Source organism: Plectropomus leopardus, chromosome 3 (genome assembly GCF_008729295.1).
Source record: "Plectropomus leopardus isolate mb chromosome 3, YSFRI_Pleo_2.0, whole genome shotgun sequence".
Taxonomy (NCBI): Eukaryota; Metazoa; Chordata; class Actinopteri; order Perciformes; family Serranidae; genus Plectropomus; species Plectropomus leopardus.
This window is the reverse complement of record NC_056465.1, coordinates 7,519,083-7,591,171: the sequence shown is the minus strand read 5'-3', so window position 1 is coordinate 7,591,171 and position 72,089 is coordinate 7,519,083. Positions and strand designations below refer to the sequence as shown.

Genomic DNA, 72,089 nt, shown 5'->3' with positions numbered 1-72,089 from the left:
CAAAAGCAATTTCTGTCCTCAGACATAAACCCCATACAGCGGCCGGGACGACAGAAACAAATGGAAATGACCCTGTGGTCAGATGATATATGTGCAGTCACGTCTGACCTATAATTCATAATTATAACAGTAAAATAATTAAGGTTCCGAGATGGATAACGGGGAAAGCTATTAGCTGAAATGAGCTGGCGTAGTGCATGTGTCGCACATGCTAATTGATCCGATCTCCAGGATGACATGTCTCTTACTTTTGTCTAGTATTGTCAATAGGACTCTCATTAAATGTATAGTGGAGAGCTTATTTGCCACTCAAAACTAGGGCTGTAAAATTAAAATCATCTAACTGCAACATTATCAGGATGACAAATGTGGGGTTGAAGGAAGGGTCAGTTAGTTCTAGAGAAGATAACATTGTGTTGACTCTTTTGTCGTCTTATTTGTCAAAAATGACTTGACTTAGGTTCAACGGCAAAGAAAACACCCAAAACTATCTTTTTTCAACTTGAATATCAATGACTTTTCCAAAAATGACCACAACATGAGAAAAACATTGTCTTTGTTCAAGTTTTCGTGAAAGCAGTACACCAAAAGGGAAAACATCTTCTCTTTTATACCACAAAAAACCACACACACACACACACACACACACACAATACACACCAGTACATTTGTTAATTCCATGCATGCTAATTTGCACATTTCTCATAATTTCTTATACACAAGTAATATATCTTGCTAAAACTTTGTTTACATCAATGCAGTACCTTAAGCAATAATAACAATAATAATAATAAGAATTATGACACGTGTTGTAAAAAAACAAAACAAATAAATTCCACTGATTAAATCCAGTTTTTCTGCACTGTGAACAGGAAAAACCTTTATATTCCCAAAGTTTGTGATGAATTAGAGGTTGTTGCTTCATGCACTATAGATTTGGGATTTGAAATTCAATCAAGCTGCTTTATTTTAGGCGTTTAGTCAATTTGGGTCATAATTGACCCCTAGAACAAGTAGAAAGTACATACATTTAAGAAAACACAAGGGTTAAGATTGATGCATGTGTGTACACTTGTGTTTGCCAATACATAAATATTGGTAAAATGAGTACAGTATTTAATTTGTTCACACTATTGTTAATATAAGAGATTTTAATGGCAGTGTTAAGCACTGTATTGAAATGCATGAATAGGCCCAACCATGGAAGGTATAAAAATATAAGAAGATATTGCAGCTCCCCAAAAGTGAAGCCAAAAGCATCTCAATACTCTGTGACACTCCCTCTGCCTGCTCTCTTGTCAGTCGATTCATTGCACCTGCTAATCATCAGTCTGCTGTTACTCATTTCCCCCTGAGCTCCCCAGTATCTCTTCTGGTCCACTTTCGCTTGCTCCATGAAACCTTGTCTTTGTGCCACATGCCTTGAGTGTTTCACTTCTGCCTTGTTTGACTCTGATCTACATTTCTGTTAATTTTGATTCAGCCTCAGTCCAGCCCCTTGTTACTTTTCTTGCCTGAATCTTTTTGTATCCTAGTACTTTTTATCAGTAAAAAAAAGACAAAACAAAACTGTGTGCTTTGTTTATCTGTCTTCTGAGTCCTGCTCTCTGCCCCCTCAGTGTTAGTGGATGCAACATGGGCTAAACTAAATGATCAAAACACAAGTCAAATACATTTTCCCAAAAAATGGTATATGTTCAAGTGTTCATTTTCTTGTAAGTTTGGCTGTAATTACTTATTTGAACTTAATACCTCAGAGAACACTACTGCACAGACTCTGGCTCCAAATGACATCACAGCATAAGGTGGCAGCAGTATTTTAGCTTAGCCAGACCTACACTCTAGAGAAGTACCCTCATTAAACCAAACAATATCTCCTTCCTCTGGATTTTTAAAGATTTTTTAATGATCTTGATCTTTACCTGCTATGAAACTGCTGGACCCGGAAATTCCAGTTCAGACACAATTGATATCATTATTTAGACTTGTGCTTTTCCTGCTGTGACAGGTCAAAATGCTTTCTGTGAAAAAGGCCTACTGGGATACTGTTAGAATCAATTCCTGGAATGGATTTAATGTCGAGCTAACTGAAATTTGAAGGGAAAAAAAAAGTCAAAGACATTGGTTAGGTCTTGATTTAGGAGTATGACGATTATTCTCTCGACAGCTGATGCTTACTTGAGGAGCATTTCGAGGAATAGATTGCTACTTGTGCTTGCACAAAGGTTGTCTGGAGTTTATTCCGTTGTGGTCATTTGGGTTTCTGTCAGAGTAAGACACTGTCTATATACACAGTGCTGTGAGAGAAAACAAGGAAATGGATTATACGATTATCCACCTTGTATCACACTATCAGCTGTTAAGTAAATAAAAAACAATGATACAGCTTATTGCAGTTTGCAATAAGTTTCAAAGTCATCATTGACCTCACCACTGCCCTCACCACTGAAATAAAAGAAACCAACCTGTACTTCCAGTACTAAAGATAGACATAATTAATAACCTTCATATCATAATACTTTGGCTGACGCCTGAGTCTGCACACCCTCGTTAAAATCCTTGTGGATCATCACACAGGTTTTATGCAGTGTGATAATGGCTTTTCATCTAAGCACTCTTATTAATGAAAACATAATTGCGTGTGTGTGTGTTATGTGGGTGAGGGGCATTCTATTTTCTCTTACCAGTCAGTAGAGACCCACATATCTGCCTGTATCTATTGTCTTTTTAGGTCCACTTGGTTCTGCACCGTCACCTCATCAGCATACGCCTGTGGCACGCCCAGTACGTGGGGCCTCAACACCATTTGACAGTTACCGGAGATGGCAGAGCGGATCTGCCACAAAATTTCAGTGTGAGAGCACTTTACGTCACCATGGGCCAAACACAAACAATGGAGATTGATAAAACAGAGAAGTGATTAATCAAATGCAGGGTTACACAAAATCATACTGTTTGCATCCAATATGTTTTCATCCAAAGTTGTCTCATGTTGCCACTTCGCAGCTGGCTTCAGCGTCCACATATTACATTTTCGGTATCTTTTTACGTCTGCTGTTTACATGCCAGGACAGCACTACTGTGATGTCAACAAAAGCACATGGTGGGATGACACGGCATCTGGTCATGTTTAGACAACAGAAGCACATGGCATCAACAAGGAATGTCAACAAACATACACGCTGGCACGAATGGTAAAGATCTGCAAATAAGGGCAAAAATAGTTTAGGTGAAGGAGGCACTAATATGGTGTGGAAGGAAAACATCAAATTTAAATGGGAAGCAAACACCGGACTCCTGCATGAAAGTCTGGGGTTTGTTGGACCCATCCAGAGTCCCTCAGGGGAAGTAGGGCAGCAGCCTTTCAACCATTTGGCTGTGTGTCAGCATTTAATAACACCAGAAATGGTTTTGTGCAACCACAGACGGCATTTCACAGGCACGCAAACAATGTCTTTTTGCAGCACAATCTCGCAACAAAAGCATTGTTGAAGTGGCAGTATTTTACATGTTTGGAATAAGAACAGGCTGGAACTGGTTGTCCATGCAGGCAATGGTTTGTCAAATTGCAAAGTAAGGTATCATTATAGAACGGTTCATATGATATCCTATGAAAATACACACACAAAAGTTCATATGACATCTTAAAAATTAGGTTTTGACAAGTTACTGTGGTTAGATTTAGGAAAAGAAATATAATGAAGTTGTAATGTTAAATGTCTAAAAGTTCTCTCAAAGTTCACATGTCCTGGTTCACTTGTCTCCAGAGAAAAGTCTGGATTCACCACCCCAAACTCAAAAGACCACTCGGGATGCTTCCTTATTTACTCCTGTCAGTGCATTGTTCATGTACATGGAATATGTACGAATTTGGGTGCAGCAGTTTTTGTAGCAAAATGTAGGAACAGTTTGTGAGAACAGCACTAATATCAAGCATACCCACTAACGTGTCATCATGCCAACATGACAACATCAAAGTTTTGTCAGGAATTTAAGAGTGGAGCAGAGCAAAGTAAGCAAAACTACAATATCAGGCAAAATTGAGAAGACATATTGACATTGAGCATCCTCAACGTCTGTTTATCTGATCTCGCTCACCATTGTTGGTATTACTCCTCACTGGTTCCAGTGCACAGCTTGACAAAAGTATTGGTCCCAGCCATGGTGCTGATTGGTCCCCCAAGACGTTCATTGCTTGTTTCTTGATTTTAACCAAGAAACCATTATTTCAGACCAGAATCAGTAAACTTTGGCACATGCAAAGGTCTGGACCAAGGCAAATAGTGTACAGTATGAGTACGCCAACTCAGATTTTTAAGTTAAGAATGAGTCATCAGAACTTTAAAGTAGGTTAGCTGGGAGTTAAACAATCACATTTAATCAGTGTTTCACTTCTAAAGATGGTGAAAGATGCTGGTATATTTATAATATCACATCACATCGAATTGGTTTCATTTCTCTGGTTTACATGTTTGCATGCATGAAAAATTGCTGCTGCAATGGGGTCATTTTTAATAACGGCTGAAAAAACAAATGAGCTAATGGTGCACATACTGTCCTTCACAGTAATTAGAAAAAAACTTTACATTAAAGACTTTTTACAATGATTAATACTAAGCTTTTAGTAAACTAACACTTGACTTGGCTCTATTATGACACTATATTGAATAACAGTCGGCATCAAACAGTTTCTCTCATTTGTTGATTTTTTCCTTCTGGCCTTCACTTCTTAAAAATATATCACCAAATGTTTTATCTTCGGAAGAACTGTTTCCGTTCTGTAACCGTGGGATCACTGGTTCTTGGTTGTAGTCTTGCAGGAGATATCAGTTTGTATAATTTTCTGTTGTACCTCCTACACAAACCTGTTACACAGCCAGCATTTCTGCTGCCACGGTGCCTCTTCCTCACACTTGTCAGATGCTATTGGGAATATTTCATTTTATGTAGGTATTTACAATTTGAGATAACAGATGAACAAACAATAATTCTATTCATTTCCCAACTGTTAGTTCCGACAACTGCTGTGCAGATCTGCCCTAGTTTCTTCAATTTTGTTTAGCAAACAGGACAATCCAGAAGTTCCGGCAACTTCCCATACTATGTATCTGCATTTACACATACGGCCAGTAGTGACAGCCAGGGTATTTCCCTAATTAGAGCCATGAGTCACTCTGGGTAACTCTGCAGGTGTGCTCCTTGTTATCTATGATATTATTGTTGAAGCATGTTGCATGTCATTCCCACTAAGCACCCTGTGATAAGAAAGTATTACATCAGCAACTCAACTGGCCTCCCCTTGGATTTGATCCAACATATGTGTCTTTGATGGATCAAGAAATTGGCGGTGGCTCGGGCAACTTAAGCAAGTACCTGTGCACGTCAGTGAGGGATAGCCTGATTCATATTGAAAGTCCAGTTCTATGAACACAGCCTTGTAGCAAACTCTACCATCTATTCAGCGGTGGCCTGAAATTTGCCTGCTTTGACCAGAGTCCAGGAAGAAAATGTCACACTGTGTCACCTGCTATTTCTAATGTTGGACACAGTTTGAATGATTCGATCTTCATCAACTTACCCACCCACGGCAAACACCTGTTACCAGAGCTGACCTGCTGGTGTTACAGGGGGAAGCCTTCCAGTCTTCCCACCCTTGAATCAAAATGCAACCTAACACTGTGTGAGCACATTTCTTACATTACTCATGTACTGCTACATGCATCACTTGGACACATGGGTCTTCCCTTTTCTCACCACATAATGTCACAGCATGACACTAATACACAACGCCCTTAATGCTGTTGGCTGGAACCTTTCATGAGAAACCAGACTAATTGGAAGGGTTATTCATCAGTGTCACATGTGCAGGCACATGGGCTAATGCAAATGATTCACTGGTACGTGAGAAGAGCAGAAGGAAGGGAACTTTGACGCTGGTGTTTTTGCTAAACATAACATCCATCTGGGTTTAAGTCTTCCATACAAAATAATCCCAAATATGGCAGGACTTGGAGCATTTAGCTTTCTTCCTCTCTCATCCTATAACCATTAAAATCATCTCTGCCTATGCTCTCTGCAGGAGGTCATGGATGGTGTTTGTCCATCTGTTTCATCATACACTGAATGTAGCCTACATTTGCCCAAACCTTTAGTTATGTATTAGTCTTTCTGTGCATGCCATCATTAACGTTATACTACTACAACTACAACTGGGATAGCCTGATACGGTCAGTATCAAGTGTTTGTCATGACACCTGGCACTCCATGATCTCTGAAATGGGTTTGGAAAGCTTTCAGCAGTTATACTCAACTTACTAAGCATGAGGACAATCTGGGAATTGCTGTTGTACTTACGGTATACATAAGGTGCTAAAGTGAATAAAACAGCATCAAAATAGAGCGTGTTTCTCAAAAAAAAAGTACCAGTGGAGGATCTCCTGCACACCCCAACAGAGGTCCTAGCTAAGCCCTGCATGCTCCAAAATAGATATTTGGTAAAATCCAATAAACGTCCTAAATGTTAGAAACGAAAATCCTAGACACATCTCAAACTACTAGAAACATCCTAAAATCTAAGAAATTGGATTGTATGTGACTTTTGTGGCTGTCTCTGCCTGCATGCTTTTTTGTACATCTCCCTCTGTGCCACTTTGTTGCAGGGGCTGGCCATGGCTTCTGGGTGCTTGAGCTCACAGCACACTTCCTCATCTGTTCATCATTTGCAATCATCCCTCTGCTGCATATATACCCTGGTTACACTCCTCTTTGGCGCCAGATTGTTTTCTGCCTCACACATGGTAGATCGGCTGACTCTTCTGAGTTTTTTCATGTGTGCATTCCTTGCTCTTTTTCAAAGTGTTTCACGTACTAACTTGTGGTTTTTGTGTTTTTCCAGTGCCTCCCTCCATCGAGCTCCAGCGCCTCCCTGCCCAGCTTCTCACCTCATTGCCCAGTCACTCGCCTCCTCCACTCCGGACTTCCACAGCCTTCAGCTCCACCAGCTTCACCATTCTCACCAGCCTCACCGACTCCTGGAACCCCCATTCCCTCCATTCCAATTCCTACCCCCGGCATTCATTAATCCCCACTGTTTGTTCACTTTAACCTGTCTGAGTGTCGCTCCTGGGTCCTCCCATTTACATGGTCCTAAAAACTGTAACAAGAATTTTCCTAAAATTCTAAAAACATAGTTAAATCTGGACACAGTGTAAAGTCCTGGAAATGTCCTAGAATCCAAGGAATGCCCTAAAATCCTTGAAATATCCAAAAATCATACAAATGTCCTAAAATCCTGCAAATGTCTTTAAAGCTAGAAACACACCAAATTCCTAGTAATGTCCTTAAATCCTAGGAACGTCCTAAAATTAAAAAACTATGATCCGAGGAAACATCCTGGAAATGAGACTTGTGCTAAAATCTTACAAACATCCTAAAATCCTAAAATACTAGGAAAATGTGTGGGGCTGCTGCAACTGGCCCTTAGCTTACTGTCTTAAGCAAAAGTGCAAAAGGGGAAAGCATGTTGAGTATTCCTGAACACAATGATATTAAAGAGTCCTTATGAACCTTAATGAGACCGTTTGGAAAAATCCCTGATAATGGGGCACTAAAGAGAAATGAACTGAACAGAAAAATGGCCTCTAATATACTCTCAACGACGTAATCGGTTTACCTCTCTTAACAGATAACTGTAAATCAGATATCTGAATGCAGACATCTACCAGGCCATGCAAGTTTGCCCTTCTATACCAGAATTACTAATAATTAGCATTTTAAATCACAATTTAGAGAATTGTGAGTCTCATTAAGTGCAAGAATAAACTCTTCTAAAGTATACATTCTAAGGGTTTAAATGAAGGCCATCTGTGTGAAACACAATGTGAGTGATGGGAAGAGAGATTAAGACAGAGGCCCTAAAATTAAATCTGATAGCCTGAGATCATCGTGGAGCCAGACGCAACAACAATGACTAACAGGGTGAATATATTTAGACCTGGGGACAGTAATTTTGGAATGTCCAGGTGTACCAGGGGTAATATTACATCCCTGAACCCATCTGAGCAGTTTTGTAAGCCTCCTCCTTGTGTAAGTGGTAATGGCTTTTTGTGTAAGCCATTATAATGAAGATGATGGGAAGCGCTGGAACATAGATGCAGGGGATTTGACACCAAAATTAGTATCCAGTCAATTTACCAGACAGTACTCTGTGCCTGGGCTGCTGTAAAGTTGTTGTCAAAAGATGCCAGGATATATTTTTGGAAGTCAAAAAACACATAACCTTCCAGTAAGAACAATTCTGAGCTGTCCAAGATGAATAAAAAAAACTGACTTTTGTTTTGTAATCTGTCAGTTAACAGCATTCAGACCAACTGTGTGACAGTTTCTTAAACATAATATCTCCTCAGAGACTGCAGATGAAAATATGAAGCAATTACATCATATTGATGGCAATGAATATGTGCAGTCCCCTTTAGATGAATTATTGTAAGTAAAACAGAGTTTATAACACTTTTTATTAACCCTTTGAAACTCCCCTGTACTGCAGACGCCTTTCACAAGTTGCCAGATCCTTTATTAACCTGGTTTTAAAATTGGTTTGATTTATCCGAAGATAGTGACCAATTTGGCAAAAAAATTAAATTTGAGATGAGAAAATGACTTGAAATTTTCTTTAAAAAGTGGGGAAGGTCAGTCAGTCAGTCAGTCATTTTCGGGGGGGGGGGGACTGGAGCCAATCCCAGCTGTCATCGGGCGGAAGGCGGGGTACACCCTGGACAGGTCGCCAGACTATCGCAGGGCCGACATATATAGACAGACAACCATACACACTCACAGTCACACCTAAGGGCGATTTAGAGTCACCAATCAACCTGAGCTGCATGTCTTTGGACTGTGGGAGGAAGCCGGAGACCCCGGAGAGAACCCACACAGACACGAGGAGAACATGCAAACTCCACACAGAAGGGCCCCCGCCCGGACCGAACCCCGTTCCAACTGGGATTCGAATCAGGGACCCTGTTGCTGTGAGGCAACAGTGCTAAGCTATATTGGCTAAGCTATATTTTTTTTAAAATTAGTTTTTTGGTTATGTTTCTTTTTTCTTTTTTTTTTTTCCTTTTTGCTCATTTTCAGGTGATTCTCCTGTACTTTTTTATTTCTTGCTAATTTTGGGGCCATGTCTTGTTAAATTTCTCATTGCCTTCTAGTTGTGTTTTTCAAAAGAAATAAAACCTATTTGCTCAGGTTTTCAAGGGATTGAAAATTATGTTTATTTTTTATAGTAAAAATTTATTCCAAAATCTTGTCAATAGGCTCAAAGGGATTTTACAATTAAAGGCTGTGCGAGTTCAGTGTAAAATGAAATAAAACATTACAATTAAACACTAGTAAACAAACAAAAAAAACACACTAAAATTTCAATAATATCAATGACTCAATAAATAAGTAAGCTGCTGCAAGCATGGCTAACATCCTGTAAAATTGTGAAAGGGTTGATAACAGGAAGTAGGATGATCCTTCATGAAGGTTTGTAGTTGGCATTTCAAAAGTGTAAAATGCCAAACAGAGTTGGGCAACTGTGCATGTCAGACAATGTCAAAGACTGATTACTTTATGAGCAGACGTATACCAGTAGAGGATTTCCGATTAGTCATCGGCAGATACAGAGAGAGACAAAACCTGTGTCTGACTGGGAAACCTACGAATAAAGCAGCTGCAGCGTCATGAAGGTCACACATCCTTGGTCAAATATGTGGGCGAACATTTTTCATCACTCTCCTTTTGTGGCTTGCTTCCTCGTAACTGAAAAGGGCTTTGAATCATACATAGTTTAAGTTTCTCCTGTCAGAAAAAAAGAACTTCACAAACTGTAATTTCAAGCGCGCAAATGTGAGTGGTTTCCTTTCCCAGCTGTGAAGCTACAAAACCAAGACTTTTGCTTTTTGTACACCTTTTTTTTATACTGTGATGGGTGACTCAGAGGATACATTTGTCATAATTGCCAGGTGCGTCAGGAAGAGGACACTCAATCAAAAAAAAAAAAAATGTTCTCCTACAGCTGTGCTACGCTGACATTGTGCCAACTGTTTTTTCATTTTTTTCTTCAGATGGTATTTGCTTTCTTTAATGACAGTATATTTAAATAGATAAATATAAATAAATACATAATGCATTAACACAATCAATAAAACCTGAACCAAATACAATGATTTAACACTTGACTCAGACTCAGCAGCTAAAAATTTCTCCATTATCTGTTAAGGAGCGGCTGGAATTGCCATGGCAACCAGAATAGCTGGTCCACCTCACCAGCTCATTTTTAGAGAGTCTGCACAGTTTCATATGTGAGGCTAATTTATCTTGCTAACTTCAGGGCTAACCTTCACTTGCAGTGCTTCACTTGATGTGCGGGTGGCAAACAAAGCACGAGAACGTGTGTTAGTTCTTGAGTGGTTTTGCATTTCTTAACCAACAAATAGCCTAAACTGTTCACACATTGCACTGCTGCATTGCAGTTCATACTCTATGCTCCTGTTGCTGCAGCCTCACAGTCACAGGCACACACACTCTCTTGCACACAAGATACACACGTGTCTCACTTCTCACACTGGCACAGAAACAAGACACAGATATATAGCATTATGATTCAGTCGGGTAGGTGCCTGTCACAGAGAAACAGATGCCATTTTGGCACCAGGTTTTGGTACCCAGTCCTGCTCCTGTTTGGGCCTTAGTACAGAGCACTTGTCAAATTGTCCAACAGCGTTTGAAAATTCTGTAACTTTTAGAAACCACTGACTGCACCCACTTCATACAGCAATTAGACAGCTGTGTTGAGATGAAGATAAATTATTTAGGACCTGCATATGCACACATTGACTATGCATGCTAATGCATATCCAGTAAAGAGTACATTTATAGTTTAATAGTATTTCTCAAAAGCCATTTTTTTAGCCATGATTAAAAGACTCAGTGTCTGCAAATTTAACATTATTTATTATTATTATTATTATCAGTCTTTGATTCACTTACCAGAATAATGGTGTTAATGGCTCAAGCTGTTAAATCATTTTATAGTACCACCCAAGCCCTTTAAAACTCTACAATTGTGTATGTGCATCTCTGAAACTGAGGAGGAGAGAGACGGGATAAAGACTTAGAACGTGTGTGTGTGTGTGTGCGCGCGTGTGTGCGTGTGTGTGTAGGCAGTGCTTTTGGATGGCTGTGTGTGTGTGTTTGTGTGTGTGTGTGTGTGTTTGTGTGTGTGTGTGTGTGTGTGTGTGTGTGTGTGTGTGTGTGTGTGTGTGCGTGTGTGTGATTTTATGTAACACTTGTCTATTCAGTGGCAAGAATTATCTGTCCTCTGCCAAGCTGCCTCCTCCTCCTCCTCCTCCTCCTCCACACTCTCAGCTCCTTGCAGATCATATCTTCCTCTTAAGATTGCAATAAGATAAATGTTCTGCACTTTCTCTTCATTTAACGCACATTAATGCTGTTCATCATCATCATCTTCCATATGTTTTTGGGTACAAACAAATCCAGGTGAAATTGCATTTCCTGTGTGTGTTGTGTTTGCGTACATGCAATATTTTCTAAATCAGCCCACATAAAGACGGATGGTGAATCATGTGAGATAAACTATTAGCTTGCTAGGTATTACTGTTATTACTTTTATGTTAATGTGTGAGTGCTGGTTTGCATGTGTGCAGTGGAGATGCTGCGTTATATAACATCTCTCTGTGCACAGATGCACGCATGGTAGTGAATCTGTGGTGGTCTGTGCTTCCAAAAAGCAAAATGCTTTGTATGTGAATATAATATGCAAAATAATTAGACTAGATCAATAATTAACTCTCCATATAGTCTCTGTCATTCTTCAATTTGTCTTTTTTTCTAATGATTATTTATGTAATCTAATAAACCTGTTTATTGACTTTCCAATAATAGTTTAGTTTATATAATAACATGAAACAGTAAAAAAAAAATCTGAGAGCCAATTTTTACATCTTCAAATATGCTAAATGTAAACTGCTTCAACCACTTAAAGGGATAGTGTGGAATTTTTGAGGTGGTGTTGTATGTGTTACTTATCCATAGTCAGTGTATTACTTACAGTAGATGGCAGTCAGCACATCCCCTGTACGGACAAGCAGTTTGGAGACCGATACACTGTAAAACGTCGCACAATAACAAAACAAAAAAAAAAAAACTGTTCAAGGCAGCAGTAGACCAGCAGCTCCTGAGTTCAGTGATGTTAAATTACTGTTTTCCTAAATGGAGTCTGGTTCTGAAGAGAGTAATATGGCTTCATTCAGTGAAAATACACTCAATATAACATGCACTAAAACTCATATTGATTTTTATTTTAGGTGGCTAAAATATTTTTCGTCGCTGACCCTTCTACAGCAATACATCAGCTTCCATATCGAACTCCAGTCTGCTTCTCTAAACTATCTATTGTCTGTAATGTACTGTCTATGTAAGTATCCACTACAACCTCACTTAAAAAAATTAAACCTTAAATCTCTTAAAGAGTAAAAAACAGAAAAATATTAAATTTACAATGATTTTCAATTTTAAAAAGAGCAAAAAAAATAAAAATGAATAGACTGATTAACTTGTTCTGTCAGTACAATATGAATTTAAATGTTATTCAAATCATTTTATCTCTTTGTGGAGTTTTTTTTTTCTCCAGGATTCAAACCTTCAGACCTCCACGTCCACTGCCAGCTCCCCTCCTTCACCACACATTTATGTTTCCATCCCTTCAACCACAACATCCCTGAACAGCGCTTCTCTACTCCACAGATGTGCTTGTGTTGTCCTTGGAGATTTCCCCGTGCAAACAAAGCTTCTCCCCCTCCCTCCATCTCCCTCCGCTTCCACCCCGTCTGCCTCTCCCTCTATCCATCTCGGCTGCTCTCTCCCCCCACGATTTCACACCAATGAGCATGCCGCGTGTAGCTCCCACTCGCTGGCATCAGAAACACTAGATATCTTCGGTTCTGAGCTGTACAGATTCGTACAAATACACACCAGCATTGGCCAGACGGAGACAGCGTTCTGCCAAAACACACGTTGGGGATAGGCAGTGATAAATAAGAAGGGGAGAAAGAGTCCAGCATCTCTCGCACACACCAGACTCAAGGTAAAGGATCCATAATTATTTATTGGATTACGAAGTGTTATGTAATTCTTCTGTTGACACGACTCTAAGGCACTATGTGGGTCTTTGTCATTCTAAATGGTCCATGGGGCTGATTATTTTCTGCCGCTTTGGATGGAGGGTTAATGTAACATTAGTGGAAACAATGTTGATCAATTGATGGCTTATATTGGAAACAGTAATCAAACTACTGCAGGGGAGAAATACAAGCTGCATACAAGAGTGCTCTTATAACCTACAATCCAGCTAATTTTAAGAGTGTTTGTATACACTCTGTGTGGCTGCATGTCCAACTGTCTATCCAAGTGTTGCTCATTCACGCATGCTTTCATTACCATTTCCTGTGAACACTATTGAAAATCAGTTCACACCCTCCCACCTTCCCTCTCTTGAAGCTGAAAGCTCTGAGGGCTTTTTCAGTCCACTAAATGTCACTTATCCAAGCTATCAAAGATGGAGTAAGGGGCTTTGAAGCTCACACAAGCTACTTCGGGTTGAGGTGCATTCAGACCCTTCCATAAGACTCAGATGTTTCACTTTTGAACCCTTTTACCCCTACTTGCCCTCTTGTACAGTATGCCATTGACCATGGTACTTGTAATATCTCATAGTAATTAAGGAGCATTAGAGGTACTGGTTATGGGATTTTGGTACGTTTGGACAGGGCCAGGCCAGTCATTTCTCCTGCCTCCAGTCTTTGTGCTAATCTAAGCTAGGCAATTGATGGCTTCTTATGTAACATTCAAACATAAGAGTGGTATTGATCTCCTCAACAACTCTTGCAGGACAGTAAATTTTCCTCCCACAATGTCTTATTATATTTCTTTAGCAAAGCAGTATGATTTCCCTGACGATAAAAATCTGCACAACTTAGCAGAAAAATGAAAAAATATTCTTCCAGAGAGCGTTTTCTAGACAATATGAACATATAGCGAGCACACGTTTAATATATCTGTTGCCTCATTATTGATAAAGCATAATCCAGAGGTGTTGCTGAAATGTGATCATATATATATTATATACAAAGTATATGTATGTATATGTATACAGTATATCTATGTATTCGAATTTTATTTTTTTAAAGAAAGCACTATTTGGTGGCATTCTAGTTCCTACAAATTTTATTTGCTAATATCAACCTGTTTTCATGCCAATTCATGATTCATTGTCTGTAACCGCTCGTCCTCGCAAGGGTCCATGGGGCGCTGGAGCCAATCCCAGCTGTCATTGGGCGCGAGGTGGGGTACGCCCTGGACAGGTTGCCAGACTATCGCAGGGCCGACACATATAGACAGACAACCATTCACGCTCACATTCAACCTAAGGGCAATTTAGAGTCACCAATTAACCTGACCTGCATGTCTTTGGAATGTAGGAGGAAGCCAGAAAACCCATAGAGAACCCACGCAAGCATGGGGAAAACATGCAAACTCCGCAAATAAGTGCCCCCACCGTGGGACCCTCTTGCTGTGAAGCAACAGTGTTAACCATGACACCACTGTCACGTTCTCATGCCAAACTCGTAACATAGCGCTGCTTCGTCAGTGCTTTTGTTGTAAGAGCTCAACAACAAAAGACATCTTTTGTGTGCACATGAAAAGCCGCTGGATGGTGTCGGGTGAGAGTTCAGCCGGACAGAACCGTTCACTGTGTTATTATACTCAGGTAGACGGCCGGATCGCCTGCCGCATCTACCTGATACGCCCATAGGCAGCATCATTTCAGAACATGGCCGAACGGAAAATCTCATGTGTGCATGAAACATAGCAGGACAGCGCCAGGTGGAAATGCTGCCAGTACTGACTTAATTTAAGGAGCGTTAGGGCACCTATAGGGCAAACGGGGGGTGGACAGGTTGAACAGATAAACCCAGACATTGATGCAGGTTTGCTTCCTGTTTTAATGTTATGTTTGTTTGATTTTTCACCTTAACATGGGTCCCTTCAGGCAGACCTATTGCTTTTCCTAATATTTAGATTAAACACAGCCATAGTTTCAAATAATGATGTTATCATGTGTAAAAGTAAACCTGTGAGCAAGAACTACAGGCTTCAGACTGTTCTGAAGACTAATTTTTCTGAGCTATTTTATGTTTGTTTTTTTGTTGATTTTTTTGAGAGAAGCATGTCAGCATGTGACAGATTTTTCTATTTGGTCATCTGCTTTAGGATTGCTTCTGCAAGTGATTACATGAAACTATATGCTAAAGTCAGGGACACATTTAAACCAATAACCTTGGGAAGGGATGTTTTTAACTGCACCCCAATTTGGGATCATTTCCCTGCCAGATGAAGACTACATTTGGTTATTTAAGTATAAGCTGGCGTCAGAGTCCTTGCTACATGCATACTATATTGAGAGAAAAGCTTTCAGTAGACAGAGCGAGAGGCCAAAGAGTGGAGCTGCTTTCTGTGATGCAAAATAAATACCTAGAACACACTGATTACATAAGTGGCTGAAGGCAGGAGACATAGGGGACACGCTCAGTCTGTAGCGCAGTTCAATTAAAGCTGAGAGGAACAAAGCTCATGTTCCCATTAAATACACTGGAGTACAGTACACCTGCATCACAGGGTTTGTGACACATGGCGGTGAGGGTGACTGCTTAGATGTGCTAATTCACTACATATATTTATAATGTTGACAAACACATGACAGCCATTTTGCTTTCCCACAATTGGCCACTGAATTAATAAATTACTTTTTATAACTCCATCAATGTTCTGCAAACTTTGATGTAACATTAAAAATCTAAGATTTGCATGTGTATTTCTCCCTCGGATTACACTGTGTGGCTATAGCTCATCAGCAAAACCCAAGTACTGCCCCAAATCATGAATAATTTGTCATTTGCCATTAATTCTTTCTACTTTTACCCTACCACTACCCCAAACTAGAAAGCTGGATCATGCAAAAGCCCAGTCAGTCTAGTCACATCCCATCATGTTTGGATATAGCCTACAGTGGATGACAAGCTCTAATTTTATCACCATTTGAAATGTTCTCCAGAGGCTAAGGCAAGTCAGTGGTGCAGTCTTATCATTCTGAACACCCCTGGCACACATGTGGTTTTAATAGTCCTGTCCAGCCAGTGACAGGCAGATTCACCTGAGTGTATTCTGACATAGCTGGGATTGGAAAGCCTTCTTTGCCTTCCCTTATCTCTGAGGTCAGTGAGAGTGTTAAGAGCTTCAAGCATGATATGCGAATCAGTTATATATATAATATATATTTTTTTTTTTTTTTTTTTTTTTTTTTTTTTTTTTTTATATATATATATATATATATATATATATATATATATATATATATATATATATTATATATATATGTCTCAAGAGGCATGCCATAATGTGACAACACTTTTTTTTCAAAAATGCCTGGAGGGCGATTCTTCAAATTTGGCAGAAAAGTCCACTTGGACTCAACAATCAAGTGATGAGAATTTGGTGGTAAGAGGTCAAGGTCTCTGTGACCTTGCATATCTCATTGTTGTGAACACAATTGCTCAATAAGACCTTGAGGGAATTTTCTCAAATTTGGCACAAATGTCCATGTGGACTTGTATAAAATGATTAGAATTTGACGGTCAGAAGTCAAGGTCATTGTGACCTTAACAAACATGTTTTGTCCATAATTCAAGAATTTAAAGGCTAATTATGACAAAATTTCACATATATGTCTAAGCCCCACTGAATATTTCATCATCCTTCTGCTCATTGTTTTGGACTTAAAGTGCATTTAAGGGATAGTTTACTCTTAGCACTCTCACCAAGTCCAGCAGAAACATGTAGCTGTTTACTGTGAACACCTCTGATACACAGACTGTGTGCTACCTGCCCACCAGGAACAGCAGCCAGATGAAGCTAGTAATCAGCTGTAAACATAACAGACCATTTAGCAGCTAGATGAGTTTGTGGAGGTAAACTGAGCTAAAAGGAGAGTAAATATTTTACTTGCATTTACAGGTCAGCAAAAACACTATTCCAAATCATTGGGTTTTTTTTTTTTCTGCAGATGTTATACGTATACTGCTAACACATTTGGTCAATGAGCCCATAATATGCCCCCAAGAACCCCCCCCCCTGCCCGCTAGTAAACCTGGTTAACCAAGCTGCATGGCTCCAAAGTAGCAAGTAGTAGGCTTGAGGATAATTCCTGTGCAACACTACTCACAGTTTGGAGACATATAATTTATCAAACACCTGACTTGGCCTTAAAGGGGTTTTAAAAAATAACATAGTAGTGTAAAACTAAAGACCATTGCAAAACTAAATATTGGTGTAAAATATTTAACTGACCCTCCTACAACAATAAATAAATTACAAACAAACACCACACCAGTTTGCAAAGTGAGACTGATGAGAATTCAGAAGATTCAGTATCAGAAATACTTCATTCTTCCCTCGGGGAAATGGAAATACCTTACAGTTGCTCTAATGTATGGCAAAACATATATAAGAAAATACATCAACTACTAAAGAATGTTGCATAATTAATTAATTGTGGAGTTTTACAAGTTGTTAATGAGCAGAGCTTCATACTTATCTTAATAAGCAGAAACCCAAGTGTCCCAAGTTGTCCCCAATTTTTTTCTCTGTCCCATTTGCACCTGACAACAGCTTGTCACTGGCTATTCCCAAATGAACTGCTTACATAACAAAGAGGCTCTCCCCATCTGGGAGAGAAACAAGCAACCAAGACTGTCAAAATTTCCCAAAGACTAAGTTAACTTCTTAACTAACAGATATAAATGGCAATTATAGAGCAAGCATATGCAGTATACATGCATATACATATACAATAAAATTAGATGTTGAATTATTGGTTAGGTATTGCTTCTATTGTTTGCAGCCATTATCATTGGTACTAATTCATCAGATTTTATCTCACTTCACTATGAATTTTCTAAACAATTGCCCTGGTTATATTTTACAATGAACTGCAATACTCAGTTCAAATATGCAGCGAGTTTATGAAAGTCTTCTACAAGTGTTTTACAAACATGTTTGTCAGTGCAAGTCTGTCTCAAAAAAGTGGCAACTAGAGAACACCTACAGGTGAGACAGCAACACTAATCCAAATGAACATGAGTGCACCTCAGTGAAAAGATTATGAACCTAGTAACGTTTGTAGAGCAGATGGGCAATCCTTTTCAGGTAGCCAAACACGTTGCAGAGATATATACATAATGTCCCATGTCCCTGTAAGGGTTGCACAGCGCATTTCTATTCTTTTAGAGATTAAATTATAAGCTGGAGCTTTTGAACTGGACACAGATTAAGCTGATGCAAAATAAATAGATAGTGGGGCCTGCACGGCTGGGGAGTGACATTAATCTAACTGTACATGAGTGTACCATTCTGAGGAGAAAAATAGATGAAAATAGCATCAAGGCACTATGGTCTGAAAAGCCCCTGCGTGGCTTTATCCCAGGTTGACCTGCCATACTGTTGATGTGCTCAGGTGTCATCATAGGAGGCCTCAGAGGACTCAGGGGCTGCACAGTAATGGAACATAATGCAACATGAAGAACAGGATTCACAAATCCAGATTATAAAGTCTATTACATGTTGTCTTCTAATAATCTGTCCCCATCCATATATTTTTGGATTTTTTATATTATGTATAGAACATATTAACACCTTGAAGATGTGCATGTGCATAACAAGAGATCATTATTGTTTTTATTGTTTTCTTCTTTATAATTAACTTCCAGTGTAAACTGTTGCATATTACTAGTTACCCTGTTAAAAATGGTAAGAAGTTATGCAGCTACTGTAATTACTTCATCAAACCAGTGTAACTTATTACAGTATAGTGGAACTTATTATTATTACTTATTAATCTAAGGCAGTAAACTCAAAATCAGAGATTTTTAAAAGAGACTTTATACATTTAATGAGTAGAAATTGTACATTTGCTGGGAAAATGGAAGTTTATTTTGAAATGGCACGATGCATGCAACAAGTGTTAATTTACCCGCCATCCCTGAATGTCCAAAAGTGACTCAGAAGGGGGAACCTAGCGCATCATATTTTGATTTGAAAGCCCACTGACGCATCAATATTTGACAAGTTGGAAATGAAAATGCGTTTTGTCATCACAACTGTGCAAAACACAGTCATAAAACTCTAATCTATACCAAAATGAAGTTTTTAGTCCTTCAATAACAAATAATTCATATTTTATATTGCATAACTACCCAATACAGAATGAATGAAAAAGAACAGTGGAAAATTGAAAATTAGTTTCTGAAATTGCCATAATTGTCAACATTTCTGAGCATATTTTTAGTTTTGTGGGTAACCTGGGGCCTGCTGTAAGACACTCATGGTTGAAAATAGACACAAGTACCCACAAAGCCAGAAATACTTGTAAGCATTGGTGCTATTTCCATCAAAATTAGATTGGGTTATATAAGTGTCTTAATGCATCAATATCAATACCACCACCTCTTCCACTTGTTCTACCTTCCAATGAAGAGGACAGCAGATGAGTGTAATTCTACTGATTGCTTCACGTTGGCAAGACTCGCCAACCATGTCAGACCAGCTGTACGTGCCAGTATTACTCACAGCTGTGTCTATACATAGCACCTGTTTATTAATTCATCACAAGTACAGAGGAAGTGACAGCTCAATCATTGATATTAAACATAGAAAATGATAATTCATGATCCAGTTTATAGCATTGTTATCTAAGCAGATTTTAGAATCAGCTTCACAAGGGAAAAGTGGCATTAACTGAGGACTTTTTTACCACACAAAAGCAAAATTAAGTTTATCACACCTTCATTCTATAAATCCTAATGTATACTGCAAAAAAACACAAATAAACAATAATTTTATCGGCATGCTCTTTTATAAAAAATATCGGCTCATGTGTGGGAAATGCATTTTTTCTTAACACTGTTTTCCCAGAAGCATTTTCTGTACTGGCCTTGATTCACCAGAGTCTGTTTACGGTAAACAGCAGCAATCACAGACCTCTGGCACAGAGAAAAGTACACACACACACACACACACACACACACACACACACACATATAAAATAGCTTCAAACCAACTACTCCCTTTATAAAGATGTGGTAATGTAACAAAGGATGTCAACAGTTAACCGTTAACCGGTTAACCACTGAGAATAATTTTGACCAGTTAAACGTATCAGTCTAGGTTCTTCACTGCAGTTAACGACACAGCACCCCACATGGCTCATCCTTGGTGCCCATTCTTCAGTCCCCACCCAGCTCACCCCAATTCCACCAGCTCCATCAGTCAGCCTCACGTGACACCGGCCATGCCCATTGCATCTGGATATGCCTGGTGCTTACCAGCAGTCCACCGGTGTACAAGAACAACGCCACCAGTCCTGTCCAACCCTGTTCTCATCTGATGCTGTCCAGCTACATTCCGGTTGGCCGAGGAAGGTGGCTTTTGGCATTGCGCTTGTATGCCTAACTAACAGTGACAAGTTCGGAATGAGAACGGGCTGGCTCACCCTAAGTGATGGAAAGCCAAATAGCTTGTTTCTATGCATCAAAGACAACATTAAATAAAATAAAGTGTTTACAACAAAAAAATCCTTTTTTTACCACCTCTTAATGGCTAGTGCATTGAAATGCAGCGCTGAAGTGGGTTAGTGAATGTTTGCCTTTCAAAAGTAAAATTACCCAAAACTGGCATCCTTAAATGTGACAGAAAAGGTTTCTTTGTACTTTTACTGACATTCTTTGTAACTTTTTACCTTTGGATGCTTTTCCAGTGAGATAACATGTTGGCACAAGGAGACGGGTCAGAGAGCAGCAATGGTGTTTGTAGCTGCAGGGCTTTCTGGCTCAGAGCAGTGACTCCTCAGGCCACAGTGTGTTGTGATAGTCCTGTCCAACCTACTGAGCCAGCCGGGCACAACAGATGCATGTGCTGATCAAAATGAACCCAAATCCCTCTTGTTGTTTCTAATGTTGGAAACACATCAGATGGCCTGACACATACTCGGTGGTCTGGCTGCGGGTATTCGGCCTTCCGCTGTCAAGGCAGCATATAGCACAGATGCACACGTGCAAACGCACAAGTGCAAGACCACTATTGTGCTCTTTTGACTCAAGCCCCAAATCTGACAGCTTGGCTGCAGAGAGGAAAGGGACATGCCCGTACTTGCCAAGTGTGAATTGCTGCTCAGTCACCCCTGTTAACTTGTCATCTGAGTCACAGTGCATCTTAATTAGCCTGGAAACAGCTAAAAGTGTGAGCTGGAATGAATTGACAGTGAAAGCTAGATAATGAATGTGATTACATTTTCATACATTGGGGACCAATTACACAAAATGTGAGAGACATCCAGTACTTTGGGATTTCAGATCTAAAGAGCCTGGTGAGCAATTAATAGTTTCCTTTAAGCCCAGTATATCTTTTTGTGTTGCCCAATAGAAACTTAACCTATAACTTGAAAGCTTTTTTCTTTCAATTAGTTTAGGATCTACTCAAGTGTGTGTGTCTACTCAAGTTTCTTGAAATTCTGAAGTGTCTGCCACTGCCGACATTTTGGAAATGCCTCTGATTAGCCCTGAGGAAGTGGATGATTCCTTCAGTGGTGTTCGGCTGACTATTTTTGACCCTGTTCTCTTTAAATAAATCAGCACAACAAGGCCACACTGTCCTAGAAGGAAAGCATCCGACAGCTCAGTGGCTCCGCAGAGATAACACAAGCTGCTGATTCTGTTTTTAATGTGTGTGAAAAAAGTGGCGGTGGTGGAGAGGCTGACAGTTGAGCAACTGAATTCATTAACAAGTTCATGAATCTCAGATAATTAATGGACATGTGAGAGACGGCTGCTAAAAAGTAAGACTGTGAGAAAGTAAGACAGGTCAGGTGATATTGTATAAAGACTGGAGGGGATATTTTAGACAGAATATTCACAAAAATTTGTGAACAGTTGAATGAAACCTAAAGGGATCATTTGATTTCAAAGACATGTATTTGTCTTTGTGGGAGTTAAATGAGAGGATTAATATTAATTAATTTAATTTAAAAGTAAGTACGAGGCCAGTTAATTGAGCCTACCTTTAATAACTGGTTTACGATTTTTAAAGTATTTTTTTTTATTTTTATTTTTTTAATGTTATTTTAGCAGTGGCATGGTCGGATTATGACACAAAAAGGCCCTGGGCACAGACATGTAAAAGACCCTACCACCTCTACTACAGAAACAAGACACACAGTCATACCTGTGATTCTGCATCTTTTTGTAGTCGTTTTGCATTTTATTTTTGAGGTTTTGTGTCTCTCTGTGGTCATTGTGGTCATTACTTGTTGATTTGAGAGACATTTTGCAGATAAAGGCTTGTGCCTGTGCTTGCTCAGCAATCCATCTAAAGGACAAAGTTTGGCAATTTTAGGTGTTGTCTGAAAATCAAGTTCAAGTTCTTTCATGTCTATGCACAACAATTACAGAGAAGCAGTTGTTGGCAATGAAGATCTCTGGCTTCCTTCAGCTATTTGCATTGTAAAAAAAAGTCATGCAAGTAATAGTAAAATGAGATGCTAAGACATAAAACAGTGCAAGTTACAACATAAGGCTAAAATATAAACGTAAATTAAATGTTTGCAATGTTCAGAGAGAATTAAGTCAAGCTTCTTCTACATGTGCAGTAATCTGAGCTGCATATGCATGTCGGTGCATGTGTGTATCCCACATAGCTAGCTCATTGCCACTGCTTCACACTGCGCTCATACAGCAGTTACGGCTGATATCACATCACTGAAGCATAGCGCCTACCTTCCACTTCCCCCCATTAGCTCCAACAGCACTGTTGTAAAGCTGTTGCACTGCTCCTGGAGTTAGCACCGTTAGCTGCTGGCCACCAGCTCAGTTACCTCAATGTTGAGAAATGATATAGAGAAAATTTATACATTCTGAATTTTGTATAATCCTTTTAAATATATAGTATGATTGGCAAGGCAAGGCAAGGCAAGGCAAGGCAGCTTCATTTGTACAGCATACAAGAGGGCAATAGAATAGAAATTTGTGGTAGACCCAACATAGGAGGATTGTATAAGCATAATGAGAAGTAATAAATATGTATATACACAGAGAGGTATACAGGTCAATATAAAAACAGCATGACATAGGTTGGCAGATTTTAGACCAAAACGTGATCTGCTATTTATAGGTGCAGCCAAAATGGTCTAAAAACTTGACAAGTTATTTTTACTTGCACTGAGCAGGAATGAGAGCAGAGATGTGCCCTGCTCTAAAGATGTTCCTTGTTTGACTTGCGAGACACACTTGGCCTTTAACGTCAGCGTTTACGTCAGCAGATGCAGATTTAGAGTACTTGAGCAGTTATACATGCATTATTATGCTGTATAAAATATAGTAAAATGTACATCTATTGATCAGTGCTGTCCACCTACTTACATATAGCGAATGTTCTGCATTTTTATGTAGAGAAGTTGCATAGGATATTTGTTGGATTTGTCTGTGTATAGATGAATTCATGTATTAATATTGTTTTTTAAAAAGCAGTTTTATAATCACTTTAAAGAATTTCAGATAATACTGCATATAGCCACTGAACAGCTGGGTGTCTTCTGGCAGCATCAAGAAATGAGGACATTTAGGAAAATCTGAAAACCTGCATTGCACCAAGTTAGGTAACATCAAAGAAGATGTTCATACATATACACACAGCTTCCATGATCTAGAGTTTTTACGTCTTAATCCACCAACCCCACAGGCATCTCAGGCATCTCAGGCATCGGATGTCTCGCGGATGTTGCTTGTATACTTTTAAATTCATGAGGCACTTGTGTATATCTGAGGCATTAGAGTGCTGTTGCTGTTTTTAGCCTCTTTCCTCCAGGAGCCGGCCTTGCTGCATGGCTGAATAGAACATGCACTGCTGCCTCCTGACTACATGGATTTGTCAGGGATTTTTATAAATAGCTCAGCTGCGGCACGTGTCTGCACCACACTGCAGACGCAGAATGCAGTGCACAACAGTCAGAGAGATGTAGATTTGTCAAGAGAGACGAGGGGGAGAAGGCGTAAAAGAAGGAGGTGGAGACCTGCTGTGGCATTATTGACAGTTTGGCACACTGCAGACCTATCAATATGTCCAAGTCTCTTCTCATCATCTTCACTCCATGACCTCTGTCTGCTGAAAAAGCCACACGCCAACTGACACACATACAAATTCAAGCGTATGAAAGCTGCTGTCCAACATGCAAATATTTAATATTTGAATTTTAATGCATTCATGACATGCGTGAATTCTGGGCAATATGTGTTAACATGAAATTCAAAGCACTAATTGGAGTCTGATGGCATGTTGATGCATACACAATCTGCATGAAATAATCTCTAGATTACACTTATTATCATTCTGTCTAATAATGTAATCAATGAATGGGGAGTGCATACACAATGGTACAGTTTAAAACCAAAGAGGCTGTAAAATCAAAACTCAGTGGTCAAGTCTGACAATGATGAAGCCAACAACTGTTTATTTGTACAAACGCAACAAGGCGATTAGAAGTAATCTGCGTAAGACTTAAAAGAGCATCTTTTATGCTTTTCCACATTTTCTGTCATATATATAATAGAATGTAAGTCATGTAATAAGAATGTAATTATCTTCACACTGGCAATGTTGCAAATTATGAGGTACATGAATGTAAAAGTGGACGTATTGGTAACAGGATCACAGCGTTCAGAAAAACACGGGGGGTTATGCAGAATAACTGGCTAATCACTGAGTCAGATATGTACAAATTTTGGTGCATTACCACTTGTAAGAAAAAGTATGAACAGCCTTTGGCAGACCAAGCATACTAGTCATGCAGCCATAAAGTGATATATGACTATTCATTGTCCTCAGAGGATGAATCTAACTGACAAAAAAAATCTTATAAGATCCATTCAGGGTTTTGGGAGCTTTTGATCAATCTCTTGTGGCATATAGACGTGACCAATTTTACTGAAATGGTATAGGTTAAAATTTCTTTTTTTTTTCGAGTATTTTAAAGACAACTTTACTTATTTGCTGGGAAAGATGATGCATGATATTAACAAAAGCTCCAGTAAAAGGAGCTTGTTTTAAAATAGTTTTAAAATGGTTTCATGAACTACTATTTCCAACTACTTTTAAAAATCAGTCCAATGCAGCCATGTTGTTTTCTCCAATGTAAAGTCTATTATCACTTCTATTATTATCTGTTATTCACTTTGTACATAAACTAACCAGATAACCATAAAATTTGCTGAAAAAAATCATGTTCCCCAGAGGATGTACCCAATAAATATTCGTAATATGCTGAAATTCTCTCAAGCACAATGCATACCCCAATATTTTTCTTGCATGTTGAATGTTATGGGTGCCGTGTCAGTTTCACAAGCTTATACAGGATCTTTAGAGGAAGAACCCAGAGTTTTGTATGACCTTTTGTTGTAATTTATTTCATTTCTAACTTTACAATGGCCTCCCTGGTTGTGGGACTTTAAGGACAAGGATGTGTCCGGTATTAATAAAAGTCTAAATGTTAGAGATGTTATTTCCACCCTTGTGTAACAAAGTTATCTGAACAATACTCTTTTATAACCTTCCACAAGTCTATGGAGACATCTGACGTAAAACTCCCTCCACCGGTGAACTTTAATTCGTAGTCTATACATAGTCTGCCACACTTAAAATATCCCTGCTCATTATTTTTTCAATCCTTTCTGAAAATAGCTATACATTAACAAATGAAGTGCACCTCGAGATTATGACTCATACTGTAGATGACACGCAAGCCACCTTTCCAGTCCAGTGCATCTGTTTTTATATAACATCTGGGTTTCTGGGGCACACAGCTTTATATCTACACTGCTTCCAGAACAAGTTGCAAAAACTCAAGTGTTTTGTTTCCTCAGATTTATTCTTGGTTGCTTCTGAAAAAACATAGAAACCATTAACCCTCCACAAAAACAAATGCTCCTCACCTACCATGTAGCAGATTTAACTGATGTTTTTTTATTTATTTATTTATTTTTTTAAATGTCCATGCAGAAACTCATATTTACCTCTTTGGTACACACTTGATGAAAACAGACCACCATCCAGTGTTCATTTAATGGCAATATAAGAAACCTGATACATTAGTCCAACCAAAACACTAATGTACACGCTGTCTCTCATTCACACACATATTATACCTCAAAACAACCATTTGGAGGTAGATTGAGGACACAAGGTGAATTTTTAAAAAGCCTTGGTATTCATGTGGCGAATGAAGTCTGTTAATTCCAGCAAATTACTTTTGGTTGGCAGTACATTTCATACAATGTTCCCAATTCAAGGTCAAGCATCAAAACAAGCTGCTGCACTGATACCAGACAGGAAAATACTTAGGGTGTATGCTTGTAACATAGTGGCTTTTTTCAAGGTGTATGGACAAATACTATGAATGGAAGGATGGATGGATGAAAAGAACCAGAATGAGATAAATATGAGAGGATGGTAAAACTTTAATGACATCCTACAAGCTGATTTTAGACATTTAATTTCAAATATTTTTAAGTGAATTGTCACTGATGCTACATATGCTTTTGTTATGTCTGCACAGTATGTTCTTTGTATGTTATGCTTTAACCACTTATGTTTGTTGTATGTGTTGTCTGTTTTGTTTTGACTAGCTATGTTTGTTGTGCTTGTACTCCTGTCTCTCAAAAGCAATCTTAATCTCAATGAGATGATTAAATAAAGGTTATATATATGTAAAAGCCATGGAAGCATCATGTTTATGTAGCATTGCCACAAAGAGAGATGATTTTTTTTCAGGTTGTAGGGTTCTCTTAGTAAGCTAGAATACAAATAAAGGCTCCTTTTAAGGTACTTTGTTTGAGACTGGTGGAGAGTTAAATGAAAAGATTAACTGTAGATTGATTTTAAATAAGCACATCACAACTAAAGCTCAAAAATTAAGACATTATCAAAGTAAGCATATGGTCTGGCACTAAACTATGCTTGCATTTAATGTCTTTGTTTAGACTTAACAAATAAGATTCAACATGTTATTCAGTTATCTTTAGGAGTGCATGCAGGCGCATATTGCTAGCTTGTTACAGAGCCAGGCAAGCAGTTTCTCCTTTTTTACAGTCTTTGTGCTAAACTAAGCAAACTGGCTGCTTGTCTGAATCATATGTTTAATGGAGTGATTCGATCTCCCCGGAAAAAAAAAGTTTGGAAGACTTAATTTTCTCATTAGTAGGGGACAACATTCCAATTTTTACAATGATTGAATTTTTACTTTTGACAATTTAATCATACATTTCTTGCAAGTTTATTAGGTTTAAAAGGAAACCTATAGGGCCCTATCTTAGACCCAGCAAAAAGTGGTGCACAGCGCAACACAACTGTCATTGATAGTTTCAGTTGTCACTTTCACAGCCAGTATGGGTGTGTAGTTCTTAGAATGAGGTGTTGACAGGGGCATTGTTGTGGCATTGCTATTTGAGGCAGCAGAAAGTGATTGTGCCAATTATCAACAAAAACTTAGCCTAGGGGCAGAATGGCATGGTATTTTCTTGCTATCTTAAGGGTGTATTATTTAGACAATATGATGTGCCAATATATGCAGGTTCACAATGCACGTACACTCAACTTGTTACACACAGGGACACACAGGTGGGTGAAATATATCAATAATGAGAAAAACATTAATGACATTCCCTAAAAAGTGAACATAGCAGAGAGCAGAGCAGAGCTGCTGTCCGACTCCCCATTAAGAGAGATGCTGTGCAAACTTGTGCAAGAGGAGCAGGGTAACTTCATTGATTACTTCCTAAAGTAAGAGTTTAGTTCTTTCTCCTCTAGCCAGTTTTAAATGTCGTAGTTCCATCACTACTCTTATTACACTACTCTTAGCAGAAAACTGCTTGCTAATCCAATTTTACAAATTCCCCATGTAAACAGCAGATTTAAAGGGAATGGGAGATGATACTGATAAGGTGAATTTATGTCATACCCAAAACACACCTATGAATAATAAAGTGACTGAAAACAACCCTTTTGCCCCTTGTTCTTACTTTGCACCAAGATTATGCACTGTTAAAGTAACAAAAGTGGTTGGACACACACTCACTGCCTTAAGACCATGAGCAATATGTTTAAATAGGATATTTTTACTTTACTTTACTTTAATTGCAGTACAAAGAGAAATCAGAAGCAGTTACAGCATTCTTTTCCTAGTTTTGTTTTCCTTGATTTTCTCTGTCATGGCCCTTTATGTTCAAAAGTGAAGCTTGGAGGATTTTGCCTGAATTTAGAAAGACTGTCTTTCTCTCCACTCAAGGGATTCATAAATGTTTCTTATGAATCAGACCGATTTTTACACCAAATTTTGGCCTTTGATGGGGCATCTTTACGATCGCGCCCCATCTGGAGTGACCCATGTGTCCCGGAGGGAGAACATTGACGAATAGGACATGACAGCAGCAGTGTACAAATAAGATGGGACAGATTGTGATGGGAAATGGGAATATGGTTCATTTCAGTGCATTGAAAACTCTCTTGGAAATAAACTAAGTATTTTTATAAAATTATAATCATAGTAAATGGCCATTTTGAAGACAATCAATAAAATTTTTATTATTTTATTTTTTTGTCACTATCAACAAATTAATAAACACAACTAGTATATTTATTAAGTTTATTCAATTTGATAATTCTAGCCTTTGCTACACTATTGTCCCATGTCCATTGCCTTATATCCTTGATGGTTAATAAGTCAGCTGAACAATAGAGTATCTTCAACATATATAGAAATAAAATATAGCACAGATCTTACGAAGCATACTGTGGATTCATGCAAACTGAACTGTTTGTCAGATTTTAATTGGCAGTGCTGCCTCCATATCTCAGCCTTCATAAAGCTCAGTTGCAGCCATAAATTGTTGTCTAAGAGGCTTAAAGTCTGCAAACAACACTCGAACAAGAAACCTTATCGGGATGTGAATTATTTGGATATCAGGGATGTTTAAAGCTCCCTGCTAAATGAAGCAGAATTATACCAAATCAGCTCTTTGCATATGGAGTTGCACCTGTTGTCTGCATCCAGTCCAGTCCTGTTTAGTCAGCTGGCCTTATCTCGCTCCATCTTGTTTCTTACAATCAGTTTATTCATCAGGTCTCCCAACAACATTTAAGAACTTATACATAGGCTAAATATCCAAATGGGCAGGCCAAATACATCAAGCTTAAACATACGATCAGCCATCTTAGCAACGGCTGAAATATGACGGCAGTGTTCTTTAAGCTTACATTTACAGTGCATTTCAACTTGTATGTGATTTGCTGAATAAATGCACTTTGTATTATCTGTTTAACTTTAAATGATCAGGGGACATTTAGTGACAAAAGCTGCTTCTTTCACATTTATATATTTGGGGCTTGTTTTTTAAACCCACAACCTTACTTCTCAGTGGAATAGAAGAAATCCATACACCCACATGTTAATCTGCATACACTGCATAAACAGAATGTATTTTCTCTATCAACGGGGTTTTAGCTGCATGCAGAAATATACAGCCAGGAGAATACTGTAAGTATTATGTTTTCTTTCTGCAGGATCAGCACAATGAAGACCAGACTAGGCTGCCTGTCCAACAAATCTGACTCCTACAGCGACTTCTCTGAGTTCTTGCCTCCTGCCCACGAAACCACTGCCAGGTGTCTGAAGTGAGTCTGCCAAAAAATCTTATGCACACTTCCGCAGGACTGCAAAATTTTTAACAAACTAAAACCCAAGCTTCTGTTGTGTTAAATAACCCTTGAGACAGCACACTTTTTAAAGTTTGAATGAGTTATGAAACTACTTTCAAAATTTTTAAACTTTTGAAGTAAAAGTTGTCTTCTTTAGGACATTAGTTTTTAGTATTTTATTAGTTTTCAGCCAGCATACCAGCAACATTAGCAAGTCAACTCTCTCTTCTTCATTATACAAAAAAAGAAATTTGTTGTTTTAACTAAATCAAGAGTTGGTTTTTACTCTTGCTGGAAGCAGTCTCAACGGTTTTTAAAACCATTGCAAATGCATGCTAACGAATAAGCATGTCTGTCTGATGAACAGATTTGATTTTATGCTGCCAAACATAATCAATATGATATATTAAGTACAACCATTTGTGCAAATGAGGTCCATTACAGGGTTTATTAATGCGTAACCTGTGTACTGCTCTAATACTACTGTTTGCATAACATACAGATGTTAAATTAAAGCTATAGTTGGTAACACTTATATAATTATATAAGCATGTAACGAGAAAAATACTCCGCTAAAAAAAATCATAATCCACTGCTTATTGCCTTGTAGTGATTCTAATGGCCTTACCGCACATAAAAAAAAACCAACCAATTAGAGCCAGAGAGCCAGTTTCAACAGAAAGGATGAGCATGATATTTTCTCTTGCATGTACTTCTTTCAGAATACAGTGACAGTTTCAGCAAATATGACATTTCATAAAAGTTATCAACTGTAGCTTTAAAGACTCATGATGCTTAAAATAATTCGAAGAAACTTTCATTTATTTGTCAATCAATGCAATCATTTCCTGAGCAACACAAACTCTTATCAGACTTACGGCAGGTTTGAAACTTTTAAGATAAGCTGTTAGTGGGCTATTATGCTCATAAAAATGTGTTTCATAAACAACCTGATGTTACATATACCATCTACAAAGCTGGAGGCATACAATAATGTTAATATGTTCCTTTAATCTCCAAGAGAGTGTGTTATCCCATCACATTTTTGCCACTTCATAAAAGAGCATTAAAATGTGCACGAGGGTCACCTATTGTTCCTCTTCTATCTCCTTTCCTTTCTTCTCATTTCATTTTGCAAATGGAACCAGATATTACAATAACTTTACAGCCTTGAGCAGATAACCGCTGTGAGCAGAGGATAGATGAATACATTTACCCCGCTGCCCTTCAATAATACATACAGCAACATATTGTATTAAAATTGCACGAAAGCACAGCAGTTGGTTTGCATCTTACTCAGGTAGTTTCCTTTGTCTTCCTCTCCATCAGAGTATCAACGGACGAGGTTGTTCGATGGTCAGAATCATTTGATAGTCTCCTCTCGCACAAATGTAAGTGAACATTTTCTATTTTTCAACAGCCAGCACTGCAATAGTCAAGTCCTGCCAGCATCAAGAAAATTAAAGCCACTAAAATAGGCCTTTCCTGTGTCTTTAATAGTTTCTATTTTTCACTCAGCACAGGTCCATTTCCTCCCCTCCAAGCTCATCTTATGTAAGGGTCTCATTTCTGTGTTGTGAGGACTCCTCACCACATAATGAGTCACCAAACTTGTCTCTGACCTCCCCCATGGACCAAACACTGGCACAGACACACACATCCATCTGCAAACAGGCTGAGAACTGATGTGACGAAGCATCAGCAACATGGAATTCACTGAACTGACAGATTAAAGAAAACGTGCATTCAAAGCAGCATCACCTTTATATTTCTTCATTCAAATCAACAGACACAAACACTCTGACATGAAAATTCCTCTTTGCCTTAATGGATGTTCGGTGTTTTAGCTTGATAAATGCTTTCAATGATGAATAAATTATCAAAATAGTTTCAGATTGATTTCCTTTGGATTACTCAATGAAAAAATACATGAGGAAGTGAGTCATTGCAACTGATGTAAGAAATGTGAGAGCAAAGTCCTTGCTCCACCATTTGGTCTCCCTCCACCACTTTTCTTCGCCTTTTAATGCCAATTACTTTTGATGGATGTCTCTTTAAATAACATTTTGGTGATTTAGCACATTTTTAATCATGCGGGATATGAATGGCTTTGGACACAACTGTAATCACTCCTGTCTGCCAAAACTAAAAAAAAATGTTCTATGATGTGTGGGGTGTCTTACTTTTTTTTTTTTTTTTTTAGATTTCAATCAAAATCTCCCCAAAATTTGTACTCAATCACAGCTGTGTATCAAAGTGTTGGTCTCAGTTTGCAAAACTAGGATGCACCACTTTTCCCACAGGTCTGTTATCCAAGTGATTAAAGTGATCTTATCAAATGCTGCGCTAACAAAGGGGACAGAGACAGCCAGTCTAGACTGAGAGAAAGCTTTAGACACCCTGCACTCACATGAAAATTATCTGTTTTGTTCAAGGTTGTGACATAACACCTCCGTTTGACACATTAATGTCAACCATGAAAAACATAAAGTTTATTGCAGAGCTGAGAATAGAGCCCTCTCGGGCTGAGAGCGTGATACGCCTTTGTATCCTGTTTGAGGTGAACTGCAGCATTTACACACACACATACATTACATAAGTATTGTCAAAGCAATGGGAACACAGTACTGAATGTTCCCCTGATAGGATATTGCATTTGCTTGGGCCTTAATTTCATTTAAGAGCAAGGATAGTGTATTACAGGTAGCCCTGACTGCACTGCAGTGTCATTGTTCAGGCTGTAATGCTGATTATGTGTTCGCTTGGGGCCTGACCTGTGCACACTGTCAGCTGCTGTATGTCTTGTTAGTACACCAACATTGTGTGAAGTTGACAAACAGCAGTGGTGTGATTTTCAAGGTCATTGTATCAGGTTTACAATTTGTATTTTAGCTGAGGTCAAGAACTTAGCAAGTGTTTTAACCCTCTGAAACCTGGGGCAACAACACCTTTCTTATGCTGCTTTCAGACGCCTTTCACAAGTTTTTAAACCTCTGCGCCCTTGTCAAATTGGTGCATTTTTTTTTCTTTTTAAAAAGATGGGGAAAAAGGTGATGAGCAACTTGGTAAGAAATGTTTGACAAACTGTAAGAACTAAGTAAATTTAGAAAATTAATTAAAAACTTTAAGCTTGGGTGAAATGTCTATGAAAAAAGAAATAAAGCTAGGAAAAATAATAACATTTTAAAACCATGTTCCAGAATACTTATAATTTTTATAATTTTAATATAATTAATAATATAATTTTTTTTCTTGTTTGCTTTGCCTTGTTTTTTTTTTTTTTATTTTATTTATTTTTGCTGTTTTTTTTTTTTGTTGTTTGTTCATTTGTTTTGTTGTTTGTTTGCTTGATTGGTTTTTGTATTTAATATACTTATTTATTAATTTATTAGTTTAGCTCATTTTCAGGTAAGTTTCTTGTATTTTTTACTTATTTCTTGGTATTGTTTGGGGTCATTTCTTCTTCTGTTGCTCATTGCCTTCTCCCCATGTTTTTGTAACAAAACAAGACCAAGGGTTAAGCTTAGCAACAATGTGTTTTCTTAACTTATATTTTAGCTGGTCCCAGTGTGCTTCATGATCACACCTGAGTCCCCAGTGATTGTCTTGGCCCCAGCTGCCGTCCATTGTCCTCATTACACCCAGCTGCTCTTAATTGCTCCGGTGTATTTAAGCTTGAGTCTCTGGGCAGCCTCGGTTCAGTTCATTAAGTTTCCTCGCTACACTGACTTCACAGCCAGAGTTCCTAATAAATTCATGTTAACTTGCTTGCAACCGGCTCAAACATCTTGTCTGGCCTCACCTCAGTCTTCACCTGCACTCCATTTTCAGCCTGCCTGCCCTTTGTCTCCCTCAGTCGATCCTTGCCCTCAGTCAGTATTACTTAACTGCCTCAGTTGAATCTCCACCTGCTGAGCAACAGACCATTAGTCCCTCTCCTTTCCAAATACTTAATCAGTCTTTTGTGTCTGTTTTTCAGTCTACTTTGGTGTCAAATATTCCATTGGAATACATTGCATTTATTCAGCTGACACTTGATCCAAAGCAGTTTGCAATAAAAGTGCACTGAACCATGTGGGTGCAACCCCAAAAGTGAAAGAATCAAGCAAGTGCACCAAATTCATGAAAATCCTTTGTTTACTTAAAGTGGCACATTTAATCATCAAGATGAGTTTTCAGTCTGTGAAGGAAGATGCGCAGAGTTTCTGCTGCCCTGATGTCAGTTGGGATTTTTTTTTTCCACTATTGAGGAGCCAAGACAGCAAACAATCTTGTTTTTAAATAAACCAAATAGAGTACCTCATTGTTGTTTTTTTGTTAACAATGAACACTACGGGGCAATGTTTTTCTGAAAAGGTCCCCAATTTATCTGCAGTTTGTGGCACACAGGTGGCACAATTCACATCCCACTCTTGGTGTCATGCTATTATGCTAATTAATTGTTGGTGGCAGTAATTCACCAATATACAACAATGCCCCAACAAAGGCACTGAATAAGACTGCAAGTACTGAAACAGATGTGAGCAATGAATGATTTAAAAAATAAATTAATAAAATAAAAGGGCATTGCAGTGCATTTTAAATTTATCTCAGGGAATCAAAATACTTTCAGGTTTTTTTTTTTTGTTTTTTTTTGTCAAAATAATTTAGACTCCTTCTGCACCAAAACACCACAACACTGCAGGTCCTTTAATGGTCACTTGAGACTGGCTCTTTGAGCAGTTTAATCCATATAAACCCCCCTGTGTTAAAATGTCCAACTTTACAGGAGAAATAAACATGTTTACAGCCTGATAGAAAAAGGGTTTGGGTCTCTATAGCAAATTTCAAAATTAAGAACAACTGATGATTTTTTATATAACTTACCTGTTTAATTTTTACTAAGGCTTAAAGTTAGGCATCATGAAACATGTGGCCACTTTGACAAAGTGTGATTCAGATTCAGCCCTCATACCTCCACAGCTCTAGCCTGTTGTCCAGATATGGTCATTTAAGGCACAAACCAATGGGTCACATCAAGGTATTTCTGTCCAATATTTTATATAGTCCATGATATTATGGGCCAAAAAATAATACATTTAGGCTGCCAATCCAGTTTTAAGAAAAGCATTCTTCAACCCCCCAAATGACTAATTTTGTATATCAGTCACTCACCCCTTGTAACACTGAACTTGTAAAGAGAACTTTTCTTGCATGTCTCCAGTGAACAAAGGCTTCAAAATGGAGAAAATCCTTGATGAATTGAAGTCCAGCTCAATTAAAAGATAAAACAAATAACAATAACACAAATAAACTAATTCAGGCAAGCTCAGCAGCTCCCATGTTCAGCAAGGTAAAATTACTGTTTTTGTCAATGGAGTTAAGCTCTAAAGAGAGAATACATAGAAAGTTTCATTTTTGTTCAGTTGCCCATTGCAAAGGGCTGTCATTTTGGTAAATACTAACCATACAACTGGAAAAATAAAACTCAGACTATACTGGACGAGTCATGCAAGTTTTGATGTAGGTTTACAGATGTTAAAGACTGATCCAAAGTTCAATTTATCAAGAATTGTCGCAGATTTTGGACTTTTCTACTAAGACGTACAAGAACAACAAACGGTTCTTCGCAAATTCAACCTTGCACGCTATTAATAATTGATATACAAATATTAATTTGGGGTTGTTTTTTTTAATACGGTCACTGTGTTTTTCTGTCTCCTCTCCAGATTCTAATGCAGACACCAAAGCAGAATAGTTTCAATTCTCATATATTTTGTTCTCCAAGAGCTTTTCACAAAGTGTGTAACTGAGGAAATCCTTTGATACGCTTTCCATAAAGTTCAAGTAGACAGGAGAGAACACTGTAACAGCTTGAAGATCCCCTATTGCCTGTGATGTCAGCCTTCCATTTGTGATATCGCAGTTATTTGTGGGCTTCCTCAAACATCAGTCCAGTGTGTGTGTGTGTGTGTGTGTGTGTGTGTAGCGCTGTGATCATGTAAACCTGCATGTTGTTGTGTGTACACTCATCAGAATGTGTGTGAGTAATGATGTTGAATATGCACAGATGGACTATCCCCTCTGCTCTGCCCAGATTTATTAGGTAAACAGCAGAAATGAGAAGGGTTGAAATAACATGTCAATGTGACATAGGACGGTAGAAAAACAAGCCCTTCCTCTGTGTTATCACCAGTGGGGAGCATATTAATTGATCACTTATCTTGACTGATGAAGGCAGCAAAAAAAAAGATCTCTTTGTGGGAGTATTTTGTTCTTATATGTTTGTGTTCTAATCATGAGAGCTGTTTCCCGCTTCTGGGAACAAGAGTGTGTACGCACTGGAAAAATATCAACACAGGATGAAAGGTATTATCACATGATCAAGCTACTCTATGTTGAATAAGGAGAGAAAAAACATCCAGCATCCTGCTAGACAGAAATAGGTGCTACACTGCAATATCAATCATGTTTTTGAAGTGTTTTTGTTGTCTTTACCTCCTCCCACTTACCATCTAATTCACTTGTTCTTTCCAGATGGCCTGGCTGCCTTCCGGACATTTCTCAAGACAGAGTTCAGTGACGAGAACATCGAGTTTTGGATGGCCTGCGAGGATTACAAAAAGATCAAAAGCTCAACCAAGCTTGTGTCGAGAGCAAACAAGATCTTTCAGGAGTTCATTGATATCCAGGCACCCAGAGAGGTTTGTGATTGGAGTTATTATGTTCTTCAATTTACATCATGAAGTTTTGGGAAAGCCTTTTTTATATCTATACAAAGTAATTGTGATACCTACAATTATATAAAATCCATGATAGAGACCAATCTCACAAAGACATTTCTTTAGTAAAGGACACATATGATTGATTTTCTCTAGAAAAGTGCGGTGTTGATGAACCCTGCAGCTCTATATTGTTTGTTAATTTATTTTTATTTTTTTATGTTTACTGCAACACCACCCCTAAACTTAACTAATTGGTAGTAAAAATAAGACTGGTCCTGAAAGTTGGTCTTTTTATAAAACTAGGCAGCAGAAAGATGCAAATTGGGGCTACACAACCAGAGAAAACAGAAGAAGGTCTGTGGCATTTGCCCATGTTCAAAAGGTAGAAAACTGCCGCTGCTGAGGTTAAGGTTTGGTTAAGGCCGCCAAAACTACTTGGTTAAGGTTGTTAAACAATCATGGCCTAGTAGCATGGAGCATGTTGTAATAACAATAGGACTCTTACACTTTCCTTATCCCGGCAGGTAAACATCGATTACCGCACCAGGGAAAGGACCAAGCAGAGCCTGGAGGATCCGACCCCAACCAGCCTCAATGAAGTCCAAGCTAAAGTCTACAGCCTCATGGAGAAAGACTCCTACCCACGATTCCTCAGGTCCAAGATGTACCAAGAGATAGTCAACAGGTCGCAAGCACAAGCCCAGCGGAGGTCTGTTTGACGGAATATGATGAAGACCACAGAGAACATAAAACTGGACCTACACTGTAAATCACTCATTAACCCTTTGACATCATCTCTGAATACTGTGAATCTGCAAGGATGGGGTGAAATGCTTGACTATTGCCATTGTCTGCACCAGCTCCATGCATGCAATCCCTCCCCTAAAGATGTGTCTCAGTCGAATACACAGTCAGGTACAGGGAATGTGATTTGATAAAGATAAGCTAATCCTTTCACCTCCACTTAGTGCTATACTACCACAGTAAAAAAAAATACACCATCATGCGATAACGATATTTACCACAATTATTTATCACTGTTAAAGAGCAAGCAATGACTGAAAAGTCTTGATCTTGAAAAATAATGTCCCCTAATTGAAAATATTTTCATTTAAATAATTTATATTTTCAAAAATTGTTGTCCTCAGTTTGCCAACGAATTCAGAAAAATGGTCCCATTATTGTAAGGTCTTCTATTTGTGGACCATTAAGGTGATGATCATCATTTAACCAGTATTAACTGTTTGCAATCTTTGCTGGGGCTTGACCAATACATTTTTTCCCATGAATGTCCTTTCTTTTTCAGACACAAGATAAATTAAATAGCAACCTTGCATGAAGTGCAGCTTCTTCGGTGTATAGATATCTCCATTATTTAGTTTGTTCCATCAGTTTCATAAAAATACAATTTGTTGTTGAAAGGACAATGTAACCTCAAAGAATGGACTATATGAAGAATTATTAAAATGACTCAAGGTTCCCATGGCACTAAACACTCATCTCTAGAAGAAAGTCCAGATTGTTGGGACCTAGCCTTCACTTCAATCTGCCTCCTTACGAATTCGTTGAAGGCTCTTGTTTAGTCCCGTCAGCATATTGGTCATGTGATTGCCGTCTTTCAAAATACACGGGATGTGTACAGATTTGAGCACATTACTTTTCATGAGAAAACCGGATTAACTTGTAGAAAACGCACTCATTGTAGAAATTGGTGCATTTCCCAAAAACAGAAAAAAAAGAGTTTATATAAGGTATATCGATTGAAATAAATATCGTTACCAGTGTATTACTCAGCACCACCTCCATTTATCTTCAGTTCTTTGTGAAATAGACACCGTCTTATGCAGGTGAATAGACCTGTTGTGGTAGTTTGTGCGTTTATGACGAACAATGAAGTGAATGAACACTTAATATCTAAAACTGTGCCAAACTAGATTGCACCTAGATGTCAATATAGCTATATAATCCTGTGTATTGTAAACTCTTGCAGGTATTCTATGTGACATTAAACGTGGACTACAATGAAAGTGGTGGGTTCATGTTTGCTTTCAATTCACTCCTATCCGGGCAGTGGAAATGTGCAATCATTGTTGTTAAACTTAATCCGTGGGCGGTCAGGATTCTGTAATAATTTATTACCATTCATGTCTTTCAATTAGATTTGATTGAAGCCATGTCATTGAACTAAAGTACCATCATTAAATGTAATCAGTTTCTGACTACTGATCAACAATGGATTAAAAATGACTCATTATTTACATAAAGTTTGGAAGTGCTGACTAAAGTAATTAAAATGCATTACTTAAATGGAATTAAATGGATTGCGTAACTTATTTGCTAACATGCACCACATGATCAGCCTTCAGTACTTCACTAAATTGAATATTAAACACCTTCAACCTGCTAGTAGTGAACTGAAAGCGACAGACCACCTCCCATAGAATCTGTTCTGAGTTGAAAATCGTGTTGTGCAAATTTCCTAGATTATTTTTAGCATGATGCAATACTCCAGAGTAACTATTTATATATTCTTTATCTTGTACAGTATGTTATGAAAATGACTGCAAAACAAATCTCACGACAAATGTATTTGAAATGTGCTCCCTCAGAATTTGCACTTCCTTTCTAAATAAGCTGACTAAAAATATTTCAGGGGAGCCAAATTATTTTCTTGTTTGCATGTGTACTGTAAAGACCAAACTTTTGGAAATCCAACAAAACTGGCTGAACGACATATCGCCTTATATGGTATGTTACTGTGTTCCACATGAATGTAACCCCCCCCCCCCTATATTTTGAGATTAAAAATGATTCTGCATCTATATTTTTGGGCCCTGCGTGACTTCATTCTCTTAATGCCAAGAGGGAATTAGAGCTATGAAAAGATATTCATCCGCTGATCAGACAGACGGATTGACCTCAATTTCAATGCCATTTTATAATGGCAAAGAAACCAGAGAGGAAACGCAAATAATAATAAATGAAAAAACAGCCTTCAGTTTGGAGTGATTCACCACTCTTTTTTTTGATTTTTGGAGAGAGATTTAAGATTATGATTTCTGTTTATTTATTGGGATAATTAGCAGACAGGAATTAAAATAAAATAATTGGTGGATGAGCATCAGAGTTAATTTTGTCCAGCAAATTTCATCACATTCACAGTCAAGAGCTGCAGCTGCTTCAACACCAATGAGTCACTCAAAGTAAAGAATGAACTAAAATTAGATCATAATAAACACATGCAACTATTCATGCCTCACTTTCTACTCTCCACACCGCCGCTCACGAGAAAACTACATTTCTCATCTAGAATCTGGGCCACTGGTGGGATGGAGTCGCCCACTGTGACATTCCACGTCTGTTAACTTTAATGTCGTCGGTAATGTGTCAGTCACTCGGTGAATGGAGAGCAGGGTGAATGTGGGACAGCAACCTGCTCAGTAGACACAACACGAGTATATAACTGGGCCAGTAGACTGCAGCCGACACACATCTCAACCGTGGACATGATTACAGGCTGGGCATCGACGCAAAATGATGTCCGGTCCAACATATCTGTGATTAGGAGAGTGCAAATTACAGCTGGATATCAGCACGTGAGTAAACCATGTACATGTGCTACCATTTTTGATAGGATCGATTATTTGTCTTGTTGCTGTGCAATTATGTTTGGGTAAAAACGCAATGCTCTAAACACAGCACTATGAGGGGCACAGGCTCATGAGGGCCATGAATACTGAAAATATCTTTTAAATTTTTAAGGCTTTTTTCTTTTTTTTCTTTTGTACAATTTGTTCAAAGGAATTCTATCTGCAGTGGGATTTCTGCAAAGTAAAATTAATTTAAAATACATTTTAAAAAATGAGAAAATAAAAACCAAGAATAATTTAAGGAAATATGCCTCCCACCCCCCTCCTCATATGGACATAGAACTCTGTTTAGGGTCAGGGTTAGTGGTTAGGGTAGGATTGATACACTGTCTTTGACGTAATGGGTAAATACAGCTGAAAGGTAAACACATACTACTTTAAAAACAGCATCAAGGCCCGTCATTATTCCTGCTTTCCTGTACAAAGCTAGCATTTCCTTTAGTACAAAGGCCTTGTTTACATCTTAACCACCTTGCAGTTTTTGAGTATAACTACAGCACTGCAAATGTTTCCCAAACTTCACTCTCCTCCTTCAACTCCCTCAACTGACTCTTAACAAAGAAAGACTGCATTCATGTGTTCTCTTAATTGACAGTAACTAATGTGAAATCTGTGGTAATGACGTCAGTATTGCTCCATCTCTTCATCATTCTGTTTTTTGTTTCTCCTATTGCTCTACAGTATTGCTCCTCTGTCTGTATCTCTCTTAATCAATAGTAAACACACTACCCATGGTGCAGCACTGCCATGAGTATAGATCATGGGGCGGATGAGCACGACAGTTGATTACTCGTCCTGTACAGCTCTGAGACAAACAACAGAAGCAGTGCGGGAAAAACAACAAAACAAATTTGATTGTCCATGTTGCAACAATTGTGTGTGTCGATTTCAGAGACTGCAGCTGTCTCACATGACTGTGATGACGTAAGGTGCATGTTGTAATGTCTGATGTTTTTCAAGTTTTAAACACCAAATTCAATGATTGTAGTTTATAAAGCCCTCAATGCATTAATAAGACCACAAAAAATGATCAACCTCTTTTGCGACTTTTTAAAGAATTTTAGCAGTGCTCATTGTTTTACAACACATTCAGTGCAGTCTCAGCCCTCCCGCCTGACAGCTGTTCCCAGCAAACAAGCTCTAATGAAGCCATCTGTAAACCTTCTACCTGCCCAGCAACACACAGCAGACTGTTGGCAACAAGCTAACATTGTCTCCTTATCAAAGTGGACCATCTAACAGCTGCAGACAAACATTTTTTTTCCTCAGGAGTTGGTGGAGACCAAACCAGAGCAAAAAGGAGTGAAAATTGGACTTTTTGGACATTTTGGCAAGAGGCAAGACTGTGTGTGAAAGCTATTGCTTGTCTTTTAATTTTTTTCTCTTTGTAAAAATTGTTTTATGGGGGTTTGGCACAAGCCTCAACTTGGACTCAAGAATAAACAGATTCAATTTTGATGGTCAAATGTCAGTGTCACTGTGATCTTGCATCTGTCTTATTCTTGTGAATGCCATATCTCAAGAGTGCCTCAAGGATATTTCCTACAATTTGGCACAAACATCCACTTGGACTCATCAATAAACCGATTAGATTTTGGTGGTCATAAGTCAAAGGTCAAGGTCACAGTGACCTGGTCCATCTCATTGTTGTTAACACATCTTATAGCACCTTGATTTGGCCCAAATGCTACTTGGACTCAAGAATGAATCAATTTGGTTTTGATGGTCAAAAGTCAAGGACACCATGACCTTTCATCTATCTACTTCTCATGAACGTGACATCTCTAGAGCACCTTGACAGAATTTCCTCAAATTTGGCACAAATGTCCACGTGGGCTCCAGGATAAATTGAATAGATTTAATTAGATTTCATTTTCAGTTTGACAGTCATGATGTGTTACAGAGTATATATCTATATATATATATAATATTGTGTGCCAGATTGCCACCGTAACCTAACAGTCAATGGCTGTTGAATTTAAACTCATATGCTATTATATTTTTTCCCTCAGGTACTAAAACATTTCCACAAATGAGGTGTTTTTATATTATTATGTGTGCAAATTAAAGGGAAAGGCTTTGCAGTGCAACTGTAATTAGCATAAGCCAGCAAAAATATGATGTAAAATAACCAAAAAACACCACATTTGTGGACATGTTTTAGTACCTGAGGGAAAAAATATAATAGCATATGAGTTTAAATTCAACAGCCATTGACTGTTAGGTTACGGTGGCAATCTGGCACACAATATACACAAATTAGGACTTGGTCAACTCCAAAAACAATGCAAGGAAAAATTGCAGTTCAGCTTTTTTTGTCATCTGAGTATAATATGATAACCATAAAGAGTAGTATTTGCATTAAGGCAGCATGTTTAACATAATGAATTCATCAGTATCCACATAACTACCTTCATACAGCACAGGATGTATTGTCCACTATGTGCCACCTCTTATTTTCAGTCACAAACAACAGCCTTTGAGAATAACAGTACCTGCTGCTCCCTTGTATTGGCATTACTGATTGTTTGTTATGATCTCCAAGGCAGCAGGTACATTTATATTCTGTGTGTGTGATGTTGACAAGAGTCAAATATCAGTCCTGATATTTCACAACTCCACCACTAGGGTATGGCAGAGAAAAAACAGAGCCATTCAGTGTCAGGTTAATCATTATCAGTGATTTCTCCCTGGGCCAGCTGTACTGGTAAAAGACCACCCACAAGTCGCAGTCATTTAACAGCTGGAGGTGGTTTTGTTGGAGAGAGCAACCCAGTTATATTTTATTCATGACTGTGAAATCTGCTCCAGCTCAGCCGGATCACCTCGCTCCTCTTTCACTCCACCTCCCTCCCACTTCACAACACAAACACACACTTTTTAAATGTTTATTAGGCCTACTAGTTCTGTCAGAATTGGTACAATGATGAATCCGCTGGGGTTTATTGATCTTTGGGGGTTAAATGAAGAGCACATGTGACAGCACAGACACACACAAATTAAGCCTGAACAATTTCCAATGCAGCGTGACATGTTTTGCTCCCCAAAACATTCTTTTTTCTAGTGTGTAGTGCATCACTGAAATAAACACCCTTGTCAAATTGAAAATGGCACTCCTCTCATGACAGAACCAAAACACTTGAAGACTGTTGTACATTCACAGATGGTGCATGTGCAGTGGAACATGTGCTTACTGTGGACTGACTATAAGAGAAAGGGGGCAGGGGGGTGAACTATCCTTTATGGAGTAGTTGGAAGGGAAGAGGCAGACTGGAAATGTGTGGAGGTACAGAGGGTTATGGCATGCAATGAATTCATGAATCTAACCAGCAGCATTGCAGTTATTTGGCATGTGCTGCAACAATGTGGTTACCAAGGTGCTCCAAGAAGGCAGTCAGCATATAAAAAGTCCCATTGCATTTTCACACTTGTATTTGTAAAAAATAAAAAAAATAAAAAAGTTCCTAGTTACTAATGTTGGTGACAGGCTCCACCAAATACTGTCTGTAAATATGTACACAGTAAACGATGATGAATACATGTGCGTCATAATGTTAAAGAGATGAGGTGGTGATAACCAAGAAGTCAGCTCATGTTAGATGAGATGGTAGCATAACGCTGAGAGGAAACAGGGCACTAAGGTTTTCTACCACTGGGTTATCTTTTAAAGTAAACACTTGATCCATGAAACCGTTTGTTTGTTTGGCAAAGGAGAATACAGTTTTGTTTGTCGGTCAAGATAAATATTGCAAGGCCACTTTGATGATACAGTTAATTTACAAAAGGCATAGTGGAATGGTATGATTTGTATGATGAAAATGGATTACCACAGGTGAAACTTTATCCACAAAACTAGACAATCTTTAGGATTTTACAGTTGGTTTCTCTTATGAAAATAACTTTTCATTGTATTCGCTGAAACTGTCACTACATGAGATGGATAGTCCGTAAAGGAAATCAAGTCCCTCCTTTACCTTTTTATTGTATTTGCTAGAATCTTCCAAGACTGACTAAAAAAAAACAATTAGAGACAAGTAGTCTCGAACGCAGCTATCAATTATTTCAATCACTGATCATGAATTGCAATCAAACTAGGCAGCACTGATCAAATACAAATAAAGATTCTGTTTCTGCATTACCTATTTCTCACCTCTGATGTTTGCAGAAATATACTTTGGTGTACTGTTAAGCTGTAAAACGAGTTTGTCGCTCAGCAAGGAGCCAGAGGGATAGTGTTATCTGTGTCATGTACCGCTGTGTGCATATATTTACAGTTTTAGAAAATATGACAGTTATTCTTATGAAGTTACCAACTCCAGCTTTAACACATAAACCCTGTGGCAGCATGGTGTTGCTGACTGCACTTACATGGGCTCATATGGTATCCTTTAGCCACTCTAGTATGTCAGTCGGTCTGTGTTCTAGTTAAGCATCGTGGTTCTCTCTAAAATATTTCAACAGGTATTGAGGAAATGCATTTTAACCCTTTGAAACACCAGCAAACTGGCTTGATTTCTTTCAAGAACATGGGAAGAAGGCAATGAGCAATTTAAAAAGAAATGAATTAAAATTAGTAAAAAGTAAAAGAAATTTCCAAAAATAAAAAGAAAATTAAAAAATGTGTACTGATTGTGTACTATACCATTGTGCTAATTTCAAAACAGTAGGCCACACAAAAAAATATAAGTATGCAAAGTATTTAGAGGAAAAGGAAATTTAGAGGAAATTATACAATTTGCGTGTCATTCGACGTCAAACAAAGCTGCTTGTGTGTCTTCTTGGTTTGTTAGCACCTGGTACTGGTGCTGCATTCAGCTGACTAATGCTTGTGATAGTGCTTTACTGCCTGAGGTACAATCACACACTGCACTGATGATACACACAGCACCTCTTCCAGTAACAGCTTCAATTCTTTATACTTGAGAAGTAAGTGGTACAACCACACACACCTTATGTAACTAAATGGAGACAGAATGGAGTGCAAACTTAACTTAAACAAAAAATCAAAAGAATAAAGCTAACTGAGCTTGACAATGTGTGAACATGATGTGATTTCTGGTATTAATTAGTGCAAAATCAGTGTGACAGTGGTTAGAAACACTGACATTATGTCACAGATTATCACTTGAAATCTCAGGACAGTTTGCATATTGTAGGCTTGGCTGACCGCTGTCTAAACAGCCTCCCGGGAGTAGTTACGGATCATAGTTTTGCCGTGGGGGGAACACACTCCAGTGGTTATTGTTTAACAGCCACTGTGAGCATCTGGCTCGGCTCGCGCCAGGCTGCTCCTCTCCTCCCCAGAGGACGATCAGACAGATGAGCAACCTGAGGCTTCGCCGTTCACACTGCCAGACGGACTCCCACAGAGACCAAACAGGACCACTTCACAAATTTTGTGAGGCTTGGGAAAAAGTGTCCAAGCACAAATTCTAGCACATTTTTTGCTCAAATTGTGTATGTGAGGTTCTATGTGGGAGGATCACAGTTTGAAAATATAATATTTAGCATCCTAACCAAAACCGTAATGCATCTTTAATTTATTTTAACTTGTTTAAACCCAAAATATATTGTTCCACTTATTTCAGAGGAATGCCAAATGGTTGAGAAACAGAAACATTATTGTTCTTAAATAATGTTAAATTGTAGACTAGATTTTAAAGCTCTCTCCCCTCACATAACCAGACTGCATTTTTTTCAAATTTCAGCAAACTTTGTTTTGCACTTAAGCCAAGGTTGCATAATGACAGTATCAGTATTAAAACACAGCATTCTAAAGAAATATTTTCTCAGACAGAGCCTTGCAGTCAGTTTACACTTATGGTGCAAATATATGTGTTGAAAACACGTGTTAAATATGAGGGCCTCATTTAGAGGTGTTGCTGTGTCACGTTTCTAGTAATGAAAGAAATTCATTAATGCCATCTGTGTTTTTACCAAAGCTGCATCTTTATGCAACAGCATGGCTCATTTTTCATTTAAAAGAATGGTTTTGCATCTTGGAAAAAATTGTTTTTGAAAGGTAGATGCTGAGATTAATTCCCCCTCTTAGTTTTGCATAAAAATGTGCAAAGTTACCAAAATTAACTATATTGTTTGTTTGTTTGTTTGTTTGTTTGTTTGTTCCAACTTTCTCCACATTGAAATAACAGCAGATGATAGATTGCACATCCTACTTAAGCCAACTCATCTATGGCCATTAAAACATTGAGCAAAGTGATAAATTGTGTCATGGCTTTGCAATTGATTGATAATTGATCTGTTTTTACTTAGTGAACGGTAATAATGGGCAGAAATGAACAATGAATCACCAACTTTTCCCACTCAGTCATATCAGCCAGTGTGAGCAGTGCCTTACAATAACAGTGGGTGGTTAAATGAACAGAAATATTATGAAAAATGTTTGTTTTGCAATTTTGAAATTGAAATTTTTTTGTCTTTCATTTTATTAGTTCCTGTGTATAAAATTATCTTGGATAGATCTTGAGCATTTCTTTAAGACATTGACTAATTCAATTATTTGTTTGGAAAAAAAAGATGTTTATGATGATACTGATTGCAAAACAACTTTTTATTTTGAACATCTTTATTCTATTTGGTAAGTTCTACATTTACAAATGCAAAGTGACTAAAACAATGATGTACATACAACAATAAAAAAAACAGAAACCACAGAATATAGAAACAGTACATGGACTGAAGAATACCCATGCAATGAAAACAACAGAAATTTCTAAAGCCTTAAATATGTTTCTTTAAGGTTGTTTAAATGATACCCCTTTAAATATTGATGTTTTTTTTCTTAATTTATTTTATGGTAGTTTGTCATTTTTTTTGTTTGCTTGTATAAGAATATTTGTTTAACATAATTATATGGATTAAACCTGGTACAATTAAAAAAAAAATAATTCTCTATGCAGATGACAGATTGTTGTTCAGTGACATTTTTAGAACATGGTATTTAGCTTTCATAACCTACTTACATACAGCTAAAATACTGAATAATTGAAAAACTTATACATGACTGGTAATGCATTCATTTGAATCAAAAAGTTTTGTAAGGCATACAGCACTAGCTGTCAAATGTGAATGTACCATGACAAATTGCCACAGAGATACTGACACCTTATTTTGCAAAAATATTAAAGCTTGAAAGGTTTGGAAAGTGTATCAACTTGAAGGAAGTGATATTGTGGAATAAATAAACACTGCACAAACATCAGGACATAATTGAGCTAAATCATCCATCCTTTCTATTTTGATCTCCATTTAAAACATTTCTAATATTGTGCAGATACCCTGGCAAGAATTACCCAGCAATCCATCTTTCTATTTAAACGTTTTCATTTGAACGGGCTTTCAGCTGTCCCCTTCCGCTCTCTACTGAGTCACCACTCCGAGGGACCTTCAGAGAAAAACAAACAAACATAGAAGCCGATGTATTGCCGGGAAACATTGCAGACACTTCCTGTGGCAATGACCTGAGACTAAGATGTTGGGTTTTTCCTATTTCACATTCTATTCTCTCCAATGTGTACAGACTATGAGCACAAACCAGCCACAAACACAGGGCTATTACTCAAATATAATTGCTTCTGCTGTGCTTTTAACACTTCCTTGGAATGTAAAGTTGCACTGAGTTTGTAGGAAGCTCATCTATATTTGTCTCAACTGAGTTTTATTGACTGCACAGTGATGGTGCAGACATGCATCAGTGGTCAGGCAGTCCACTGGAAGTTCACACACACAATATGACAACTTGTTCAGTAAAGTTCGTGTGTGTCATCAGAACAGCTGCTCCGCATGTTTGTTCTGCAGCCTAATGTGTACGGTCCGTTTGGGGAAGTGATTTGCGATCGGCACCACAAAGCAGAGCAAACTGAGCAGCTGGTTAATGCTTTGTGTTGAGACAAAGGGATGCAACATCCCTGTTGGAGCATGTGGAGAACTGGTTTTTCCTCAAGAGTACAATAAATTTGTTTTAGCTTTTCTAGACATCATCAATAGAAACACAAGGAGCAAGATGTTCATCTGTTCAACAGCAAACTCATTTTAACCCAATACCAATTCAATATTCTGATAAAGAGAAGATAACTGATTGTTTCAAACTTTTTGTTTATGTTTAACATTAATCTAGTTACCAGTTTAATAAAAATAATGCAGTCTGATACAGCAGCCCCACAATAAAGCTAACTGTCAAGCAGGTTCGACGTATCCTTGTACAACAGCTTTGTCATTATGGAATGCTATACATATGGTTTGTATGATATCCTAAAAATTAGTGCCCATGATGGTTAAGTTAGGTTTAGAAGAAGAATCATACTTTCGTGTAGCATGATGACATAACGTGACATTACGTACTTACATAACTTAGAACTTAAATATCTCAACATCTAAATTTGGGTAACATCGGACACAAAACCCTGGTCTCCTTGGTAAAGGTCCTTTGTGAATTCGACATGAGTACCATGTCAACCTTTGTCGCTCTTTTTACTACGTCACCTGACCTCTTCCTTTGCTCCCATCATATAATGGATTACTGCCTGCAGCACACAGGTCACCTCAATCCATTTTTCTGTCAGTTTGTTCCACATGCTTATATTTTCACCAAAATATGGCCATAAAAACAACTTCTGTTTGTTGCTAGCACGGTTAGCTGCTAGTGACACAAGATAAACTTTAACTGACTCCAAATGAGCTAACAACAAGCAGATAGTGTTAGCCTTTTGGAAATTTTTCTGAATGTGGCTAACCTAACCTTTTAGGTTCAAGAAGATGTATTCAAGCTAGTAGCAACAAGAGCACAGTATAGCAGTTGTCATTAGGGTGTACTTTGCAATCCGATAACTTACCGTTAATGCCTTTTTGTTTGTTTGCTGTGTTTCCAACACAGGGGTTAAAGTGAGGTATCAGGCACCTCGTCTGATCTATTTTTCATTTCCTCTTAGGCAACAGTACATTATAGATGGTGGTGTAAAAGCAACCCCTGAAGAGAGGATGATCCCAATCCTGATTTCTCATCTCAGCAGCAGAACCCAGATGGAGGTGAACTGTGAAAGGAGCTTGCTGAGCTAAAGATGAGCTTTCCCTCTGTCACAGCTGAGCCCAAATGAAAGTATAAAAGCTCCTCACCAGGCTCGCAATGAACCAAAATGAAAAAGGACGTTAAATTTCAGGTTGCATTAGGCAAAGGTGATTAGTCTAAATCCAAATAATATGAATAGAATTGTGGGTCAAGAAAAGTAGGGCTCTGAGACAGACGTGTCCTAAACTGGCCTCAGCCCCAAATCTGTGCCGGAAGTGATAACCAAGTGAGGAGAGAGATGTGACCTTTCACGTGAAACTTACTCATACAGGTAAATGTCACTTCTGGTTTATCATGATTACTTGGTGATGCTTTTCCTTGGTGCTATTCATATTGTAACGCAACACACTGAAGATAAACTGTTCCGTTCTCAAAGGAAGGTTATTTTGAAATTCGGGGAAAATAAATTTTAAAAACAAATAGCATAAAGAATTTTTCCCCTCTAAAGAAACTGCTGCAGACAAATTTAAAATTGAAATCTGAGCTCCTTAACTCTCTGTGTCATATGATTTTGAGACAGTTATGAGTAACAGAGGTCACATCTTCAAAACAAAGCCTTCATTAAAGACTTCTAAGATATGGGGCCACTGTATCATTTGCTCCAGAGTTTGTTATGAGATGGAAAATGCCAGGAGCTTCCTGAGGTCATGACCATGTGAACAAGAGATGCTGTTATCATCACTACTGTCTATTGACAAACTGTTTGTGAATGAAAAGGAAGCATAAACACTAGAAGTAGTGACAAAAACATGAGATTTAAATAAAAACACTAAACCAAAAGTGATATATTAACAAAAAAAAAATGTGTCCTAATTAGTCTGAGTTTGTAGATTTGAAACAATCCAGTAAGCGACGCTTGCACATTATAAGATGTTGATCTGTTGAGCTAAATTTAGTAAGAAAGTTAGGTAATGGTTAGATTGCTATACTACTTACATAGAAAAAGAACTTTGAGCACCCTCTTAGATGTCATAAAAATTGTAATTGGATCCCTTCTAAACAAACTTTTTCAAATGAAGGTTAAGTGCACGTATTGTAAGGCAATTTCATAATAATTTCACAAGATTTTCATTTAAAGACATGTCTGTTAAGTATTGCCAAAATAGCTAACACAATGATGACTGAGCATATAACTAACTGATCTTAGTCTGGCAACATTCATGTATTTACAGTATTATGTCCAGTTGTTGAGAAAATGCTTTATTAAGCTATTGCTAAAGCTAACCGAAAATTTCTGTTGCAGCTTTATGTTAATACTATTTCACTGGTAAATAAGTAGTAGTTGTAGGATTTTTTTTTTGTTTTTTATTTTGATTTGTTTTTCATGAGAGCTTGGCACATACCACGTTAATCAAAAATGCATCTTCAAAACAAGACAACGGTCATTTTTAGCATTTTTTTTAACAGCAGATCAGTATGAAATATTGCAGCAAGGAATGGTAAAATCAAGAGTAGCCATTGGAAGATGTCTTTGAACAAAAGACAAAAGTTAATACAATTTTTCCCAATGAAACACTGACAATGTCTAAAGTAGAGTATTCTTTCAGGTCTGACCACAGCTCTCTCAAAGAACACTCGTTCAGGGAACTTCTATCTACTCTAATTCTGTTTACTTATACACTAAGCTAGGACTCTTTCTGGGACACTGTAGGGCATTCTTTCAAATAGCCTTTGTACAGAATGTGTTAGCAATGATTACATAATCAGTATTTACATGAATCCCTGCACTTTAAGAAACACATGGTGGTGCACATCATTGTAAAGTAATGCATGACCATAGAGGAGCAATAAACATAATCACTTGATGGTTGATCGAACAATGACACTCTTTATTGCTTATTTTTCAGATAGAGATTTCATCAGAATGTGTGTCTGAGAAATAACGTGTTAATTAATGCAATTTGCAACATTTAAAAGGGTACCAGAGAAAACGCTGTGATAGGATCTTCCAGCATCCTTACTTGGACCACACCTATCATGGTGACAAAATCTGTCCATTGACAGACTTATAATTACCAGGCAAAATACTCACAGTTACCTGCCACCATCGGTCAGGATGGCATCGTTGTAAGCACTATCAGCACTATTAGCATCATGTTAGTCACTGCAATTTCAGCTGAGCTACCTTCATTTTTGCATTTGATGTCAGAGGTGGGAGCTGTGTGCAGGCAAGCTCAGGCCAAACTCTGAATGTCATATATTACACTTTCAAAGCCCTCTGCCATAGCTTGATTTCACCTGTTGCATTTGTCTGTAATATTGGATTTTTCCATCGGGTTGAGTACAAAATTAAATTTAACACTGAGATGGCCAACGGAGCTGTTGCATGTTCATTTTTCTCAGAAAAGCCTTTTTTCCTAGTAACATTTTTTTAACTTGATTTTGAGTGGTTTTATTATTCTATCAGTATAATAGAACTTGTGTTTGAAGCAGATGGTGATGTAAGGTGTTTTGTAACGTTGATGTGTGTTTGTGCCACATCAGCCATCCTCAAGGACAGTGAATCCCCAGTTTTCAGTAGGACCCTTTGCTCAACAATGTGATACTTTTTTTTTCTTTATATTCTCTCATTTCCGGTCGCAGAAGTGTGCTGACATCACATCATGAGTGTATGAGTGGGTGAGTGGGTGGCCGGGATCCCCAAGGCTTCTCAAGCAGACCTTTGTTCTTTCCTGGCAATAAAAATGGTGCAATTAAATCCCCCCAAGCTAAATGAATGTGGACAGGTTAGGTAATCCTGCGCAGTTGTCTTTCTTCCCAGACAGAGCGATCCACTCAACATTAGCTGACTCAACCTCATCAGTGCTGCTTTGCCATGGTACACTGTGTGATCACACTAAATGCTTGTATGTCAAAAGGAAGTGCCCTTTACAGCGCTTCCTTTTTAGCTCAGGAATATCCTCACAGTCTGGATTAAATTGCTTTAAGGGCAATTTGTAAGTCCTTGTTTTACTATTCCAGACATGACTAATATTTGATCTTCCACCTCTGTGGTTAAGGTTAAGCTTTGGCAACTAAACATCTTGATTGAAGGGTAGAAAAAGATCATGATGATTAGAAGAAAAACATTGGTCATCCCACATCAGTCTGCCTCTACTACTGAATCTGAGAGGACAATCATCATTCATGAAACCACAAAAGGTTGCTTGTAAGGAAATCACATATTATGCATATTTAAACAAATGACCTCAGCCTTTTCTTTCCTTCCCCATTAATGAATCAGTCTGTTCACAGTCTATAGTTTTCTTCATCAACAACTCAGATGTTAAGATCTAAGATGAGTGGATCCTACAACAACAAGAATTGCTAGCGTGTCCTAAGCCTGTGCTTATCCTTTTTGCATGTGCTCTGTAGTGGATGACTTTTTTAAGATGCGATTGGGCATCATCTGAGCTGCATCTTGATCCAGTCCCAGATACACCATCCTGCTGCCAAAAATATCCACTAGTGCACTAGTATGTATTAATCCACTGTGGAAAGTCATCACATGACATCATACTGTGCTTGTAATCTCTTAGGATCATCTGTTACAAGCACACCACTGCAAGTAGCCTACAATGCTAAATGTAGCTAGATGGTATAAATTCCTTCCCGATTTTGAATCAAATTCCTGTTGGGACATGTCCGGTTGTTCTTGAAGCTGCAATCCCGGTGCAAATACGCCAAGATGACAGAAAACCAAAAACAGATGACCAGTTAGGGACTGTCAGGCACTAAATCCTATATACTGGACCTTCAAACATGTTCTAGAAGAAATCTTATGATCCTGAAATTGATTGTAATAGGACCTCTTCAAGAAACACTTGTTTTAAAAATTAAACTACTGCATGTAATTGTGATATGTTTTTTCGAGACTGAAGCTTAATCTCTGTACCTTGTTAAGGATAGATATAACAATTCATTTTGTCAAGAATAGTTTAATGTGACTAATGATCAAACTGGTCAACAAATATCAGTACTTGCTTATGTCTTGGTGTATATACTGTGCTGGTCTGAGCTGTGGTGTCTTTGTACATGGAATAAATAATTTTTCCTTGTTAAAGTGTATGCCTAGTCATTTTCCTGGCATTTTATTGAAAAACCTATACTGATGTCTCTTACTGGATCTCATGAATTAAGCGTCTTCTTAGGAAGTAGGAAGAGAAATTATCAACCACTGCCATCTGACCACAAATGTTTTTATTAGAGGGGAGTAGATTTACTCTATCACACAGTCCTGTTTGGTCCTAATTCCTTGAAACGCCCATGGCTATAGACTTGCGTAACCAGTGCCATACAATTTTTCCACTGTCATTTGGGAAATTTGTTGTAGCTTAAATGCTCCTATTACTGTGTTGACTGTGGTGGCTTCAGGTCTTCCCGTTGCTTTAAGAGAACAACAAAAACAAGCATCATTATGAATTATTTCTGTCGCTTCAAAAATCCGACTGACTATTTCAGAGTATGCTATCTAGAGGCTACTGTGAAGCAGTGCAAGTAATGTGTTTGAGTCATTCTTCAGTTGCCTTCTAATGCCCCTTTTTAATCTGAGGTACATGATGAACAAATCCTAGATAAGCGACCTGCAGGCTCGCCATATGGGAGATGGCCCGGCTGCAGCTTTATTGTGAAGAGCAGTTGGCTGTACATTCAGCGTGGTTACAGTAATATAATTAAACAGAGTAGATAGGATTTCCTTCCCATCATTCCTGGGAGTGAACATCTTTATCAGGTCCATAAAAAAGCAGGGTGTGAAGTGTGTTTATCACTTGAAAGGTCTTAATTATGTCCCCTTCGTGTAAACTACGGGCATGAACCAGGAGTGAAGGAGCTGTCGAGAAATGATTTGACAGCACAGGATGTTATGAGCAGATTGGCTTGTAAGGTCATATACTATACACAGCTTCATTGACTGAAACCTTTACTAATGGGAGAGACTTAAGGACAAGTTATGTTTTGTAACAACTTGTAGATGCGTGATAAAAAAAAAGTTGGAGCCAAAATGTATTGCAGAAAAGCTAATAAAAGCTCAAATAGGTGCCAAATTTAAGAATATTTGGAAGGTTATTCCATCCATTCACAAAATATCCTAAAAGCTGGCTGTATTATTCTCACATGCTGTCATCAATGTCCCAGTTCCGTGTGTGTAAATCATTTGTTTTGAAAGAAAACACTAAAAGATTCACTGTGCCATGTTTTCAGGGACTTGCAACATAAACAGTGCACTGTCGAATATCAGTGGCTATTCATCATTTAACAGTAATTTCCCAGCCTCGTCCTTGCATATCCTTCCTCTCATCGTCTCTCTCTTTCTCTCTCTCTCTCTACCTCTCTGCAATTGGCTGAAAGGGCCGATGACATGTCAGAAGCAGGGGAGGTAGGACTATAAAAGCTCTGCTCTGGCTCTGCTCAGATACACAGACAATCTCGCTCCCTACTGAGCTCCACTAAACGGATATTTAAGCGCCATCTGACCGAGACACCACAACCACCAGCTCCAACCTGCTGCTACAGTATGTGCAAAGGACTAGCATCACTGCCTACTTGCTGCTTGGAAAGGTACATGCAGCTTCATGCAAATGCTGGCATGGCTGATGTTTGAGGATTTGGATTACAGCTGCAGTTGATTATCTTTGTGCATCTGTGCAAGAGCATTTTAGCAGCTTAAACAGAACAGTCCATTTTGCTAAATTCAGACTTTCATGCTGTGCTGAGTTTTACTGTAGCCTTGTGTGCAATTAACGTTTTGTGAAAAAATGTTTCTAGCCTGTTTTCTTTTCTCCACAGAGCCAAGGAGCTGAAAGCAAGGCTGGGAAGCATTTTGCAGAAATCTAACTGGAATCTGTCCTGCTGCAAAATGGGGAAAAATAAGTGAGCATCACACATACTCTACTATATATGACTACAAATTTAATTTGCACTTTTTTTGTGCTGATTGAAATTCTTGGTTAAATCTAATTTTGCTTCATCCTTTTTTTCAGGCCAACTCTGGAAGAATGCCTCAGGTGGAAAGAGTCCTTTGAAAAACTTCTGTCCAGCAAATGTAAGTAAGATTTTTCCCATTTTCGTGAGACATTTGCACACAAAAAAAGGCACATGCAAATGCCAGTAAATGTATATCATAGACAAACTTACAGAATGATTCAGCCCCTGCAGGAGCATCATGTGCCATAAGTAAACAAATTTCCTCTCTTTCGTCAGATGGTCTGTGTGCCTTCACAGCGTTCCTTGTGTCTGAGTTCAGCGAGGAGAACATTGCGTTCTACTTTGCCTGCGAAGATTACAGGACTACTAAGTGTCCTGCCCAACTACCCACAAAAGCCCAGAAGATATATGATGAATTCATTGGCAGTGATGCTCCCCGGGAGGTAAGGAAACACCAATCTAAATAAAAGCATTTCAATCCCAAAAGTTAGATGATATGCCTAAAAAACACTTTATGGTTAGGCTTAAGGATAACCCTAACCCTACCCTTACCTAACTTCTCAAAAATTGACAAAAATCTTTTTTCTCATCTCTTTGCAGATCAACATAGACCACGAAACTCGTGACATCACCAGAGCAAACATTCTGGTGGCGTCTCCCTCCTGTTTTGACCCGGCCCAGCACAAGATCTACATGCTGATGGCCAAAGACTGCTACCCTCGCTTCCTCCGCTCACCAGCCTACAAGGATCTGGTGTGCCAAGCCAAGCCAAGCACCAAGGCCGCCAAGCAGCCCCGGCAGCAGAAGAAGGCGTGAACTCTCTTCGTGAGCCCATGGAGGATTGGTAGTAGTTTGCCTTAAGGGTTGAGAAGGCAAGAGAGGCATGGCATTAGGTGTTGCATCATGAAGCTGGACGCAGGTGCAGACACAGAGATCGTCATGAGAGCAGCGTTAGATGGACATGCTCTGTAGAGTAGACACTGAAGATTGAGGAGAAGTGGGAAATAGTGGAAAAGTTTAAGGGTGATGCCTTAAGAGGACTGTGTTGTGAACACAGATAAAGTTTGGATATCAAAGTGAAACAGACTGAGTGACAATCAAACAAGAGGGAAGAAGGAAAGCACTTTTCTTTGCCATCTGGCAAACTTTTTGTGGTTGTGATGTGCAATTTCTCTTTATCAAAGTCTTACACTGTACACAGGCATGTACTGTATTATTTTGTATTTATTTGTATTTATTTGCCTGTAATATATATTCCTTGCATTTTTACCAAAACGAAATTGTGCAATTTTATTTATAATGTATTTATATCACTGTTGTCTTTTTTACAGAACAGCCGATAAACTAAATTATATGACAAATAAAGTGACAAAAAGAAATGCTAAAATGTGTCCTTATTGAACAAGATCATGATTTGATACAAATGATTTGCTGCACATGGTTATGTAGCACTAATGGAAAAAAAAAACATTTCCTTTATTATTACACTTTTAGCATCCGCTTGTGTGTGTTTTAATTTTCTCACATACTCAGCTCAGTGACCATCTAAAGATAGGGTCAGCAGTGATTGTGCAAATACCCAGAGTCTGGGTCATTTACTGATAACATTACCTGATATACAAAATGACAATGATGTATTTGCTCTTCATTCGAGGCATCCTGAGGCCAGTGTTATGCAGAACTGTTGTTCACCAAGGAAACCACTCTGCTCTGTGTCATAAAGACCTCAGACAATGACACCATCCGCCTGCACGGAGCTTTTGTCCCATATCATGCGAATGCGAAAGAGCTCTCTAGCAAACAGGAAGTACGCAGAGATTATGTGACAGCATTAACGTAATAAGACAGGCAATAAAACTTTATTATTGCCTTAGCAACTGTTTGCGCTGGCCATCGAGTTCAGGTAATAAACGACAGCAAAGCTGCTACTTGACTAAAGCACGACCACTGATGTCTGCAACGCAAGCATGTAAAAAACCTAACAGAGGGATAATACAAAACCCCACAAAGTCCTGCAGTTAGATAATAATGACATTGATTCCAGCGATAATGTTTGTTATCTAATTTTGTTTTCATTAAAATGTTAACTATTTATGGCTTTGGCAGAGAACAAAATGTGGCTGAATTTCTACTTTGTATATTCAGATGTCATCAGTGTAGAGTGGAGGCAGTGTCAGGTGGACAACAGCTGTTCCACAGGCCTGATGCATATAAACATCTTAGAATGCTGTCCCTCTCCATAGTAACCCTGTGACATTTTTTTTAGAACTAAGCATAACAACGGCCATCTGCAATACTGCTTCTACTGTATGTTTTGGCATATTGTAAATAATGTTGCAAATAACATCGAAGGTATATTTTGTAATAATCAATATAGGGAGAGGATATAATGAAGGGAAATACTTTATTTTTATGATCAAGTTTGGAATAATTATTTTTTTTATAATCTGAAGCACTTGAAGGAAGCCTGAAAATAATGATAAAACTGAGAGTGCTTGAAATGGTGGTTTGCAGTGTAACACTGTTTGTGCATGTTACCGTAACCCCATCTCACCTACTTGGAATTTGTTCCACTTTGGTTCCTGCACCTAATTTTGAACTTTTGAGAGCATTTTGACCAAAAATAAATCTGTTCAGAACCATAAAAGTTGGTTTTCAGCTGGACGTTTTTCTTCACCTGAAGTGCAAACCTTGATGATATCACTGAGTGGGCTGGGAAGAGAGAATGTTGAAGGTAACAATGGAGAAGTCAATTGAGAAATCATCAAACAAAAACAGCATGCAATGGTCTCATTAATAGCTGGTCTGTGCTTGTTTTTTTTTTTTTTTTTTTTTTTGTTTTTTTTGGGGGGGGGGGGTAAAAACAAATATATATAATAACAGAGCAAAAGTTCACAGGTACTACATGTAATTGCAATTTTGCTTCCACTGTTTTATTCCATTGTGGATTGAGCAACACCTTCCATTGATTTACCACCTTTGACTGCAATGGATGCAATCATGAATACTGAACCATGAACAGAACTGGTTCAAGAACCAGCACTAATTTGGTGAAAAGGGGGGTATCTGAGTAACTTAAGGGAGTTGAAAAACCAATAGGTAACAGCAAGATTTATCAGATGTTTGCTTGGCAAGTTTTTAGCCCCTTTAAGCTCATAGTTTTGGTTTTATGGCCCAAAGTTACAAATTGGTGCGTCTTTGTAATTACACTACTTTGGTGGCAACTAGAAATGCACTGACTACTTTTCAAGTTAAACAGCCCAGTTACAATTCCTGAAATTGAAATTGGGCTGTTGCTTTTGTATTGATCATTGCAGGAAAGAACACATGAAGGGGTGATATAGGATTTGAGGTGAAGTGAAAATGTACATTCCCTTTTTTTGGTTTTGAAAAAAAAAAAAAAAAAAAAAACACAAAAAATTAAATAGAAAATCCCTAGATTTATTCTAAATACTGATCTTACATCACCCAACCTTCCATTGGCACAATTAATGCATGAATCAATCAATCAGCATTGGACTGTCACTCCACACAATTTAACTTTGCTTTTCTGAAAATAATGGCCTTGTTTTTTTCCTTATTGAGTTCAAGGACAAATAATGTAGATGTGTGTGTTGTCGTCTATGTGCAGCTGTGAATATTCTATATAAGAGCAGTAATTCTAATCTTATGGGGGTACAAATGCATCTGTGGGGGCTACAATAAATACATCAATCAAAATAAATCCATTGCGTTTTATTGTTCCACTTTTTATTGTAGCTATAAGATAAAATGTGACAAATGTCTAGTCCCACATTGTGCCACAGCAACACTAAAATGATATAGCTGTGACTGCATTAAAAGTTAACTTCCTTAGTAACTATTTCTTTTTAAATGTTGTCATTGGTGAAATAATTAAATTACTTTTGAGATAACTAACCAAAACTAATTTCTAATTTTCCGGAATGTACACTGCTAACAAGCCCTCTGTTCTGCACTTATCCAGCACAACATGAAAAAGTTAGTATCTGCTGGTATAGATGGTGGAACAATTAGCAGCTAGAGTCTGATGTTTTTCTTGAAGCCCAAACCAGAGCAAATATTGAACTTGCGTTCATCAAGCAGACACACACATGAAACCCAAAAATATACCAATGTTGCTGCAAGTACAATGGATGGTAAGGAAGCAGTGTTTGCTAACACATTAGCCATGCAGCCTCTATGACATGGTGATAAGTTTTAGGTGTGCATCTTTTAGAGTGATTGGAAACAAATGAAGTGAGACTGTTTTAAAACTCACCTTCTTTTTAATTTTTAAAGAAGTGATTTATAGCCAACTCTGTGCCAAATCTTGCATGGCAGCCAGCAGTTTGCACTGACTTCCTTGGTTTGAAAGGTTTAAATCTGTTGTGTTATGTAACATCACACCATTGTGCATTAGGAAGTGCTGCATTTCACATTGTGGGTAGTGAAGACCAACTGCTAGACAACAGCAGACAAGATTTTTATTTATTTATATTCACATATTACAAGTGCTAACTACTGTTGGCCAGTTTGGAACTTCACAGTGGGGTTTTCGTACAATGTGTGGCTGCTTTTTAGAGTACAAATCTGTCCGATAGCCAACCCATTCATAGAGAAACTCTGGTTAAGATTGCTGTAATACATGACTTGTTTAACCCTTTAACACCTGGATCTACATCAGTTTCCTGGTACTGCTTACAGACACCTTTCATGAGCATTTAAACCTCTGAAACCGGAGAAAATTTGTTGGATATCTTTTGTAAACAGTTTGAGCAACAAAATGCTAACAATTACATTTTGTTCATGTACAAAAGATTGAAGTCACACACTTTAAAAGCTCAGCAATCCGTCCTGAAATCCCCTTTAAGATGCTTTGCAAAGCTAGAACACTGCCAATTCACTTCTGGCTTTGCCTCTCAGAGGTTTCAGTTGTCTAGGGGGTCGCTTGCCGGAAAGTGTTGCGGTTTGTCAAAGATTTCTATCAGCTCAGTCCAGTGGAAGAGAACTGAAAAAAAAAAATAAATGAAGTGCTCGGAACAATATTCCTTTACAAAAAGCATTGACTCACTTTAAATAGTTCTCATTGGAACTACTTTCCTCTAAACAAATAGTTGCAAAAGGATTATTTAGACATGATTTTTTCTCATGGTAAAACACATCACCAGGCCTGTGCCACTTTAGGCCAGTCTGATGATCAGGCTAATTAATATTGAAATGTAATTTTATACACTTCATGTATAAGTGGTAAGTTGATGTTCTCAGACAAGGTAGATATTCCGAAAAGTCACTCCAGTTTTAATTACATAATGTTAAAACCAACATGAGTGCAAAGGACAATGACAAAATTGTGGGCTACCATTTTTAGTTACATTCATGTCTATAAATAGCACTTAATGTGCTCTGAGCTAACATCAACTGACCTCCATCCCAAAGGGTAGGACGCTCCATAACACTGTGCCAGGATATAAAAGTGAGACAGCTTCAGATGTCTACTCTCTTTTTTTTTTAAACAAACAAGGAAATAATGTCCATTTGTTTTACATAACATACATTCGAACACTGGGCTCAACACAGGGATATTTTTTTGTGTTTGTTTAAAAAAACAGCATTTTTAAGATAGAGTATCTCATGGGCAGTATTGTTTATTCCATGTTATAAAATTATCATTATTTGGGGTGTTAAGTAGTTGCCTTAAAGAGCTCCTGGTGGAAAGTTTTTGTAAATTATTTTGGTTTTATTCACATGATGTTTAAGCCAAAGTGAGTGCTCAGGACAATGATATGATTGTACCATTTTTAGTTACATTCATGTCCATAAATAGCACTTAATATGCTCCAAGCTAACATCAGCTGACCTCCACTCACAGGGTAGGACGTAACTGAGCTAGACTGGACCAGTTACAGATTTTTTTTTTGGGGGGGGGGGTTCCACATTAGACAAGGAAAAAAGCATGTTTTACATAACATACATAAGGGCAGTGGGCTCAACACAAGATTTTGAGTTAGGGTTTTTTTTCATTTTTTTTTTTGTATGTTTTGGGGAGTCTTTAAGTTGTTACATAAAGACTAGATTTTTATACCGATTTCACTGGACAGTAATGTTTATTCCATGTTATAAAATCATCATTATTCTTGGTGTAAAGTAGTTGCCTTAAGAGCACCCAGTAGAAAAGTCACTGCAATTTTATTCACGATATTAAAGGCAAAATGAGTGCAAAGGACAATGACACAATTTTTAGTTAAATTCATGTCCATAAAAAGCACTTTATGTACTCCAAGCTAAGATTAGCTGACTTCCACTCCACAGGGTTGGACACTCCAAAAGATTAAAACTGTGCTAGGACGCAAAACTGAACCAGTTGTAGATTTATTTTCTTTTTTATTTCAACATTGGCCAAAGATATAATGTCTTAAAAAACACTCTTGCCTGGTGCTCTTTTGTATGTTATATGTTTAGTGTGTATTTGTTAAGTTACCTAGAAAAACATTTTTTTAAGATACAAAATTTAAACAGTAACATTTATTGCATATTACAAAACCATTATCATTTCCGGTGTTAAGAAATAAAGAGGTATCAAAAGAATATTATGAAGGGGGACATGTTTTAACCACAGAAAGCCACAAAGGACAATGACAAGATTGCACCATATTCAGTTACATTCATGTCCACAAATAGCACTTAGCTCCAAGCTAACATCATCTGAGCTCTGCCCCACAGGGCAGGATGCTCCAGAAGATTAATACTGTGCCAGAACACAAAACTTAACCGATGACATATTTCTTTTCTGTTTACAAAACTGACATTTTTAAGATACAGAATTTTACTGAACAGTAACGCTGAGTCCATGTTCCAAAAAAACATCATCTAGTCATAAAGACCTCTCAGTAAAATATGTCCCATATTGCTCATGTGCTTTATTTCCTCCACAGGAGTGTGTGGTATAAGCATGAAATGACACTGACATCTAGTGGTTTGACTTGTAATGGCTACATTTGTCAGCTGTTGGAAATTCAATAACTCATCTTAAACTTAATTCTACAACCATTCAGGGGACAGGACCACAGAAGTAATGAGGATATAAATACATCTTATAACATCTTTGATACCTTTACCTCTCCAAGCACCCTCTATTAAATGAAACATTCAAAGAAATAAAAATCATGTCCACACCAAGGCCATAACCTATGATGAGAAGTCCTAAAGGTGCATTTTGTATAGATCTGGACATAATTTTAGTTAGAAATATTCAGATAATGAACTGACCCTATGAAAAGAGTGTGAAGAAGTCACGTCTTTAAAATTATGCCCATGATGCCCATGTATTGTGTTGCAGAGATATCCACTAAGCAGTCATGGAAGGGGCCATTCCTTCTGTAATAATACATCGTGGCCTGAGAGGCAATAGTGAGTCATTGTAACCTCTAGTGAGCTGCAGGAGAGGATGAGGAAGCAACACCGGAGTTAGAGATAGATTGAAGAATCTAAAATCTCAGCGAATTAGTTAATTTTTAAGAAACTCCAGAAGAACATTCCCATCACAAGCAGCTCCCACAAAGAAGCAACATTCTGCGGCAAAGACAGGAAGGGATGTGAGAAGTAAAACCAGAGTAAATCTTGGTGTGGCCTCCAACGCTGAAGACAGCTCTTGGAGAGTCAAAAGATGCTCTTTGATGCTGAGCATGCAATGTTTCTTTGAGACTGGTAAGTAACATCTAACATTGGCTATTTACCGAAGCATATCTTTACTGTAACCAATGGCAGTGCAAACTGTAGGCTTACAGTCATTTGAAGGGTGAAATACTGTCCCCTTTTTGGTTTTGACTGGTTGGCTGGATCTTACAAAATGCACCTTTAAGTAGATATTACTTCAGAAAATAAAATAGTCTTCAGGAAAAGAAAAGCCTTTATTAAAGCTTTTATTAAGCCAGGCATATGAGTTAAACAAAGATTGATTACAACTTCTTGAGGCCTCATCATGGCAGAAAAGGTCAAATCAGATTATTTAATGCTGGGACCCCAGATAGACAACACACTGCAAATAACCATTATAGCTTTTCCAAAGATTTTATCTGAAAAAAAAATCTATCTACTTATCTTTTGATTGTGGCATATGGAAATTTGCAATCTCAATATTCAGGACAACTTGCTTTTTGTTGTGGCCAAAGTCAGAACTGAATTGGGAAAAAAAAGGTTTTCTGCACCCACAACACGGAGCAATCAGCAGAATGATCGTAAGCTTCAGCACATGATGACCTCGAACTATGATGAAATCTTCTGAGTTCAGGCTATCTGTGTATTTGCATTTTTGTATATACTGCATATATTGAGCAACAATAAGTTTTAAGTCTCAGACAAGTTTGCTGTGTTATATGGATCTCTGAGTGAAAACTTAAAAAAAAAAAAAAACAGAAATCATTTGTGAAAGGCAGATTTTAAATGTTGTCTTTTGAGGGTGATAGAGACGCACTGACTGCAGATATCTTTCACAGCACTTGGTGGCACTGAAACACTGTGAATAAATCTGAACATACAGGCCCATGTGTCTGTTTTGTACTTTGTTTTACTAAAGGCTGACCTTTAAATACATTGCAAACAATGTAATAGACTTGTGTGGAGGACTACCATGAAGGTACAGGTCAGGAGGGGACAGAGAGGACATGGTCAAATATAACATGACTCTAGATTTAACTTTATGAAAATGTATTAGTTTATTTTCCAAATAACAGATGTTTATGTGTAAAAGGTAGAAATGGACATAAAAAATCCAGAGGACAAGTGTTCCATGTCCTTAAAGTCAGTAACAGCCTGACTGTTAACAGAGCCAATGTACTGAAGTGCACACATTGTATGTCCATTAAAAGGAAGTGTAAGCTTGAGTTTAAAATAGGTGCCGAAAACACACAGTGTTCTGACCTCCTGAGTGGCCGTTAAGATGAGCGCAGATCTGGAGTAGATGACCCAATGTGCACATTCCTCAGTATGTCCCCCAGGAGTGGACATGTGCTGTGCGTCCCCCCAACGCAGACGCACCTCAGTGTGGCCCGGGACCTCCGGGGGCTTTCTTTTCCCCCCATAGTATGACCCTGACGTCCCCTCATGCACGCCTGCTGCACAAAAACAAATTTTATACGCCATACTTAATGTTATTTTGATAAAGTAGAAATCAAGGATGTGGAATGAGGAGAAGAGGTGCAGAAGGAGCCCAGATAGAGAGGAGGAGGGGATTTATGATAAAACTTAAATGAGTGGGCGAGAACAGAGACAGAGAGGAGGGAATGCAGCAGCATATTACACTCAAAGCGTGGGAAATCTCCTTGTGTGGGTCCCCAGTGAGAAAGGAAAACTGCTGGTGACTCTCAGTTCCTCGGGGTTCACATCCTCTGTCCTCTCAGGATTACACTCAGGCCTGGAAAAATCAGGCTTCACATACTTATTATCTGATGCATCTTCACTTCCAGTATGGATCAAAATGCTGCAACCTGTATTAATCTTATTAGAGAGATGCCACTTACCTGATCACTCCTTATTGCTACTAACATTTAAAGTTGGAGCTGAAATAGCAGAAGAAAACATAACAGTTTCACAACCCAAAAGAAGAAACAGACTCCTCCCTGAGGATTTTCTGTCCTCCAACATGTGTCACTTTTAATTATCAGAATTAATTAGACAACTCGAAACTTGAGAAAGTTCACACAGTAGTTGTGTTTAGATTGATAGATATTGATAGATGGTATAATGGATTTTGTAATATGTTAACTTTAGAAATAAATAAATGTCAACTGCAGAATTTAAATAAAAATAAATCTCAACAGGTAAAGAGAAGCTCAAAGCCTTACTGGAACCTTCACCTTCAAAAGTAGTAGAGTTTGATAAAAAGTTAAGATTTTATAAAAGGAAGTTTTGGAGAGGGCAGTCACGAAGATTAGAATTTTTATATACTAATAATCCACAACAATTCTGGATGGAAATTAGTATACTGGGTCCTAGGAGAAAACAGAAAATACCTGTGGAGATTGTCCTGAGTAATGATGTCCTAGAATGCAGAAGAGTTTGTATTGAAAAAGTGGGAGCAGGATTTGCCAATTTATATTCTGGAGGTCATATTCTACCTATTTTTGATCATACTTTTTTTTACGATGCATGTAAATCTAAGGATGATATGGAGAGAAATATGAATCAAGGACATTACTCATCAAATTTCATTTTGAATGATGATATTACCATGGGGGAAGTAAGATCAGCTGTAAACAGGTCACAGTTGAAAAAAGCTGCAGGTGTAGAAGAAATCCCAAATGAAGTTTTAGACACACTTTTCGGTTTATTTAGATTTTGCTAGTATTGTTCCCTCAGCGTGGTATAAATCCATTATCATACCTATCCCAAAATCATCTAAAAACAATCCTAATATACCACTAAACTACCGAGGAATCAGTCTTCTTAGTACAGTTTATAAATTATATTCTGGTATTCTAAATGTCAGGCTGACACAGTACTTGGAAACAGTAGATTATTTGGTTGATGAGCAGAATGGCTTTAGAAGAAACAGAGCATGCATTGATCATATTCACTCAATTTCAACTATTGTTAGGGCAAGAATCACAAAGAGTAAAGCTACTTTTGTATGTTTTGTGGATTTCCAAAAAGCTTTTGACTGGATAAACAGAGACCTACTTTCGTTAAAATTATTAGAAGAGCACAACTTCAGATTCTATACAGAACAGAGCTATACGTTGCTTCCTAGGCATTCAGGAATTTGCACCTTCTTTAGCTGCTCAAGGTGACATGGGTTAGATTTCTCGATCAATAAGAAGGAAATGTGAAATGATCAGACTGTGGAATCGTTTTATTAATATGTCTGATAACAGGATTAATAAGAATGTTTTTCTTTGGAATAAATTGCAGAAACTCCATGGGCTGCAGAACTTTGGAGAAGTTGATTTACAATATGTCTACAGTACAATAATTTACCATGCAGCGTGAATACAATTAGAAAAAAGATCATTGGTGGATTTGAAGACAAATGGTTATGTGATATCTTGTTAAAACATAAATTATAGACATAAATTCAAATCAAGCATGAAAATGTAACAGAATTTTATGTTAAAGTGAACTTAACAAAAAGTCAGAGATCTTTAGCCGCTCCATTAAGAAGAGGAATCCTTCCTCTGGCTCTTGAAGTCGGCAGATTTAAAAACATCCCAAAAGAACAAAGAATGTGTGAACTTTGTGATTTAGGAGAAGTTGAGAATGAATCTCATTTCCTGTTATAATGTACATTTTATGATGAGTTAAAATCACCTTTGATGAATGAAATGTACTGAAATGTTTTGGAGCACTGATGATGACTGGATGGAATGGTGTCTGCTTTTGGTTTCTGGCCTTTTTGTTTTCTTAATGGTGTCTTGTAAGCCCCTTTGGGCTGCGCATATTGTTTATGCATTACACAATAATAAAATTAAATCAATCAATCAATCAATCAATCAATCAATCCAGTATTGAGGCATTACTTTGATTAAACCATTTCAACAAACATTATATTATTGCAATTACTGAGTTTTTTCTGTGAAAAAATCTCTTCATGTTTTAAAAAGAATGGCTCAGATGTCACTCCACATCTTTACCTCATTTAGTATGCATGGAATTCTGAATATACCAGATAAAGACATGCAGCTCAAGCTACGTGCTCACCTTCGCTCTGCTTATCAAACAACAAATATCTGCCTGTAGGTAGCTTGACTGTGGTGTCAAACATTGAATAATATGTTGCTGATGTTAGATAAACCTTGTTAAATTCTAAATTGAAGTGAAAGTGAAACTTAGTTAAAAAAACAAAAAAATAAATGCAAATTTGCATTTCCTAGATAGTAAAGTAAAGGAATTACCTGTCCAGTTCTCCCTATGATTGGTTAGTAGCTGTCTCTGTTGGTTGAATTGGTTTGGTTTAGGCAAGAGAACTGAGATCGGTTGGGTTTAATGCAAGAACATCCAGCCTGTTCTCATTCAGAAGTCATCAAGTACTGTCGCTTTTGTGGTGCTTCCGGCACAAGATCCCAACACCAAAGCCACCTTTTGCATCCTCTTGATGCACCGTTAGAAGTCAACAGCTGAAAATGCGGCCAGACTGAATTGCTCACAGTGTTACTATACGACGCCGGATGGCACTCACTGCGTTAGTATGATACGCAGCCAGTCAGTGTCAGGTGACTATGCAGCAGGCAGAGTCTGTTGTGTCCGCATGATATGCCACAGGATGGTGTCAGGTTGAAACGCTGCTGATAACAACCTAATATAGGTCCCTTTAGGGTGGGTGGGAGGGGCGATGGTTGAATCCAACAAACCTCGGACTGTCATGCAGGAGACTGATGTTTGCTTCCTTTCTAAGTGTTTTTTCCTATACCTTACCATGCACTTGCCTCCCCTAATCTGTGCCAACATGTGCATTTGTTGACATTCTGGAATATGCCGCCATGTGCTTTTTACTACCTAAACATAACCCTGTGCAGTGTCATCCCACTATGTGAATTTGCATCCCTTTTAGATGCATGTTTTATTCAAGTCCAACTCCCTTACACTGAAAAGCATAGCGATAGTTCACAACATAAAAGTGTTAAATCTAACTAGTATGTGTAGTTACTAAAGTACTGTACCTCAGCATAATTTAGATGCAGTTGTACTTTATTTAAATGCTTAAATATTATGCTACTTTATACTTCTACTTTTCTAGAAAAGGAGTAAGTGAGTAAGTAAGAGAGTGTTAGTCCTGCCATTTTTAAAATTCACACCACATTTTGCTCATAACAAGGAAAAGCATTAGACTTCATAGAGAGCAATGTGACTTAGAATATACACGAACAGACAATGAACAGAAGATAAAGATTAAATAGGGCAAATATTTAGATAAAATGCGTAAAGATGATCACACAAGTGGTTCGAGAGGGAAATAAATTAATATGTCTACATTATAGCTCTACTAAAACGCTCTGCCACACACTGTTGTTTAAAAATGTTCCTCTGTATCAACATGAGGTAATTGAGCTTACTTTGGATGGAACTGCAGCAGTATAAATCCACTCTGAGCACATGCAAGTTTAAATAACTATTTTTCAACTATTATTTTTATATTTTTCACCCGTGCCAACCTTAATGCTTTGTCTAAGCCTTTCCCAGCATTTCTTGTGGTTTGGGAAGGCTTGACACTTATTTTAGGGTGATGGTTTGCGCTTTGTAAGGTTACCACTTTGAACTCTTTGATGATCTTGAACGCATTTTACCAGCATACCGATGTTGATATATTTCTGTTGTAAACGCTTCAATAATTCTCACCAGATGTTTGCTCAGAAACATAGTGGTCCTTGCAACATATCTCTTGATTTGGAAATGTTTCAAATAGCATCAAATCCTCATTGATTACCTGACTCACACTGAACTGTGGAGAGTTTGTTCATATGATCAGAATTTACTACTCTGTGCCTCATCCCTTTATTCTCTGGATCAAAAGCCAAACATTATGATTACAATTTGAATGGGCGGACAGCCACCGCTTATTTATGAGATTTTTTAAAGAGGGATTAAACATCACTTACCCTGAAAGAGTTTATGTGAGGTCAGCCATTAATTGCAATGGATTCATCATTTGATAGTCTTAAAAAGTACAAAGTTATGTAATGTGGCAAAGTTCAACAGTCTGGAAAAATATGACAGCATCTAACCCATAATCTGCATCAGCAAACAGGGGGCTCTCTAATGAATACTGTTTAACAGCTAAGCTTCAGCTTGAATTGACATGTTTAGTCTTGTGTGTTACAGTAAAGTGAGAATTATCATTTGTGCTTTTATGTACATCCTTTATCATCAGTATATTATCATTATTATGATGTCAATTCATGTGCATCGCCCCTGATATATCAATAAAGAAGCATTACTGGAAATGATCTTCATACTGGATAGAGATCTGGCAATTTAGTCACTTCTGTATGTATTTATTCTAAAGATGGTGTATAAAGTTGGACGACATACCCCCATTACCCCCGCTATGCTTAAGGTTAAAACATACAAGAGACGGGTGTTGCCATATTGCAATGGTGATGTCACTGGGAGCCAGAGTCTGCGCAGTAACAATATCCACATCGAGGGAGTTTCTGCCAAAAAAACTGCCCATATATTATGTTATTATGAGCAGCAACTGACACCATCCTGTGGCTGTCACAGCTATGAATCATGGCAGAATATCCCCTTGTTGTATAATTTGAAAAACTCATTCAATCCAAACTTATAAAAACAAACACTTGAACAAACATCAGGGTGACTAGAACTACCTTCACTGACAGAAACCATCTTTGGCAAAAAAAAAAAAAACAAACTTTTGCCGTGTACTTTGAGTTTTTAGTTTGGCCTATGTCCCATTTACTAACATGTAGGGGCAGGCTATATGGCCTATACTGCAGACAGACACCAGGGGGCAATTCAGTTTGAAAAGTTACACTTTGAGGTAACTGTCACGTTGTCCATCTTTATATACAGTCTATGATTTATTCACACTGGCTTGTTTTAGCCACATTCAATGACAACAAGGTGAAACAAAATGGAAAAGAGTCATAGAATACTGCTTTTATTTTACACTGTGTGCTGTGTGGCAGAGGTGGGGGTGTGATGGCAAATTCTATGATGGCAAAGGAATAGCCCACTTTACTCTGCCATACTCTGCCTCTGATTGGCTTACCCTAACGTTCTTAGCTTAGCCTTAATGGATTACACTCCCCTTGCCTAAACCCTAACCAATCCAATCAATGAAAACAATGAGTAGTAGCCACCCAAAAGAAGAGTAGGCTAGGTCATTCCCTGCAATCCTGTGATTTGCAGATTTGCTTGTGGGTAAGTAAAGTCGAGTCACTGTTTTATATCAAGCAAGTTCCAAGTCAAGTCATATAAAATTCTGATTATCTTGCCAAAGTTAGTTTTCTAGCAAACATCTGACCAGCTAATATAATAAGCAAATAAGTTATCTATAAAGACAATGTTTTGCAAAGTAGTGACAGATGAAATCAGATGCTGTTGTGGTTGTGTCACGTGTTTCACGCATGTTTGAGCTGCAGAGCTTAGTATATTCTTCTTACTACCATCATCAGCAACATAAATCTAGAATTCAAATTTTATTTATGGACTGTCCCCACCATGATAACAGCCTAGTACATTGGCCTTTGCTGTTCCATCTCGTCACAGTGGGTCACCATGTTTGCACGCATTGGACTAGAAATCATTAATAGAAATCTTCCAGTCATGTTTCCAAAACAAAATGTAGTACTAAATGTTTAGAAACATGCTAAGTTAAATTTTTTTTTAAAAAGTCCTTTCGAGTCACCTGTATCAAGGCTAAGTCTTAGACAATGAATACTATGTCAAAGTCAAGTCTAGTCCTCTATCAGTGTTAGTCATGCAAGTCTAAAGTCCTCAAATATGCCACTTGATTCAGACTCGAGTCAAGCCACGTGACTTGAGTCTTCCACCTCCGCTATGTAGACACCTCTGTTCCCAAATGTTTGTGCACTTCTGACCTAAAGTTATTTTTATGGTTTGGGGGCTTGGTTCTAATCAAGGCAATGTTTCAGACAATATTGCACTTTCAACTAAGCCCAGTATATCTAAGAATTATGTCTGTATTGGGCACTCCTTAATTTATGTCAAATTTCAACAAGCTTTTCAGTGCAAATGCACAAAGAATTGATCGCTTGATGTAATGGGCTAAAAAGGAAAGGTGTAGATGTAGGTTTGGTAAATGGGTGTGTAGCACGTTTGGCTTTCAAGCAGGAAAGGTTTTTCAGAATCTTTTAAAATCTCAGTTGCTGTTTGCCACAAAGTTGGAAAACCCTATTGTCAAACATTTAGAGTTTGTGCCTTTTCTGCTTCATCATGAAAATGTCCCTGATGCACAAAACCAGGTCCATTAAGAAAGAACCTGACTGTGATGCCATTAGACCATTAGGAATGCCAACTTCGAGATGGGCATCATCTCCCAACATCATATTTGGATGTAATGATCAAGTGTCCACATACATTTAGCCATGTTACCTTTATTTATTGAAACTGGAGACTTCAGGAAATTTTGACCCATTTTAGTGGCAGATTGTTGCAGAAACATCCAAATCATATTTGTTGGAGAGAAGGAGGATCAAGCCATTCACATATGTATATCACCAAATATTGGTTCGTGTTGTACGTGTCTGAACACCATAAATACTTTACAGTCATACATTCTTTTGATTTTTATGTCATGGTTATATTGAAATGTTGTCATGAAACATGTTGTTATGGTATGGACCAGAACACTTGGTTATGGTTTAGAAAAGATCATATTTTGGCTTATAATACCCAGAATATGTGGCACAACCCCTACTGGCAAGGCTGCTATGTCATGGTTAAAAAAAAAAAAAAAAAAAAAAAAATGTTTCTTGTTGCACTATGTCAATTGGAAACATAATGATGTCTTAGTAAAAACAACCACTTTTTGTGGCTATTTATCGCTGGTGGAAACAGTAACAAGTTGCTACAAAACACCTATATTTGGAAGCTAAAAAAGCTACTGGAGCTGTTGACTAGCTAAAAAACAACCAGTTTTGTTGATCTGAAATAGTCTGCAGAGTAATGAGTGTCTTGCAGTCTCAGGACATCCACCATCCTGTCCACCTCTAGTTGACAAAGTCTGGACACATACTATGTCACTTCAGAAACACCGATATAGTATGAATATAACCTGCAAATGTAAAGTATCTGTGGTTTACAGAAACATACAATACCGATATTTTCTTTTCACATTTTCCAACACATTGAGACCTGTAA

At 38.0% G+C, this 72,089-nt stretch overlaps 2 protein-coding genes across 2 annotated transcripts; both read left to right on the top strand.

Annotated features, from left to right (window-relative positions):
* The first annotated feature begins 12,949 nt into the window (after positions 1-12,949).
* LOC121965035 (regulator of G-protein signaling 8-like) lies at positions 12,950-39,395 on the top strand. Its single transcript, XM_042515201.1, has 5 exons — positions 12,950-13,147; positions 29,776-29,886; positions 31,240-31,301; positions 36,427-36,593; positions 37,139-39,395. The coding sequence occupies exons 2-5, from the start codon at positions 29,786-29,788 to the stop codon at positions 37,331-37,333; spliced, it is 525 nt and encodes a 174-aa protein (XP_042371135.1). The 5' UTR covers positions 12,950-13,147; positions 29,776-29,785; the 3' UTR covers positions 37,334-39,395.
* Positions 39,396-54,766: 15,371 nt separating this feature from the next.
* rgs16 (regulator of G protein signaling 16) lies at positions 54,767-56,583 on the top strand. The gene is made up of 5 exons (XM_042482491.1): positions 54,767-54,887; positions 55,116-55,199; positions 55,310-55,371; positions 55,530-55,696; positions 55,854-56,583. Exons 1-5 carry the CDS (start codon positions 54,844-54,846, stop codon positions 56,067-56,069), a joined length of 573 nt encoding a protein of 190 aa, XP_042338425.1. The 5' UTR covers positions 54,767-54,843; the 3' UTR covers positions 56,070-56,583.
* Positions 56,584-72,089: the final 15,506 nt, after the last annotated feature.

Coding starts and splice junctions, on each gene's coding strand:
- LOC121965035 (XM_042515201.1), top strand. CDS start 29,786: ATGAAGACCAGACTAGGCTGCCTGTCCAACAAATCTGACTCCTACAGC. Junction 29,887..31,239: donor ACCACTGCCAGGTGTCTGAA/GTGAGTCTGCCA, acceptor CCTCTCCATCAG/AGTATCAACGGACGAGGTTG. Junction 36,594..37,138: donor ATATCCAGGCACCCAGAGAG/GTTTGTGATTGG, acceptor TTATCCCGGCAG/GTAAACATCGATTACCGCAC.
- rgs16 (XM_042482491.1), top strand. CDS start 54,844: ATGTGCAAAGGACTAGCATCACTGCCTACTTGCTGCTTGGAAAG. Junction 55,200..55,309: donor TGCAAAATGGGGAAAAATAA/GTGAGCATCACA, acceptor CCTTTTTTTCAG/GCCAACTCTGGAAGAATGCC. Junction 55,372..55,529: donor AAAACTTCTGTCCAGCAAAT/GTAAGTAAGATT, acceptor CTCTTTCGTCAG/ATGGTCTGTGTGCCTTCACA.